Here is a 72089-nt window from a genome sequence, read left to right on the forward strand (position 1 = left end):
CGGGCGTGTTGGTTAGGCTGATGTATGTCAGGGTGGAAGTCATCTACTGGTTCTGGTACCTTCTTACAGTGACTGGCATGAATCCAGGTTGCTCTCTCTGCAACTTTAACAGCTGTATGAGTGACCAGTAGCACCTGGAACGGGCCTTGCCAACGTTTGGACTTCCAATGTTTCCTGCGAAGTTCCTTCACCACCTGTCATCTGGTTGGAGTGGTGTGTTTTCTGTGGCTGGAAGGGCTACTTTTACTGTCTGTGAAACTTGAGATAGAACAGTGGAAAGGTTTCAACAGTAAGACAACATAGCATCATCACAAACAGTTGTGGAAGGGAGGGGTCTGGTTACAGGTCCCAATCCCAGGTTAGGAGGTCTGCCAAATAAAATTTCAAATGGGCTGAGTTTCACTTGAGCTCTGATTCTCATTCTCATGTAGGTAAGCACAATAGGTAATACTTTTGTCCATGGCAGACCTGTTTCTTCACAACATTTGGCTAACTTGGACTTTAATGTACCATTTTCTCTTTCCACAGCACCTCCACTCTGTGGATGATAAGCACAATGTGTGCGCAAGGTTATTCCCAGGAATTTACCAACCTCAGTCAATGCAGTGTTTACAAAATGTGTGCCATTATCACTGCTGATCTTCTCTGGAATGCCCCATCTAGGAATGATTTCTGTTTAGCAGTGCTTTAGTCACTGCATTACTGTTTGCGTGTTTTGCAGGGAAAACTTCAACCCATTTACTAAACACGTCCACTATTACTAGTGCATATTTCTTTCCTTCAGCTGGTGTGAGTTCAACAAAATCCATCATCAAATGTTCAAAAGGTTTCTCTGGTGGAGGGTGTGCAACTTGCGATGTGTGTAATGCCTTTCCTACATTATGTGTGGCACAAACCATACATGACTGACAGTATTTTTGCGCATGTGAACTGAACCCTTTTGTGAACCACTGAGCAGTGAGTGCATTCAGCATCCCCCCTTTTGACACATGGTCCAACCCATGTGTCAATTTTGAAAAATGAGGAAAAAAATGTTTAGGTAGACAGGGTTTACCATCAGGTCCCATCCAAACACCATCCATATGAGTTGCACCCACAGAGGACCAAATGCGTCCAGAGGACCAAATTTCATCTGCAGAGGCAAAAGTTTGCAAAGCATGGAGATCTGTGAGGGAGTCTTCTGCCTGCAAAGAGAGGGAAGCGAAAACAGGAAAAGATTTAGCTGCTTGCTTAGCTGCAGCATCAGCTCTGGCATTGCCACAAGCAACAGGATCGTCTGAGTTAGTGTGAGCCGCACACTTACAGACCGAGATTGCTGTAGGCAAAAGGATCACATCAAGAAGATCAGAAACCTGCTTGGAGTTCAGAATAGTTTTACCATCTGATTTAAGGAAATGCCTGTGTTTCCACAGCGCACCAAAGTCATGAACAACACCAAAAGCATATCTGGAATCTGTGTAAATAGTGACAGACTTACCAGCTGCCAACTTACAAGCTTCAGTAAGTGCAATAAGCTCAGTAGTTTGAGCAGAGAAATGTTTAGGAAGAGAACCAGACAACAAAGTGTCATGTGAAGAACATACTGCAAACCAAACACAGTTAGTACCTGTGGCTGGATCACGCAAAGCTGATCCATCTACAAAAAGAATCATGTCAGAGTTTGGAAGAGGAGTCTCTAAAAGATCAGGTCGGGGTGTACAAACTTGTTCCAAAACAGCTTCACAGTCATGAGGCTCCCCATCCTCAGGAGTCGGAAGCAAAGTAGCAGGATTCAGAACAGTACAACGTTTAACAGTGACATTTGGCATATCACAAAGGTGTATCTGAGCCAACGAGCAGTTGAAAGATGTGAAGTTTTCTGCTCGAGAAGAATAATGGCAACAGCATGAGGAACCAAAACAGTCAAATTAGCGTAGCCCACAATATCTTGGGAGGCCAGGACAGCTTTCTCTGCAGCTGCAACAACACGAAGACAACCAGGCAGGCCTGCAGCCACAGAGTCCAGTTTTGCTGAGAAATGAGCCACTGGCCTTTGCCTGCCCCATGTTCCTGCATAAGAACAGATGTCATGCTTCTCATCAACTGCCTGTATGAAAGGTTTATGAGGATCTGGAATGCCAAGTGTTGGTGCTGTTTGAAGAGCCAGCTTAAGCTGACTAAAGGCTGATTCATCCTCAGGAGTCCATGGAACACGATCAGCTGACTGGAGGCCTTTACCATGGATAAGAGCACCTAAGAGAGCTTCGAGAAAAGAGTAGTTAGGAATAAAGTTCCTGCAGTAAGATGTTATACCTAAGAATGACATAAGCTGTTTTTTAGTAACCGGTTTAGGAATGATCTGAACTGCAGCAACACGTTTAGGAGAAAGTGAGCGCCCATCCTTAGAAATCACATGACCCAAAAAGGTGACTTCGTCCTGTACAAACTGTAAATTAGAAAGGCTGGCTTTATGGCCATAAGAATGAAGATGTTTCAACAGATTCACTGTCTTTTTCACACTGTTGTTTAGATGGACTACATAAAAGGATGTCATCCACATACTGCAAAAGAGCAGAGCCTGTGGTTGATTGAAGTTAATCCAGACTAGCTTTGAGGGCAGCATTGTAAATAGTGGGACTTTCACAGTACCCCTGGCATAACCGGGTAAAAGTCCAAGATCTCCCTTCAAACTAAAAAGCAAACCAAAATGGGCTATCAGGGTGCACTGGCGACAAGTCAACCACTGAGAAAAACTGTGCATCTGATGTAATTTGAGACAAAATAGTGTGTGGGTTGGGCACAGTAGGAGCATGTGGCTGAACTGCAGCATTCACCGCTTGGAGGTCCTGTACAAAACGCCATTCATCTGGCTGGCCAGCATCTTTAATCTTTTTAACAGGAAACAATGGAGTAAGCACAGGTGAATTTTCAAAAGGAACAATAACGCCTGTTTTCTGAAAAGATTGAAAAACAGGTTTAATCCCTTTAATTGCTTCAGGTTTAAAAGGGTATTGTTTTTTACATGGACAAAAGTCTGATTTAGGGGTGACAATTACTGGTTCACAGCCTTTTATCAACCCCACATCATATTTGCTCTTAGCCCAAAGATCATTGGATACTTCAGCCAACATGGGTATCGAAGACAAATCTGTTTCAGATAAAAAACATGCTTCAAAATGTGATTCTGTGGTAGGAATTAAGTCCACAGTTCTTTGACAATGCATTGTACTCAAAAATGTTTTTTTGTATGCTGACAATCGTTCAGAAAACATCAAATTTGGATCAGCAGGTGAAACGGTCCACTCCATTTCTTTCTGACATGTAGCAACAAACTCTCCCACACCTTGACACTGCCAGTGTGTACGTTTGGCCAAGGAAATGTGAGGGCGAGTACCACAAACATTAAAAAAATCGAAGTGCTCTGGAGTGAGCGACACAGCCAATAAAGTAGGCGCACATATTTTTTCACTTCTTCTCATAGTCATTGTCAGGCCCCAAAGAAATGTGTGATGTGCAGTGCAAATCAGTAGGTTGCATGAAATCAGAAAGGGGTGAAACTAACACTTTTGCTTCTTCCACTAGTTGTTGTGAAAAAGGAGAGCTGGGAAGTTTCCACTCATAAGCATATGTAAGTGCCGATGAATCAAACTGCACTGCTGTGAAAACTTTGTCAGGCTGTAACATAACCTTAACACCCTCTGGTGTAGAAGTTAAAATAATGCCTAATTTACACATGAGATCACAGCCCATCAGGTTAATGGGACACAACTCTGATAACAAAAATGAGTGTTTGAAGGAGAGCTCATCCGGAGTGACAACACGCAATGGGCATTGTCATTTTCTCCTTCACAACCTGGCCTGATGCAGACATACAGTAAACGTGGTTTCCACTTAACTTTGGAGGACAATCAAACTCCCCTGACGTCACTACTGATGAACATAAGTTCCTATATTCTGAGAGAAATATCTTTGCTCTAGGACGGAAATAGCATGCAAAACTTTACTACGTGAATCATATTCGGCAAGCGTTTCTTCACTACACAGAGCAGGAAAAATGTGTGAGTGTGTTTGTGCTATCACCCATTAGTGGAGGCTCCGCTGCCGCGTGACGTCCAGAACCTGCCTCCCACCCTCAGTCAGTCTTTTGCCCAATTTCATCACTTTTCAGCTGTGGACAGTCCTTCTTCCAGTGTCCAGTCTGGCCACAGTAAAAACAAATATTCGGATCATAGCTCTGGCGTGGCCCATTTCGACCTCCTCTCCCACACGTCCACGTCTTCGACTTCGGCCTCGTCCTCTGTTTACACCAACTGCGTAATACATGGTCATGGCTGCCAAATGCCAAAAACCATCCCACGTAAATGTTCTTTACTTCAGTGGCGACATCTGGCATGAGGCCTTTAATTATTGCATCGCAGACTGTGGCCTTCTCTCAGCCAAACACCTCTGATCTCGCTTTTCATGATGTAAGGTTGGGCATTCAGACCTTGCTTCACCTGCTTTTCACCAAATATAGTCGGACATTCACACCTTCTTGCAGCCGAACACTTCCGCTCCACCTTTTAGTGTTCTATCACACCTTTTTTTTCACCGCATTTTATAGATTATGGTTGGAAATTCTCAACCACTCTCATCCGAAGACCTCTCCTTCCGCTTTTGTTAATATATTTGAACTTTAGTCGGACATTCACACCTTCTTGCAGCCGAACCACCTCCGCTCCCTGTTTTGATCATGTATGGTCTGGCAATACTACCTTTTCTTACCCGTTTGTGAGTAATTATGGCTGGACATTCACACCTACTTGCAGCCGAACACCACCTCTCCCGCTTTTGATGATGTATGGTCCGGCATTCTTACCTTTTCTAACACATTTTTCAGCAATTATGGTCGGAGATTCATACCTCCTTACAGCTGAACACCTCCGCTCCTGCATTTGATGGTGTATAGTTGGGCATTCTCACCCTTTCTCATCAGCTTTTTGCAAATTATGATCTAACATTCACACCTGCTTTTGATGATGTATAGTTGGACATTCACACCTTTTCTTACCCATTTTTCAGGAATTTTTCATTTTTCAGGAATTATGGACATTCAAACCTTCCTGCAGCTGAACACCTCCTCTCCCGCTTATGATCATGTGCGGTTTGATATTCGAAAATTTTCTTTCATGTTTTCTAGCAATTTTTGATGGACATTCAGACCTTTTTGCAGCTGAACACCTCCGCTCCCGCTTTTGATGGTGTATAGTCGGGCTTTCGATTATTTTCTTCCCCGTTTTTAAAAAAATTATGGTTGGACATTCAGACCTTCTTGCAGCCGAAAACCTCCGCTCCCTCTTTTGATCATACATTGTCGGGCATTTGCACCTTTTCTTACCCGCTTTTTACAAACCATGGTCGGACTTTCACACCTTCTTGTAGCCGAACACATACGCTCCCACTATTGATTGTGTACAGTCGGGTATTTTAACCTTTTCTTACCCGCTTTTTACCAACTATGGTCGGACATTCCATTGCATGCAATACTCTCCCATGGTCCTGATTCATTACCCAAATCCCTTGGTCTCTGATGACCGCTGTGCTTGCTGACTTTCTCAAGGATGCGGTGTACAAAATCATCAGTCCCTTCACCAGGTTTCTGTTTGCAGGTGTAAATGTGGGACATATTGATTTTGGTTGGAAATTGAGTGGTGATGGCTTGACACAGTCTTTGGATGGCTGCTTCATATTGAGCGTTATCATTATGTCCTCGTTCACTGTTGGTAGGTCGCAAATTCAGTTGTAGCATACTGGCCTCTATTTTGCAGAGGTCGGTCAGTTTGAACTTTTTTGCCAATATGCGACGCAATTCAACCCCAGTCAGGCAGAATTGTGCGCAGAAATCTCGCAACTCGTCAGCAAAATGGGGTCCAGAAATCTCTGGATCTGGTAAGCATTGTTATGCTTCCATGATGTCAGTCTCAGTCCAGGGTCGATAAACCAGTAATGGTCCAGTGGGAACTGCAACTTTAACCATAGGCATGGTTTGAATCTGGTTTTGTTTTTTCTCAAGTTTAGATCTCTGAAGTCCAGATTGTGGGTAAAGGATTTTTGTCACTTGCGTTAAAAGTTCTTGGGCAGGTACGCTGGAGAACCAAACGTCTTCCTTTTCCTCATCATCAGACCTATGTAACTGATGTTGTGAGAATGATGGAATTTCTTCCCGAGGGAGGATGGAAGAAGTCCCTTCTTTCCGAGAGCCAGAGGCTTGTGGCAGGGCTGGCTGTTGTTGTTGCAGGCGTCGTGGAGGGCAGGAGTCCAGGTCTGGATCCGGCACAGCTAATACTAAATTATTATCATCATTCCGTCATGGCATTTGTTTAACATTTTCCTTTCTTTCTCTTAATACACTTTATTTTTTCCAAAATTCTATACCTTTCTTACTTCTTATTTAAACTTAATTTTCTTTTTTTTGCTTCATCTCTTTCTCATATTTGCAAAACTTTCTTATTTCTAACATACTAAAAGAACCTTCAGGTGGAAAACCTCTGGACCATATGTCTTTTTCATTTCATCATGCTCAGGTCCCCCGGTAGGGTCAAAAGTCTGAGACCTACTGTTTCCCATTCTCAGACTTGGAATGGGGAAATATATTCCTTCACTCAAAGGACGTCTCCAATGAGGACCTTAATCTGTACTCACACTTCTTCGGAGTACTTCACACTTCTTCGGACTGCTTCAAAAGTTTCACTTACCCATGAAATCTCTGTCTCACTAATGACACAACCGGGAAACCCTCTTTTATTCAAATAAAAACTAAAAAGCAGTCCTATCGTCTCAGACTATCATATTTCAAAAATGATCCCAGCGCTGGTATTCAGGAAAAGGACCTGCCAGTCCTCTCTCTCAGAAAAGGCCTTGGAGGTATGAGGCTGGAACAGCTACTTCAGTCCAGGCTGGCCATGCACTGCGATCCGGTCCAGAGACACCAGTCGAGGGATCCTGTTCGTGACGCCAAAATTGTGGTGGAAATTTAGTAACGCACAGAGTCAGTTATTTTCTTCTGAGGAGATAAGAGGCTTTAATAATAATATCTTGAAAGAGAGAACAGCACAGTACAGAATACAGAGTTGCACTGACCACTGAAGTAAAAACACACAGTTATATTGCCCGCTCATCACGTCATCTGTCTTTGGTTGATAGTTGATTGTTCTTCTAACTTTCCTCCCCAACCATCAGTTTAGGTTACCCAAAAGGAGTGTATTGCTCCATCACAAGTATGCTTCTTTCACAAACAGGGTAATATGAAGAATATTATGCCTGAAACCTATTTAGACATGCAAAAATATGAAGGACAAAGCAGTTTTAACTTGGTTTGAGTGAAGGAATTCATTTTATAACAAAATCTGAAATTGTGTAGAACTCGTGAAAATAAGCTTATTCTCGGATTCCTAAAGGTTTAGTGTTGTTCTTTCCTATCCTGCAAAGTACAACGTTCTTTTTTGTTTAAAGCTATTTAGACATGGATAAATATGAAGGACAAAGCAGTTTTAACTTGGTTTGAGTGAAGGAATTAATTTTATATCAAAATCCGGAATTGTGTAGAACTCGTGAAAAGAAGCTTATTCTTATTACACCAGTCGCAGCAGCCCGGGCCTGACACCCACCATCACCCAGGCCCCCCCAGGCCCCTCCCAACAGGGGAAAAGCACACCCCCACACAGACCCCCTCCCCCTCACCGCACGCCCCAACACCCTAAAAAAAACAACCACCTGCGGACACCTTCGAGTTCCCAGAGCAACAAGCCCGGCACCAGGACCTGCACCAACCCACGCATACTGTGGCATGTCCAGGGCAACCCAGACCCCCCAGGCACAGGCAGGGCCCCGCCCTGGGCACAAGGCAGCGGCAAGCCACCAGGTCAAGGCCCAGCTCCACCACCCACGCCAGAGCGGCCCGGTCACCCGGTACAGAGCCAGCAGCCACCACCCCAAGGCCCCTAAGGGACCCCGCCCCACACCGCAAGACAACCCAACCCGCAAGCCCCCAAAACTGCCCTCCAAGCCCGACACACAGTCCCCCCCAGCAATGACCAACCCGGTCCCCACGACCCGAGAGACCACCAGACGCCCGAAGCCACACAGCTCCCCCCAGCACACACCCAACCACCCAGAGCGATTTCTAAACTGGTTAATACACAGATTGTTCTTCGCTTTCCAGTTCATGAGAATAGTTTTCTTTGCTATACATAACACTGTGAGGATCATGTGTGCTAAGCTAAATTCCACGTTGATGTTGTCTAAGTCACCCAGTATGCACAGTGTGGGGCATGCAGGAATGCTACACTTTAGCCATGTTGATAGGTCCGCACAGACTTCAAGCCAGAACTTCTGGACAGGCGCACAAAACCACAAAGCGTGTGCATAATCATCAGGTGTGTTATCTGTGCAATGTGAGCAGATGTTTGAGTGTGTTAGACCCATCCTGAACATCCTTTGTCCTGTATAGTGTGTTCTATGAAGAATTTTGTATTGTATGAGCTGTAAATTAGGATTTTGAGTCATTCTGAAGGTGTTCAAACATATTTGTGGCCAGAAGCTATGACTAGAACTGATGGATAAATCTGCCTCCCATTTTGAGGACGGTAGAGACATTGTGTCATCTATCTTAGACAATAATTTATATATTTTTGATAGTAGTTTTGGGGTGCAGATGCTTAGAAATTCTGCTACCCTAATCGGGAGTTGTAAGTCTGGTTGGTGGAGGATATATTTCTTTGTTATTATAGACTTAAGTTGTTGATATTCTAGGAATTTATTGCTGCCTATCTCATGTTGTGATATGAGCTCATCAAATGAAATAAAATGCCCATTTTGGATTATATGTTCCAGATGTTTGATTCTTTTGATCTTCCACAGAGTAAAGTTTAGCATTTTTTTGTTTTGCAGGATGTCAGGATTGTTCCAGATGGGTGTAAGCTTACACGGGACAAGTGAAGACTTTGTTATTTTAAGAAATTCCCACCAGGCTGTCAGAGAGGTGCTGATGTTAATGCTTTTGAAACATTTGTGATTTTTTACGTTTTGACTAATAAGTGGCAGGTCAGAGATTTCCAGATTATCACACAATGCTTGTTCTATATTTATCCATGTTCATCTATTGGGCTAGGTTTAAACCATTTTGATATATACCGTAACCTATTGGCTAAGGAATAGTGCTGAAAATTAGGTAAATCTAATCCACCACTGTCCTTGGTCTTCTGTAGGGTTTTTAAACTAATACGTGGTGGTTTGTTTTTCCACAGAAATTTGGAGATGCATGAATCTAGTGACTTAAACCAAGTAGCAGGTTGGTTTTATGGGGATCATTGAGAACAAATAGTTAACTTTTGGTAGTATCATCATTTTAATGGTTGTAACTCTCTCCATAAGTGATATAGGTAAGGACTTCTAACGAGAGAGATTGTCCTCTACTGTCTTTAATAATTGCACATAAATTAGCTTTGTTAGCTCTGAGAGCCTGGAGGAAATATTTATGCCTAAATATCTAATATTTCCTGACTGTAAAGTGATCGCAGGTATATTCTGGACCCTACAGTTAATGGGCAGAACTGTGGTCTTAGACCAATTGATAGAGTAGTCAGAAAGTGCTGAGAATTTATTTATGAGTGTGATCGTGTGAGTGAGAGACGTCTGTGAGTTCTGAAGGAAAAGTAATACATCATCAGCATAAAGACTTATTTTATGCTAAATATTTTGGGGTTGGATGTCTTTAATATTTCTATCTTGTCTGATAGCAGCTGCTAAAGGTTTGATGAAAATAGCAAAAAAGTGAGGGAGAAAGTGAGCAACCCTGTCTTGTACTTCTCTGCAGACTGAAGCTTGGAGAAGTTTGATCATTTGTCCTGACACTTGCATTTGGGGAGTCAGTTATTTTCTTGTGAGGAGATAAGAGGCTTTAATAATAATATCTTGCAAGAGAGAACAACACAGTACAGAATACAGAGTTGCTCTGACCACTGAAGCAAAAACACACAGTTATATTGCCCGCTCATCACGTCATCTGTTTTTGGGTATAATTGATTGTTCTTCTAACTTTCCTCCCCAACCATCAGTTGAGGTTACCCAGACACACTCGTAAATACCAGCCTAACCCTGTCCCCCCTAAAGTGCAGCTATCTCATTATAACAAGCCCACCATTGTAAAGAGGAATTTAAGAAAACAGGGCAGGGTGGTACCTTGCAGCTCGGTCATTTGCAGGTTATACACAGTAACACTCAATACAATGCATATAAGAATTATTTTCCATTACATTCCTCCCTTTTGATTATAATAATACCATTATATTAATCAACCCAAAAGAAACAAGGAAAATAATAACTTTGTCTGTAAAACATCAGCCTGCATTTGCACACAACGTGAGTTTAAAATGCAGGCATCATAGTAATAAAGGGTCCAATGATAAACAATCAAAACATGAACAATTAAACATGATTATCTTCATCCCTCTCTAAGTCAGCGTCACTAGAGGAAAAATTTTGAAAGCAAGAAAGTTATTTGAGTCATTTGGTCTTTTTCACACTGTTGTTTAGATGGACTACATAAAAGGATGTCATCCACATACTGCAAAAGAGCAGAGCCTGTGGTTGATTGAAGTTAATCCAGACTAGCTTTGAGGGCAGCATTGTAAATAGTGGGACTTTCACAGTACCCCTGGCATAACCGGGTAAAAGTCCAAGATCTCCCTTCAAACTAAAAAGCAAACCAAAATGGGCTATCAGGGTGCACTGGCGACAAGTCAACCACTGAGAAAAACTGTGCATCTGATGTAATTTGAGACAAAATAGTGTGTGGGTTGGGCACAGTAGGAGCATGTGGCTGAACTGCAGCATTCACCGCTTGGAGGTCCTGTACAAAACTGTACACATCATATTTGCTCTTAGCCCAAAGATCATTGGGCACTTCAGCCAACATGAGTATCGAAGACAAATCTGTTTCAGATAAAAAAACATGCTTCAAAATGTGATTCTGTGGTAGGAATTAAGTCCACAGTTCTTTGACAATGCATTGTACTCAAAAATGTTTTTTTGTATGCTGACAATCGTTCAGAAAACATCAAATTTGGATCAGCAGGTGAAACAGTCCACTCCATTTCTTTCTGACATGTAGCAACAAACTCTCCCACACCTTGTCACTGCCAGTGTGTACGTTTGGCCAAGGAAATGTGAGGGCGAGTACCACAAACATTAAAAAAATCGAAGTGCTCTGGAGTGAGCGACACAGCCAATAAAGTAGGCGCACATATTTTTTCACTTCTTCTCATAGTCATTGTCAGGCCCCAAAGAAATGTGTGATGTGCAGTGCAAATCAGTAGGTTGCATGAAATCAGAAAGGGGTGAAACTAACACTTTTGCTTCTTCCACTAGTTGTTGTGAAAAAGGAGAGCTGGGAAGTTTCCACTCATAAGCATATGTAAGTGCCGATGAATCAAACTGCACTGCTGTGAAAACTTTGTCAGGCTGTAACATAACCTTAACACCCTCTAGTGTAGAAGTTAAAATAATGCCTAATTTACACATGAGATCACAGCCCATCAGGTTAATGGGACACAACTCTGATAACAAAAATGAGTGTTTGAAGGAGAGCTCATCCGGAGTGACAACACGCAATGGGCATTGTCATTTTCTCCTTCACAACCTGGCCTGATGCAGACATACAGTAAACGTGGTTTCCACTTAACTTTGGAGGACAATCAAACTCCCCTGACGTCACTACTGATGAACATAAATTCCTATATTCTGAGAGAAATATCTTTGCTCTAGGACGGAAATAGCCTGCAAAACTTTACTACGTGAATCACAGTCGGCAAGCGTTGCTTCACTACACAGAGCAGGAAAAATGTGTGAGTGTGTTTGTGCTATCACCCATTAGTGGAGGCTCCGCTGCCGCGTGACGTCCAGAACCTGCCTCCCACCCTCAGTCAGCCTTTTGCCCAATTTCATCACTTTTTAGCTGTGGACAGTCCTTCTTCCAGTGTCCAGTCTGGCCACAGTAAAAACAAATATTCGGATCATAGCTCTGGCGTGGCCCATTTCGACCTCCTCTCCCACACGTCCACGTCTTCGACTTCGGCCTCGTCCTCTGTTTACACCAACTGCGTAATACATGGTCATGGTTGCCAAATGCAGCTCCTTTTCACACTTGTCCCTTTTGGTTGTCTTACGCGTCTCAACTTGGTTCTGAGCATGGCGAGCATATCGGCGAACGTCAGCCAAACGAGGACCCTCACACCATCCCACGTAAATGTTCTTTACTTCAGTGGCGACATCTATATAATATTGTCTGGGTCCCGTTAAAACATGTATTTTTCCCATCTAATTCCTTGTTTGCTTTAAAACAAGTATTCCCCATTTTCTATCCCTTCAGTAGCCAACCAGTTTGTATGGAGTACACTGGAGCAACTTGACTGATCAGTAAAACACTGCTTTTGTTGTCACCGCAAGGCTTCCCCCGTCGGTTGTTTCACTGAGACACTACTGAGTAACTACAACTCAACACAGTTTATACACATAACATTCATATACATACTAACAAACAAACAAACAATAATTTATCGCAATTTTCTCATCTCTATTTGAACGTACACCCAGGTAAATATTCCTGTAGTCTTCTCATACCGACTATGGACCCATTCATTGTTTAACTTCACTGTTTTGCAAATCCTAATTGAATATTACACATTGACATTGAACTTTACTGGATAAGCAGGTCTTCATTGCATTCAGCAGCCTATATGTGAGCATCTATGTGTAAGCTGTTCTTCTTTGCATTTATCAGCAGCAAGCAATTCTTCACTGCACATGCATATGTAAATAGTAAAACAATTCCAATGTGATAGCGAAACCTTCTATATCACAGTGGTTTCTAAGATCTATTTTAAGTTCTTTGCCATCAGTGAGATGACATAGTTTACAAAGTGTGTAAAATTATCACTGAAGATCTTTTCAGGAATTTCAAATCTAGAAATGAGTTATTTTACGCGTGATTTTGCTACTGAGAGTGCATCTGCTTGTACACATGGAAATATTTCAGACCATTTGGTAAAAACCTCTGTTGTCACTGAGCAGAATCGTTTCCCTTAACATTAATTTAGTTCAATGAAATCTACACAATAATGAAATAATGAAATCCAAACAAATATGTTGAAAAAGATACACTGGCTTAGGGAATTATCTTCGTTTTGGTCTTAGATTGCCCTGTGGAATGTATTTTGCACATATTTGACCTGCTAGACAAAACTTTATTCATTTATTTATTCTAAAAAAAAAAATTCAATAATTAGTAAAACCATATGCTGTAAAAACCTTGTTCATTATTGCTTCCATCCCTCCTGTTGAGACATGACATGGTCCGTGGCTCAATACTGCAGCATATTTAAACAAATTCTTTGGCAGTATGGTTTTCCTTCCGGTCATTCATACGAGTCTATTGTAGATGGCAATTGAATAACATCTAATAATGCTAAAATATTTGTAGTTTATACATTTAGCTGTGGATGTCAACATACCTGTTTTTCCAATGCTGTGTTAACACATGTACAGTTGAGAAGGCATACTGACTGTCAGTGTAAACGTTAACAACCTTTTTGTTATTTAATTTACAAGCTTTAGTTAAAGCTACCAATTCGACTGCTTGAACAGAGTAATTTTTTGGTAGTGGTTGTTTTAAGAAAACTTCAGTTTCTGTTACTACTGCAAATCCTGTAGCATTTGTGCCATCAGGGTTTTTTGCTTGACCTGTTGAATAAATATAGTTATTTCTGCATTTTCATAACGTATATCAGTTAAGTCTGGCCTGGGTAAAACACTGATGGTTATTTCTGACATGCAATCATGAGGCTTTCCATCTGTGGGGTAGGTAGCAGTGTGGATGGATTAAGTGTAGCACATCTCTCGACAACAAGGTGTGGCTGTGAAAGAAGAACTGTTATGTAGGAGAGATGTCTGGTAAAGATATTTTGTTAAGTAACCATATCACAGCCACTGCATGAGGTACCTTAAGTGTTAATGGGTGAAATAACACCATTATTGTTGATGCCTGCACTGCCAATGGCTTCTGGCCATTGATTCAAAAGTACGATCTCGTCCCTTTTTCCCCCTTTCAGTGGACACTGGCCCCTAATTACCGCAATTCAGCAGGGGGTCTTTCATTAGGAGTACTGGACTCCCCCGTGCACGGTTTCAGCTCCGACCCTGGAAAGCGGAAAAAACGTTGAGATCTGGTTTGAGGACCCAATTGTTGAGAAAAGTCTCTCAATGAGACTCAGAGTTGCTGGAGTCAGTTAATGCAAATGTTTAATCTTGCAGCAAGTTCAAGAATGTGTGTGTGTATGGGTGTATGTGTGTGAACGTGTGTGAGTTTGTGTGTGTGAGAGTTTAAAGAACCTGTTATCCACAGGCAGGTCTTAACTAGTATGGCACAGGTCCAGCCTGTCTCATCTTTTTTGGAAGGTCCAGCGCTCGGCCGTAACCCTTCTGTCTGTTTGGACTCTCACATACATTCGGTTAATCATAGAAAAATGAGAACAAAACTTTTTAGCCCCTTAAATTCATAAAACAGACATGGTGCAGTTATTTCCATTCTAGAAAATAAGAGTAATCACCACCATTCCTATAAATTCTGGATATTCTAACAATCTGAATCTTTTTTAAATGTTCGATGAAGCCCATTGCTGTTCTGTTTAGAGACTCAGCTGATCATAAACCAAGTTTTGCTCTTGAACCAAGCTTCTAAACTCTTCACCTTTTTCATTTCTCAGTTAGTATTCACTTTAAAACTGATTAAAAGAAAAATTAAATGAATGCCTATCAACAAATGTGGGATCTAAACTCTAGTGCTTTCTCTAAAATAATTTCTTTTCTCAATTCAGAAATGTATGTGTGTAAGTCACAACACCCGTGACACCAAAACGGCTTTCTTTTCTCTCTTTTCTCTACACTCTGCACTGTGAGCACACACACCAAATCAGAAAGGACTGTGGGGACACAAAACCGCTCTCTCTCTTTTTTTTTTGATTGTGTGCCAGGGCGTTGTCTCACGTATTAGATTATGCTTAAGATACGAATGGGTTTATCAGTCACATCAGAATCCATACATACTGATCCTCCAATAATAAAATGGTCGGATCTTATCAAACACACTTTGTTTCTTGTGACAAGTCAGCGAAACAGCGTATACACGTCAAGACACTGAATCAAGTTTGCCACAAGAACTCATAAGTTTGGCAGTATTGCTCTGCCGTCAGCAATCATACACCCATTTTATTTTCATGAGACATGTGCAGGCACCTGTTCATCTACTGTTCTATCACTATGAATTAGTTTATCTATTATCAATAAGGATACTTCTACAACTACTATCAAAGTATGTCCGGACTTCTTATGTTGTCAGTTGCTATATATGAATAAGTGGGTTGCTACTGAAAAGCATTAAGCATGTCACACAGCCCAAACATATAACATTTCAGGACACACCACACAGTTAACAACCACAGTGAAGCGTGTCAAAGCCCAAACATGTAACATTCAACAGGACACTTACACAACACATTCAAATCAAACAGTCAGACAACATACAAGAACATATACCCCAGCCGGCATTGCTCCCTGCCTATTTTCCTACAACTCACTATGTGTGCGCACACCTTTATTCACAAACTCTTCAACTTATACTCTTTTACCGAAGCTGCTACAGCTCGATAAGCCAAATACCCTTAGATCCTATTTCGGTGAATTTGACATCTGCCTTGTATGTAACAGATTAGCGGTTTAGCAGTTTTAATTTAGTTTGAGTGAAGGAATTCATTTTATAGCAAAATCCGAAATCGTGAAGAACTCATGAAAGTAAGCTTATTCTCGGATTCCTGAAACTTTAGATTTGCTCTTTCTTTTACTGCAAAGTACAACGTTGAGCAGCACTAATGAGTTGTTTCTATTTTTGGCAGGCTTTACCTTTGCGGATGAAGCCCTTTCTGTCTGTGCAAAAGAAATCTTGTTACTGTGCAGAGTGACTTCTCTGAGTAGAGTCGCCTTACTTGTTGCGACTGTGCCGATGTTCGAAGCTGGAGTGCAAAGTTGTTGCTTGAATGGTGCTCACTGGAGCGTGTGGTAGTGTAAAGTTATACCATTTAAAAGGGCTGAAGAGTGCTTAGTGCAGCGGGTGGGCGGATGTGCAAAGTGACACTATGGCCATAAAAAGAACACCGCTACAAGTGCGCATTGTGCCAGGAAGGGCCCTCGGACGTGAACCAGTGGACAGTTATCGCTTCTCGGCCTTTTGGCTAAGATCAAGTGTAACATCTGTTCTTATCAGTTTAATGTCTGATATGTCCTCTATGCGAGGACTACATATTAAATGGATTTTTATCAATAGGAGTTGAAAAAGGAGCTTGCTCCGTTCACTCCAAGCATCGACCCGGTACTGCAGTGCCGCTGGGAACGGTGCGCTCTCCTCTGCTCTTGTGAAAAAACAAACAGTGGTGCAGGATGGAAGTTTCAGGGAGCCTAAGATGAAACTTTCTTTTAATCTGCTGAGAAAAGAGAGTGAATGCGAAGCAGACTTTAACACGGCTCTGGGAGCGAGCCGAGTGCGGGCTAACCGGGAGAATTGCTTGAAAGAAACGCGACACCGAATGAGCAGTCAGAACAAAGCCTCAATACGGTGTTCCCGTGTTGTTTGTGGCTGCCTTGTCTTTTGCACAGAGTAAAAGACAAGGCAGCCATCAAATAGGGCCCGATTGTTCCTACTTGGTCAGCCGAGGAGCAAGGGGGGGGAGCAAGCATCTCAACCAAGCAAAGCTCACCATGGGGAAGGTGGCTATGCCAACTAGCCTGATGCCCTGCTCCCGCAGTGATGGATAATCGTACACTGGTTTCTCTTCATAATGTACAAGTCCTTCGCCTTTTACTAAAGACTTCCGTGGAGAGCAGCACTAATGAATTGTTTCTATTTTTGGCAGGCTTTACCTTTGCGGGTGAAGCCCTTTCTGTCTGTGCAAAAGAAATCTTGTTACTGTGCAGAGTGACTTCTCTGAGTAGAGTCGCCTTACTTGTTGCGACTGTGCCGATGTTGCTTGAATGGTGCTCGCTGGAGCGTGCGGTAGTGTAAAGTTATACCATTTAAAAGGGTTGAAGAGTGCTCAGTGCAGCGGGTGGGCGGAGGTGCAAAGTGACACTATGGCCATAAAACGAACACCGCTACAAGTGCGCATTGTGCCAGGAAGGGCCCTCGGACGTGAACCAGTGGACAGATATCGCTTCTCGGCCTTTTGGCTAAGATCAAGTGTAGTATCTGTACTTATCAGTTTAATATGTGATATGTCTATGCGAGGACTACATATTAAATGGATTTTTATCAATAGGAGTTGAAAAAGGAGCTTGCTCCGTTCACTCCAAGCATCGACCCGGTACTGCAGTGCCGCTGGGAACGGTGCGCTCTCCTCTGCTCTTGTGAAAAAGCAAACAGCGGTGCAGGATGGAAGTTTCTTTTAATCTGCTGAGAAAAGAGAGTGAATGCGAAGCAGACTTTAACACGGCTCTGGGAGCGAGCCGAGTGCGGGCTAACAAGGAGAATTGCTTGAAAGAAACGCGACACCGAATGAGCGGTCAGAACAAAGCCTCAATACGGTGTTCCTGTGGTGTTTTTATAAAATGTGGTGTAAAAAAAGGTGTGAATGCCCCATAGAAAACTAAAAGGTGGAGCGGAAGTGTTCGGCTGCAAGAAGGTGTGAATGTCCGACTATATTTGGTGAAAAGCAGGTGAAGCAAGGTCTGAATGCCCAACCTTACATCATCAAAAGCGAGATCAGAGGTTTTTGGCTGCAAGAAGGCCATAGTTTGCCAAAAGCGGGTAAGGTGCGAATGATCGGCTAAATATCAACAAAAGTGGGGGCGGAGGTCTTCGGATGCAAGTGGGTGTGAATATCCCACCATACAAGTATGGTGGAGAGGAAGCTGTGAATGGCCGACCATAGTTTGCAAAAAGCGGGTGAGAAAAGGTGCGAATGTCCAACCATACATGATCAAAACAGGGAGCGGAGGTGTTTGGCTGCGACAAGGTGTGAATGTCCACCCATAATTAATGAAAAGCGGGCAACAAGTAGGTTCGAATGCCCAACCATACATCAACAAAAGCAGGAGTGGATGTGTTTGGCTACAAGAAGGTTTGAATGTCCGAGCATAGTTTGTAAAAAGCGGGTAAGAAAAGGTGCAAATGCCCCACAAAGTATGATCAAAAGAGGGAGTGGAGGTTTTCGGCTACAAGAAGGTTTGAATGTACGACCATAGTTTGTAAAAAGTGGGTAATAAAAGGTGCGAATGCCCGAACATACACCATCAAAAGAGGGAGCGGAGGTGTTCCGCTGAAAGACGGTGTGAATGTCCGACCATAGTTGGTAAAAAGCGGGTAAGAAAAGGTTCGAATGCCCGAATATATACCATCGAAAGCGGAAGTGGAGGTGTTCGGCTGTAAGAAGTTGTGAACGTCCGACCAAAGTTTGTAAAAAGCAGTTAAGAAAAGGTGCGAATATCCAACCAAACATAATCAAAAGTGGGAGCAGAGCTGTTCAGCTACAAGAAGGTGTGAAAGTCCGACCATGGTTTGTAAAACGCGGGTAAGACAAGGTGCGAATGCCCGACAATGTATGATCAAAAGAGGGAGCGGAGGTGTTCGGCTGCAAGGTCTGAATTTCCAACCATAATTTGTAAACACCGTTGAAGAAAAGCCTCGAAAGCCCGACTATACACCATCAAAAGCGGGAGCAGAGGTGTTCAGCTGCACACAATCAGGTTTTTGCAAATTATGATCTGACATTCACACATGCTTTTGATGATGTATGGTTGGGCATTCGCACCTTTTTTTACCCATTTTTCAGGAATTATGGGTGGACATTCACACCTTCTTGCAGCTGAACACCTCCTCTCCCGCATATGATCATGTGCGGTTTTATATTTGAAAATTTTCTTTCATTTTTTCTAGCAATTATTGATGGACATTCAGACCTTCTTGCAGCTGAACCCCTCTGCTGCCGCTTTTGATGGTGTATAGTCGGGCTTTCGAGCCTTTTCTTCCCCGGTTTTTACAAATTATGGTTGGAAATTCAGACCTTCTTTTAGCCGAAAACCTCCGCTCCCTCTTTTGATCATACATTGTCGGGCATTCGCACCTTTTCTTACCCGCTATTTACAAAAAATGGTCGGCCATTCACACCTTCTTGTAGCCGAACACATTCGCTCCCGCTATTGATTGTGTACAGTCGGGTATTTTAACCAACTACGGTCGGACATTCACACCTTCTTATGGCGGAACACCTCCGCTCCCTCTTTTGATGGTGTATGTTCGGGCATTCGAACCTTTTCTTACCCGCTTTTTACAAACTATGCTCGGACATTCAAACCTTCTTGTAGCCGAACACATCCAGTCCTGCTTTTGATGATGTATGGTTGGGCATTCGCACCTTTTTTTTTACCCATTTTTGAGGAATTATGGGTGGACATTCACACCTTCTTGCAGCTGAACACCTCCTCTCCCACTTATGATCATGTGCGGTTGGATATTCGAAAAAATTTTTTCATGTTTTCTAGCAATTATTGATGGACATTCAGACCTTCTTGCAGCTGAACACCTCCGCTCCCGCTTTTGATGGTGTATAGTTGGGCTTCCGAGCCTTTTCTTCCCCGGTTTTTACAAATTATGGTTGGACATTTAGACCTTCTTGCAGCCGAAAACCTCTGTTCCCTCTTTTGATCATACATTGTCGGGCATTTGCACCTTTTCTTACCCGCTTTTTACCAATTATGGTCGGATATTCACACCTTCTTACAGCGGAAAACCTCCGCTCCCTTTTTTGATCATTTATGGTCTGGCAATACTACCTTTTCTTACCCGTTTTTGAGTAATTATGGCTGGACATTCACACCTTCTTGCAGCGAAACACCTCCGCTCCCTCTTTTGATTGTGTATGTACGGGCATTCGAACCTTTTCTTACCCGCCTTTTACAAACTATGGTCGGACATTCAAACCTTCTTGTGGCCGAACACATCCACTTCTGCTTTTGATGAAGTATAGTTGGGCATTCACACCTTTTCTTACCCATTTTTCAGTAATTATTGGTGGACTTTCACACCTTCTTGTAGCCGAACAACTCCGCTTCCGCTATTGATTGTGTACAGTCGGGTTTTTTAACCTTTTCTTACCCGCTTTTTACCAACTATGGTCGGACATTCGCAGCATCTTACAGCGGAACACCTCCGCTCCCTCTTTTGATGGTGTATGTTCGGGCATTCGAACTTTTTCTTACCCACTTTTCACAAACTATGGTCGGACATTCAAACCTTGTGGCCGAACACATCCACTTCTGCTTTTGATGATGTATAGTTGGGCATTCACACCTTTTCTTACCCATTTTTCAGTAATTATTGGTGGACTTTCACACCTTCTTGTAGCCGAACAACTCCGCTTCCGCTATTGATTGTGTACAGTCGGGTTTTTTTAATCTTTTATTACCCGCTTTTTACCAACTATGGTCGGACATTCGCAGCATCTTACAGCGGAACACCTCCGCTCCCTCTTTTGATGGTGTATGTTCGGGCATTCGAACTTTTTCTTACCCACTTTTTACAAACTATGGTCGGACATTCAAACCTTCTTGTAGCAGAACACATCCACTTCTTCTTTTGATGATGTATGGTTGGGCATTCGCACCTTTTCTTACCCATTTTTGAGGAATTATGGGTGGACATTCACACCTTCTTGCAGCTGAACACCTCTTCTCCCACTTATGATCATGTGCGGTTGGATATTCGAAATTTTTTTTTCATGTTTTCTAGCAATTATTGATGGACATTCAGACCTTCTTGCAGCTGAACACCTCCGCTCCCGCTTTTGATGGTGTATAGTTGGGCTTCGGAGCCTTTTCTTCCCCGGTTTTTACAAATTATGGTTGGACATTTAGACCTTCTTGCAGCCGATAACCTCCGCTCCCTCTTTTGATCATACATTGTCGGGCATTTGCACCTTTTCTTACCCGCTTTTTACCAATTATGGTCGGATATTCACACCTTCTTACAGCGGAAAACCTCCGCTCCCTTTTTTGATCATTTATGGTCTGGCAATACTACCTTTTCTTACCCGTTTTTGAGTAATTATGGCTGGACATTCACAGCTTCTTGCAGCCAAACACCTCTTCTCCCGCTTTTGATGATGAATGGTCCGGCATTCTTACCTTTTCTAACACATTTTTCAGCAATTATTGTCGGTCATTCACACCTTTCTCATCAGCTTTTTGCAAATTATGATCTGACATTCACACCTACTTGCAGCCGAACACCTCGGCTTCCGCTTTTGATGGTGTATATTTTGGCATTCGAACCTTTTCTTACCCGCTTTTTACCAACTATGGTCGGACATTCACACCTTCTTACAGCGGAACACCTCCGCTCCCTCTTTTGATGGTGTATGTTCTGGCATTCGAACCTTTTCTCACCCACTTTTTACAAACTATGCTCGGACATTCACACCTTCTTGCAGCGAAACACCTCCGCTCCCTCTTTTGATTGTGTATGTACGGGCATTCGAACCTTTTCTTACCCGCCTTTTACAAACTATGGTCGGACATTCAAACCTTCTTGTGGCCGAACACATCCACTTCTGCTTTTGATGATGTATAGTTGGGCATTCACACCTTTTCTTACCCATTTTTCAGTAATTATTGGTGGACTTTCACACCTTCTTGTAGCCGAACAACTCCGCTTCCGCTATTGATTGTGTACAGTCGGGTTTTTTAACCTTTTTTTACCCGCTTTTTACCAACTATGGTCGGACATTCGCAGCATCTTACAGCGGAACACCTCCGCTCCCTCTTTTGATGGTGTATGTTCGGGCATTCGAACTTTTTCTTACCCACTTTTTACAAACTATGGTCGGATATTCAAACCTTCTTGTAGCAGAACACATCCACTTCTTCTTTTGATGATGTATGGTTGGGCATTCGCACCTTTTCTTACCCATTTTTCAGGAATTATGGGTGGACATTCACACCTACTTGCAGTCGAACAGCTCTGCTCCCACTTTTGATTATGTTTGGTTGGATATTCGAACCTTTTCTTAACTGCTTTTTACAAACTTTGGTCGGACATTCACAACTTCTTACAGCCGAACACCTCCGCTTCCGTTTTGATGGTACATATTCGGGCATTCGAACCTTTTCTTACCCGCTTTTTACCAACTATGGTCGGACATTCACACCGTCTTTCAGCGGAACACCTCCGCTCCCTCTTTTGATGGTGTATGTTCGGGCATTCGAACCTTTTCTTACCCGCTTTTTACAAACTATGCTCGGACATTCAAACCTTCTTGTAGCCGAACACATCCACTCCTGCTTTTGATGATGTATGGTTGGGCATTCGAACCTACTTGTTGCCCGCTTTTCATTAATTATGTGTGGACATTCACACCTTGTCGCAGCAAAACACCTCCGCTCCCTGTTTTGATCATGTATGGTTGGACATTCGCACCTTTTCTCACCCGCTTTTTGCAAACTATGGTCGGCCATTCACAGCTTCCTCTCCACCATACTTGTATGGTGGGATATTCACACCCACTTGCATCCGAAGACCTCCGCCCCCACTTTTGTTGATATTTAGCCGATCATTCGCACCTTACCCGCTTTTGGCAAACTATGGCCTTCTTGCAGCCAAAAACCTCTTATCTCGCTTTTGATGATGTAAGGTTGGGCATTCAGACCTTGCTTCACCTGCTTTTCACCAAATATAGTCGGACATTCACACCTTCTTGCAGCCGAACACTTCCGCTCCACCTTTTAGTTTTCTATGGGGCATTCACACCTTTTTTTACACCGCATTTTATAAAAACACCACAAGAACACCGTATTGAGATTTTGTTCTGACCGCTCATTCGGTGTCGCGTATCTTTCAAGCAATTCTCCTGGTTAGCCCGCACTCGGCTCGCTACCAGAGCCGTGTTAAAGTCTGCTTTGCATTCACTCTCTTTTCTCAGCAGATTAAAAGAAACTTCCATCCTGCACCGCTGTTTGCTTTTTCACAAGAGCAGAGGAGAGCGCACCGTTCCTTTTTCAAATCCTATTGATAAAAATCCATTTAATATGTAGTCCTTGCATAGACATATCACATATTAAACTGATAAGTACAGATACTACACTTGATCTTAGCCAAAAGGCCGAGAAGCGATATCTGTCCACTGGTTCACGTCCGAGGGCCCTTCCTGGCACAATGCGCACTTGTAGCGGTGTTCGTTTTATGGCCATAGTGTCACTTTGCACCTCCGCCCACCCGCTGCACTGAGCACTCTTCAACCCTTTTAAATGGTATAACTTTACACTACCGCACGCTCCAGCGAGCACCATTCAAGCAACATCGGCACAGTCGCAACAAGTAAGGCGACTCTACTCAGAGAAGTCACTCTGCACAGTAACAAGATTTCTTTTGCACAGACAGAAAGGGCTTCACCCGCAAAGGTAAAGCCTGCCAAAAATAGAAACAATTCATTAGTGCTGCTCTCCACGGAAGTCTTTAGTAAAAGGCGAAAGACTTGTACATTATGAAGAGAAACCAGTGTACGATTATCCATCACTGCGGGAGCAGGGCATCAGGCTAGTTGGCATAGCCACCTTCCCCATGGTGAGCTTTGCTTGGTTGAGACGCTTGCTCCCCCCCTTGCTCCTCGGCTGACCAAGTAGGAACAATCGGGCCCTATTCGATGGCTGCCTTGTCTTTTACTCTGTGCAAAAGACAAGGCAGCCACAAACAACACAGGAACACCGTATTGAGGCTTTGTTCTGACTGCTCATTCGGTGTCGCGTTTCTTTCAAGCAATTGTCCCGGTTAGCCCGCACTCGGCTCGCTCCCAGAGCCGTGTTAAAGTCTGCTTCGCATTCACTCTCTTTTCTCAGCAGATTAAAAGAAACTTCCATCCTGCACCGCTGTTTGCTTTTTCACAAGAGCAGAGGAGAGCGCACCGTTCCCAGCGGCACTGCAGTACCGGGTCGATGCTTGGAGTGAACGGAGCAAGCTCCTTTTTCAACTCCTATTGATAAAAATCCATTTAATATGTAGTCCTCGCATAGAGGACATATCAGACATTAAACTGATAAGAACAGATACTACACTTGATCTTAGCCAAAAGGCCGAGAAGCGATAACTGTCCACTGGTTCACGTCCGAGGGCCCTTCCTGGCACAATGCGCACTTGTAGCGGTGTTCTTTTTATGGCCATAGTGTCACTTTGCACCTCCGCCCACCCGCTGCACTGAGCACTCTTCAGCCCTTTTAAATGGTATAACTTTACACTACCACACGCTCCAGCGAGCACCATTCAAGCAACAACTTTGCACTCCAGCTTCGAACATCGGCACAGTCGCAACAAGTAAGGCGACTCTACTCAGAGAAGTCACTCTGCACAGTAACAAGATTTCTTTTGCACAGACAGAAAGGGCTTCATCCGCAAAGGTAAAGCCTGCCAAAAATAGAAACAACTCATTAGTGCTGCTCAACGTTGTACTTTGCAGTAAAAGAAAGAGCAAATCTAAAGTTTCAGGAATCCGAGAATAAGCTTACTTTCATGAGTTCTTCACGATTTCGGATTTTGCTATAAAATGAATTCCTTCACTCAAACTAAATTAAAACTGCTAAACCGCTAATCTGTTACATACAAGGCAGATGTCAAATTCACCGAAATAGGATCTAAGGGTATTTGGCCAATCGAGCTGTAGCAGCTTCGGTAAAAGAGTATAAGTTGAAGAGTTTGTGAATAAAGGTGTGCGCACACATAGTGAGTTGTAGGAAAATAGGCAGGGAGCAATGCCGGCTGGGGTATATGTTCTTGTATGTTGTCTGACTGTTTGATTTGAATGTGTTGTGTAAGTGTCCTGTTGAATGTTACATGTTTGGGCTTTGACACGCTTCACTGTGGTTGTTAACTGTGTGGTGTGTCCTGAAATGTTATATGTTTGGGCTGTGTGACATGCTTAATGCTTTTCAGTAGCAACCCACTTATTCATATATAGCAACTGACAACATAAGAAGTCTGGACATACTTTGATAGTAGTTGTAGAAGTATCCTTATTGATAATAGATAAACTAATTCATAGTGATAGAACAGTAGATGAACAGGTGCCTGCACATGTCTCATGAAAATAAAATGGGTGTATGATTGCTGACGGCAGAGCAATACTGCCAAATTTATGAGTTCTTGTGGCAAACTTGATTCAGTGTCTTGACGTGTATACGCTGTTTCGCTGACTTGTCACAAGAAACAAAGTGTGTTTGATAAGATCCGACCATTTTATTACGGGAGGATCAGTATGTATGGATTCTGATGTGACTGATAAACCCATTCGTATCTTAAGCATAATCTAATACGTGAGACAACGCCCTGGCACACATTATGGACTGTCCCCACAGTCCATAATGTAGAAAAGAGAGAAAAAAGCCTTTCTGGTTTGGTGTGTGTGCTCACAGTGCAGAGTGTAGAGAAAAGAGAGAAAAGAAAGCCGTTTTGGTGTCACGGGTGTTGTGACTTACACACACACATTTCTGAATTGAGAAAGGAAATTATTTTAGAGAAAGCACTAGAGTTTAGATCCCACATTTGTTGATAGGCATTCATTTAATTTTTCTTTTAATCAGTTTTAAAGTGAATACTAACTGAAAAATGAAAAAGGTGAAGAGTTTAGAAGCTTGGTTCAAGAGCAAAACTTGGTTTATGATCAGCTGAGTCTCTAAACAGAACAGCAAAGGGCTTCATCGAACATTTAAAAAAGATTCAGATTGTTAGAATATCCAGAATTTATAGGAATGGGGGTGATTACTCTTATTTTCTAGAATGGAAATAACTGCACCATGTCTGTTTTATGAATTTAAGGGGCTAAAAAGTTTTGTTCTCGTTTTTCTATGATTAACCGAATGTATGTGAGAGTCCAAACAGACAGAAGGGTTACGGCCGAGCGCTGGACCTTCCAAAAAAGATGAGACAGGCTGGACCTGTGCCATACTAGTTAAGACCTGCCTGTGGATAACAGGTTCTTTAAACTCTCACACACACAAACTCACACACGTTCGCACACATACACCCATACACACACACATTCTTGAACTTGCTGCAAGATTAAACATTTGCATTAACTGACTCCAGCAACTCTGAGTCTCATTGAGAGACTTTTCTCAACAATTGGGTCCTCAAACCAGATCTCAACGTTTTTTCCGCTTTCCAGGGTCGGAGCTGAAACCGTGCACGGGGGAGTCCAGTACTCCTAATGAAAGACCCCCTGCTGAATTGCGGTAATTAGGGGCCAGTGTCCACTGAAAGGGGGAAACAGGGACGAGATCGTACTTTTGAATCAATGGCCAGAAGCCATTGGCAGTGCAGGCATCAACAATAATGGTGTTATTTCACCCATTAACACTTAAGGTACCTCATGCAGTGGCTGTGATATGGTTACTTAACAAAATATCTTTACCAGACATCTCTCCTACATAACAGTTCTTCTTTCACAGCCACACCTTGTTGTCGAGAGATGTGCTACACTTAATCCATCCACACTGCTACCTACCCCACAGATGGAAAGCCTCATGATTGCATGTCAGAAATAACCATCAGTGTTTTACCCAGGCCAGACTTAACTGATATACGTTATGAAAATGCAGAAATAACTATATTTATTCAACAGGTCAAGCAAAAAACCCTGATGGCACAAATGCTACAGGATTTGCAGTAGTAACAGAAACTGAAGTTTTCTTAAAACAACCACTACCAAAAAATTACTCTGTTCAAGCAGTCAAATTGGTAGCTTTAACTGAAGCTTGTAAATTAAATAACAAAAAGGTTGTTAACGTTTACACTGACAGTCAGTATGCCTTCTCAACTGTACATGTGTTAACACAGCATTGGAAAAACAGGTATGTTGACATCCACAGCTAAATGTATAAACTACAAATATTTTAGCATTATTAGATGTTATTCAATTGCCATCTACAATAGACTCGTATGAATGACCGGAAGGAAAACCATACTGCCAAAGAATTTGTTTAAATATGCTGCAGTATTGAGCCACGGACCATGTCATGTCTCAACAGGAGGGATGGAAGCAATAATGAACAAGGTTTTTACAGCATATGGTTTTACTAATTATTGAATTTTTTTTTTTAGAATAAATAAATGAATAAAGTTTTGTCTAGCAGGTCAAATATGTGCAAAATACATTCCACAGGGCAATCTAAGACCAAAACGAAGATAATTCCCTAAGCCAGTGTATCTTTTTCAACATATTTGTTTGGATTTCATTATTTCATTATTGTGTAGATTTCATTGAACTAAATTAATGTTAAGGGAAACGATTCTGCTCAGTGACAACAGAGGTTTTTACCAAATGGTCTGAAATATTTCCATGTGCACAAGCAGATGCACTCTCAGTAGCAAAATCACGCGTAAAATAACTCATTTCTAGATTTGAAATTCCTGAAAAGATCTTCAGTGATAATTTGACACACTTTGTAAACTATGTCATCTCACTGATGGCAAAGAACTTAAAATAGATCTTAGAAACCACTGTGATATAGAAGGTTTCGCTAACACATTGGAATTGTTTTACTATTTACATATGCATGTGCAGTGAAGAATTGCTTGCTGCTGATAAATGCAAAGAAGAACAGCTTACACATAGATGCTCACATATAGGCTGCTGAATGCAATGAAGACCTGCTTATCCAGTAAAGTTCAATGTCAATGTGTAATATTCAATTAGGATTTGCAAAACAGTGAAGTTAAACAATGAATGGGTCCATAGTCGGTATGAGAAGACTACAGGAATATTTACCTGGGTGTACGTTCAAACAGAGATGAGAAAATTGCGATAAATTATTGTTTGTTTGTTTGTTAGTATGTATATGAATGTTATGTGTATAAACTGTGTTGAGTTGTAGTTACTCAGTAGTGTCTCAGTGAAACAACCGACGGGGGAAGCCTTGCGGTGACAACAAAAGCAGTGTTTTACTGATCAGTCAAGTTGCTCCAGTGTACTCCATACAAACTGGTTGGCAACTGATGGGATAGAAAATGGGGAATACTTAAAGCAAACAAGGAATTAGATGGGAAAAATACATGTTTTAACGGGACCCAGACAATATTATATAGATGTCGCCACTGAAGTAAAGAACATTTACGTGGGATGGTGTGAGGGTCCTCGTTTGGCTGACGTTCGCCGATATGCTCGCCATGCTCAGAACCAAGTTGAGACGCGTAAGACAACCAAAAGGGACAAGTGTGAAAAGGAGCTGCATTTGGCAACCATGACCATGTATTACGCAGTTGGTGTAAACAGAGGACGAGGCCGAAGTCGAAGACGTGGACGTGTGGGAGAGGAGGTCGAAATGGGCCACGCCAGAGCTATGATCCGAATATTTGTTTTTACTGTGGCCAGACTGGACACTGAAAGAAGGACTGTCCACAGCTAAACAGTGATGAAATTGGGCAAAAGGCTGACTGAGGGTGGGAGGCAGGTTCTGGACGTCACGCGGCAGCGGAGCCTCCACTAATGGGTGATAGCACAAACACACTCACACATTCTTCCTGCTCTGTGTAGTGAAGCAACGCTTGCCGACTGTGATTCACGTAGTAAAGTTTTGCATGCTATTTCCGTCCTAGAGCAAAGATATTTCTCTCAGAATATAGGAACTTATGTTCGTCAGTAGTGACGTCAGGGGAGTTTGATTGTCCTCCAAAGTTAAGTGGAAACCACGTTTACTGTATGTCTGCATCAGGCCAGGTTGTGAAGGAGAAAATGACAATGCCCATTGCGTGTTGTCACTCCCGATGAGCTCTCCTTCAAACACTCATTTTTGTTATCAGAGTTGTGTCCCATTAACCTGATGGGCTGTGATCTCATGTGTAAATTAGGCATTATTTTAACTTCTACACCAGAGGGTGTTAAGGTTATGTTACAGCCTTTTTTCACAGCAGTGCAGTTTGATTCATCGGCACTTACATATGCTTATGAGTGGAAACTTCCCAGCTCTCCTTTTTCACAACAACTAGTGGAAGAAGAAAAAGCGTTAGTTTCACCCCTTTCTGATTTCATGCAACCTACTGATTTGCACTGCACATCACACATTTCTTTGGGGCCTGACAATGACTATGAGAAGAAGTGAAAAAATATGTGCGCCTACTTTATTGACTCCAGAGCACTTTGATTTTTTTAATGTTTGTGGTACTCGCCCTCACATTTCCTTGGCCAAACGTACACACTGGCAGTGACAAGGTGTGGGAGAGTTTGTTGCTACATGTCAAAAAGAAATGGAGTGGACTGTTTCACCTGCTGATCCAAATTTGATGTTTTCTGAACGATTGTCAGCATACAAAAAAACATTTTTGAGTACAATGCATTGTCAAAGAACTGTGGACTTAATTCCTACCACAGAATCACATTTTGAAGCATGTTTTTTAACTGAAACAGATTTGTCTTCGATACCCATGTTGGCTGAAGTGCCCAATGATCTTTGGGCTAAGAGCAAATATGATGTGGGGTTGATAAAAGGCTGTGAACCAGTAATTGTCACCCCTAAATCAGACTTTTGTCCATGTAAAAAACAATACCCTTTTAAGCCTGAAGCAATTAAAGGGATTAAACCTGTTTTTCAATCTTTTCAGAAAACAGGCGTTATTGTTCCTTTTGAAAATTCACCTGTGCTTACTCCATTGTTTCCTGTTAAAAAGATTAAAGATGCTGGCCAGCCAGATGAATGGCGTTTTGTACAGGACCTCCAAGCGGTGAATGCTGCAGTTCAGCCACATGCTCCTACTGTGCCCAACCCACACACTATTTTGTCTCAAATTACATCAGATGCACAGTTTTTCTCAGTGGTTGACTTGTCGCCAGTGCACCCTCATAGCCCATTTTGGTTTGCTTTTTAGTTTGAAGGGAGATCTTGGACTTTTACCCGGTTATGCCAGGGGTACTGTGAAAGTCCCACTATTTACAATGCTGCCCTCAAAGCTAGTCTGGATTAACTTCAATCAACCACAGGCTCTGCTCTTTTGCAGTATGCGGATGACATCCTTTTATGTGGTCCATCTAAACAACAGTGTGAAAAAGACAGTGAATCTGTTGAAACATCTTCCTTCTTATGGCCATAAAGCCAGCCTTTCTAAGTTACAGTTTGTACAGGACGAAGTCACCTTTTTGGGTCATGTGATTTCTAAGGATGGGCGCTCACTTTCTCCTAAACATGTTGCTGCAGGGCTGCGCGGTGGTGTGGTGGTTAGCACTGTCACCTCACAGCAAGAGGGTTCCAGGTTCGATCCCTGCCTGGGGCCTTTCTGTGTGGAGTTTGCATGTTCTCCCCGTGTATGCGTGGGTTCTCTCCAGGTACTCTGGCTTCCTCCCACCATCCAAAAACATGCATGTCAGGTTAATTGTTGACTCCAAATTGTCCGTAGTGAGTGTGAGTATGCATGGTTGTTTGTCTCGTTTGTCTCTATGTGGCCCTGCGATGGACTGGCGACCTGTCCAGGGTGTACCCCGCCTTTCGCCCGATGACTGCTGGGATAGGCTCCAGCCCACCCGCTACCCGATTAACGGACTGTCGGTATAGAAAATGGATGGATGGATGTTGCTGCAGTTCAGATCATTCCTAAACCGGTTACTAAAAAACAGCTTATGTCATTCTTAGGTATAACATCTTACTGCAGGAACTTTATTCCTAACTACTCTTTTCTCGAAGCTCTCTTAGGTGCTCTTATCCATGGTAAAGGCAGCTGCAGTTCTGACATGCAGCTCCAGTCAGCTGATCGTGTTCCATGGACTCCTGAGGCTGAATCAGCCTTTAGTCAGCTTAAGCTGGCTCTTCAAACAGCACCAACACTTGGCATTCCAGATCCTCATAAACCTTTCATACAGGCAGTTGATGAGAAGCATGGTTGTATGACATCTGTTCTTATGCAGGAACATGGGGCAGGCAAAGGCCAGTGGCTCATTTCTCAGCAAAACTGGACTCTGTGGCTGCAGGCCTGCCTGGTTGTCTTCGTGCTGTTGCAGCTGCAGAGAAAGCTGTCCTGGCCTCCCAAGATATTGTGGGCTACGCTAATTTGACTGTTTTGGTTCCTCATGCTGTTGCCATTATTCTTCTCGAGCAGAAAACTTCACATCTTTCAACTGCTTGTTGGCTCAGATACACCTCTGTGCTCCGTGATATGCCAAATGTCACTGTTAAACGTTGTACTGTTCTGAATCCTGCTACTTTGCTTCCGACTCCTGAGGATGGGGAGCCTCATGACTGTGAAGCTGTTTTGGAACAAGTTTGTACACCCCGACCTGATCTTTTAGAGACTCCTCTTCCAAACTCTGACATGATTCTTTTTGTAGATGGATCAGCTTTGCGTGATCCAGCCACAGGTACTAACTGTGTTTGGTTTGCAGTATGTTCTTCACATGACACTTTGTTGTCTGGTTCTCTTCCTAAACATTTCTCTGCTCAAACTACTGAGCTTATTGCACTTACTGAAGCTTGTAAGTTGGCAGCTGGTAAGTCTGTCACTATTTACACAGATTCCAGATATGCTTTTGGTGTTGTTCATGACTTTGGTGCGCTGTGGAAACACAGGCATTTCCTTAAATCAGATGGTAAAACTATTCTGAACTCCAAGCAGGTTTCTGATCTTCTTGATGCGATCCTTTTGCCTACAGCAATCTCGGTCTGTAAGTGTACGGCTCACACTAACTCAGACGATCCTGTTGCTTGTGGCAATGCCAGAGCTGATGCTGCAGCTAAGCAAGCAGCTAATTTTTTTCCTGTTTTCGCTTCCCTCTCTTTGCAGGCAGAAGACTCCCTCACAGATCTCCATGCTTTGCAAACTTTTGCCTCTGCAGATGAAATTTGGTCCTCTGGACGCATTTGGTCCTCTGTGGGTGCAACTCATACGGATGGTGTTTGGATGGGACCTGATGGTAAACCCTGTCTACCTAAACATTTTTTTCCTCATTTTTCAAAATTGACACATGGGTTGAACCATGTGTCAAAAGGGGGGATGCTGAATGCACTCACTGCTCAGTGGTTCACAAAAGGGTTCAGTTCATATGCGCAAAAATACTGTCAGTCATGTATGGTTTGTGCCACACATAATGTAGGAAAGGCATTACACACATCGCAAGTTGCACACCCTCCACCAGAGAAACCTTTTGAACATTTGATGATGGATTTTGTTGAACTCACACCAGCTGAAGGAAAGAAATATGCACTAGGAATAGTGGACGTGTTTAGTAAATGGGTTGAAGTTTTCCCTGCAAAACATGCAAACGGTAATGCAGTGACTAAAGCACTGCTAAACAGAAATCATTCCTAGATGGGGCATTCCAGAGAAGATCAGCAGTGATAATGGCACACATTTTGTAAACACTGCATTGACTGAGGTTGGTAAATTCCTGGGAATAACCTTGCGCACACATTGTGCTTATCATCCACAGAGTGGAGGTGCTGTGGAAAGAGAAAATGGTACATTAAAGTCCAAGTTAGCCAAATGTTGTGAAGAAACAGGTCTGCCATGGACAAAAGCATTACCTATTGTGCTTATCTACATGAGAATGAGAATCAGAGCTCAAGTGAATCTCAGCCCATTTGAAATTTTATTTGGCAGACCTCCTAACCTGGGATTGGGACCTGTAACCAGACCCCTCCCTTCCACAACTGTTTGTGATGATGCTATGTTGTCTTACTGTCGAAACCTTTCCACTGTTCTATCTCAAGTTTCACAGGCAGTAAAAGCAGCCCTTCCAGCCACAGAAAACACACCACTCCAACCAGATGACAGGTGGTGAAGGAACTTCGCAGGAAACATTGGAAGTCCAAACGTTGGCAAGGCCCGTTCCAGGTGCTACTGGTCACTCACACAGCTGTTAAAGTTGCAGAGAGAGCAACCTGGATTCATGCCAGTCACTGTAAGAAGGTACCAGAACCAGTAGATGACTTCCACCCTGACATACATCAGCCTAACCAACACGCCCGGAAGGACAAAGATAAGAGTCAGCAGTAAAAGCTGTACTCCACCGGTGTGTTAAGTGCTAGTAACCTCTGACCCCGAAGATTGAAACATCCTTACTGAGACCAGCGATGAAGATGATCATACACATGCTGTGAACCATGGAAGAAACTGTTTGTTGTTTGTATTTTCTTATTTGTAACCAGCATGTGCACATTGTATCTTGATTTCACAGGAAGCAATAATACAGGGCTGCTGTATTTCCCCACGACCCGAGAGACCACCAGACGCCCGAAGCCACACAGCCCCCCCCAGCACAAACCCAACCGCCCAGAGCGACGGGACAGCAACCCACCACCACCACTATGTGATCAAGCTAATCAGAAGGGACCAGAGAGAATGAAATTCAGCCAATTGATGTTTTGAGGAAGCAAACATTGTTTCCATGCTAATATAATCTAAAAGAAAATTTCTAAACTGGTTAATACACAGATTGTTCTTCGCTTTCCAGTTCATGAGAATAGTTTTCTTTGCTATACATAACACTGTGAGGATCATGTGTGCTAAGCTAAATTCCACATTGATGTTGTCTAAGTCACCCAGTATGCACAGTGTGGGGCATGCAGGAATGCTACACTTTAGTCATGTTGATAGGTCCGCAAAGACTTCAAGCCAGAACCTCTGGACAGGCGCACAAAACCACAAAGCGTGTGCATAATCATCAGGTGTGTTATCTGTGCAATGTGAGCAGATGTTTGAGTGTGTTAGACCCATCCTGAACATCCTTTGTCCTGTATAGTGTGTTCTATGAATAATTTTGTATTGTATGAGCTGTAAATTAGGATTTCGAGTCATTCTGAAGGTGTTCAAACATATATGTGGCCAGAAGCTATGACTAGAACTGATGGATAAATCTGCCTCCCATTTTGAGGACGGTAGAGACATTGTGTCATCTATCTTAGACAATAATTTATATATTTTTGATAGTAGTTTTGGGGTGCAGATGCTTAGAAATTCTACTACCCTAATCGGGAGTTGTAAGTCTGGTTGGTGGAGGATATATTTCTTTGTTATTATAGACTTAAGTTGTTGATATTCTAGGAATTTATTGCTGCCTATCTCATGTTGTGATATGAGCTCATCAAATGAAATAAAATGTCCATTTTGGATTATATGTTCCAGATGTTTGATTCCTTTGATCTTCCACAGAGTAAAGTTTAGCATTTTTTTGTTTTGCAGAATGTCAGGATTGTTCCAGATGGGTGTAAGCTTACACGGGACAAGTGAAGACTTTGTTATTTTAAGAAATTCCTACCAGGCTGTCAGAGAGGTGCTGATGTTAATGCTTTTGAAACATTTGTGATTTTTTACGTTTTGACTAATAAGTGGCAGGTCAGAGATTTCCAGATTATCACACAATGCTTGTTCTATATTTATCCATGGTTCATCTATTGGGCTAGGTTTAAACCATTTTGATATATACTGTAACCTATTGGCTAAGGAATAGTGCTGAAAATTAGGTAAATCTAATCCACCACTGTCCTTGGTCTTCTGTAGGGTTTTTAAACTAATACGTGGTGGTTTGTTTTTCCACAGAAATTTGGAGATGCATGAACCTAGTGACTTAAACCAAGTAGCAGATGGTTTTATGGGGATCATTGAGAACAAATAGTTAACTTTTGGTAGTATCATCATTTTAATGGTTGTAACTCTCCCCATAAGTGATATAGGTAAGGACTTCAAACGAGAGAGATCGTCCTCTACTGTCTTTAATAATTGCACATAATTTAGCTTTGTTAGCCCTGAGAGCCTGGAGGAAATGTTTATGCCTAAATATCTAATATTTCCTGACTGTAAAGTGATCGAAGGTATATTCTGGTCCCTATAGTTAATGGGCAGAACTGTGGTCTTAGACCAATTGATAGAGTAGTCAGAAAGTGCTGAGAATTTATTTATGAGTGTGATCGTGTGAGTGAGAGACGTCTGTGAGTTCTGAAGGAAAAGTAATACATCATCAGCATAAAGACTTATTTTATGCTCAATATTTTGGGGTTGGATGCCTTTAATATTTCTATCTTGTCTGATAGCAGCTGCTAAAGGTTCGATGAAAATAGCAAAAAGTGAGGGCGAGATTGGGCAACCCTGTCTTGTACCTCTCTGCAGACTGAAGCTTGGAGAAGTTTGATCATTTGTCCTGACACTTGCACTTGGGGAGTCAGTTATTTTCTTTTGAGGAGATAAGAGGCTTTAATAATAATATCTTGCAAGAGAGAACAACACAGTACAGAATACAGAGTTGCTCTGACCACTGAAGCAAAAACACACAGTTATATTGCCCACTCATCACGTCATCTGTTTTTGGGTATAATTGATTGTTCTTCTAACTTTCCTCCCCAACCATTAGTTGAGGTTACCCAGACACACTCGTAAATACCAGCCTAACCCTGTCCCCCCTAAAGTGCAGCTATCTCATAATAACAAGCCCACCATTGTAAAGAGGAATTTAAGAAAACAGGGCAGGGTGGTACCTTGCAGCTCGGTCATTTGCAGGTTATACACAGTAACACTCAATACAATGCATATAAGAATTATTTTCCATTACATTCCTCCCTTTTGATTATAATAATACCATTATATTAATCAACCCAAAAGAAACAAGGAAAATAATAACTTTATCTGTAAAACATCAGCCTGCATTTGCACACAACGTGAGTTTAAAATGCAGGCATCATAGTGATAAAGGGTCCAATGATAAACAATCAAAACATGAACAATTAAATATGATTATCTTCATCCCTCTCTAAGTCAGCGTCACTAGAGGAAAAATTTTGAAAGCAAAAAAGTTCTTTGAGTCATTTGAATCATTTGGTGAGATACATACAATGAGGCCTTTCACACAGGGAAAAATACAGCAGCCCTGTATTATTGCTTCCTGTGAAATCAAGATACAATGTGCACATGCTGGTTACAAATAAGAAAATACAAACAACAAACAGTTTCTTCCATGGTTCACAGCATGTGTATGATCATCTTCATCGCAGGTCTCAGTAAGGATGTTTCAATCTTCGGTGTCAGAGGTTACTAGCACTTAACACACCGGTGGAGTACAGCTTTTACTGCTGACTCTTATCTTTGTCCTTCCGGGCGTGTTGGTTAGGCTGATGTATGTCAGGGTGGAAGTCATCTACTGGTTCTGGTACCTTCTTACAGTGACTGGCATGAATCCAGGTTGCTCTCTCTGCAACTTTAACAGCTGTATGAGTGACCAGTAGCACCTGGAACGGGCCTTGCCAACGTTTGGACTTCCAATGTTTCCTGCGAAGTTCCTTCACCACCTGTCATCTGGTTGGAGTGGTGTGTTTTCTGTGGCTGGAAGGGCTGCTTTTACTGTCTGTGAAACTTGAGATAGAACAGTGGAAAGGTTTCGACAGTAAGACAACATAGCATCATCACAAACAGTTGTGGAAGGGAGGGGTCTGGTTACAGGTCCCAATCCCAGGTTAGGAGGTCTGCCAAATAAAATTTCAAATGGGCTGAGATTCACTTGAGCTCTGATTCTCATTCTCATGTAGGTAAGCACAATAGGTAATACTTTTGTCCATGGCAGACCTGTTTCTTCACAACATTTGGCTAACTTGGACTTTAATGTACCATTTTCTCTTTCCACAGCACCTCCACTCTGTGGATGATAAGCACAATGTGTGCGCAAGGTTATTCCCAGGAATTTACCAACCTCAGTCAATGCAGTGTTTACAAAATGTGTGCCATTATCACTGCTGATCTTCTCTGGAATGCCCCATCTAGGAATGATTTCTGTTTAGCAGTGCTTTAGTCACTGCATTACTGTTTGCATGTTTTGCAAGGAAAACTTCAACCCATTTACTAAACACGTCCACTATTACTAGTGCATATTTCTTTCCTTCAGCTGGTGTGAGTTCAACAAAATCCATCATCAAATGTTCAAAAGGTTTCTCTGGTGGAGGGTGTGCAACTTGCGATGTGTGTAATGCCTTTCCTACATTATGTGTGGCACAAACCATACATGACTGACAGTATTTTTGCGCATATGAACTGAACCCTTTTGTGAACCACTGAGCAGTGAGTGCATTCAGCATCCCCCCTTTTGACACATGGTTCAACCCATGTGTCAATTTTGAAAAATGAGGAAAAAAATGTTTAGGTAGACAGGGTTTACCATCAGGTCCCATCCAAACACCATCCGTATGAGTTGCACCCACAGAGGACCAAATGCGTCCAGAGGACCAAATTTCATCTGCAGAGGCAAAAGTTTGCAAAGCATGGAGATCTGTGAGGGAGTCTTCTGCCTGCAAAGAGAGGGAAGCGAAAACAGGAAAAAAATTAGCTGCTTGCTTAGCTGCAGCATCAGCTCTGGCATTGCCACAAGCAACAGGATCGTCTGAGTTAGTGTGAGCCGTACACTTACAGACCGAGATTGCTGTAGGCAAAAGGATCGCATCAAGAAGATCAGAAACCTGCTTGGAGTTCAGAATAGTTTTACCATCTGATTTAAGGAAATGCCTGTGTTTCCACAGCGCACCAAAGTCATGAACAACACCAAAAGCATATCTGGAATCTGTGTAAATAGTGACAGACTTACCAGCTGCCAACTTACAAGCTTCAGTAAGTGCAATAAGCTCAGTAGTTTGAGCAGAGAAATGTTTAGGAAGAGAACCAGACAACAAAGTGTCATGTGAAGAACATACTGCAAACCAAACACAGTTAGTACCTGTGGCTGGATCACGCAAAGCTGATCCATCTACAAAAAGAATCATGTCAGAGTTTGGAAGAGGAGTCTCTAAAAGATCAGGTCGGGGTGTACAAACTTGTTCCAAAACAGCTTCACAGTCATGAGGCTCCTCATCCTCAGGAGTCGGAAGCAAAGTAGCAGGATTCAGAACAGTACAACGTTTAACAGTGACATTTGGCATATCACAGAGGTGTATCTGAGCCAACGAGCAGTTGAAAGATGTGAAGTTTTCTGCTCGAGAAGAATAAAGGCAACAGCATGAGGAACCAAAACAGTCAAATTAGCGTAGCCCACAATATCTTGGGAGGCCAGGACAGCTTTCTCTGCAGCTGCAACAGCACGAAGACAACCAGGCAGGCCTGCAGTCACAGAGTCCAGTTTTGCTGAGAAATGAGCCACTGGCCTTTGCCTGCCCCATGTTCCTGCATAAGAACAGATGTCATACAACCATGCTTCTCATCAACTGCCTGTATGAAAGGTTTATGAGGATCTGGAATGTCAAGTGTTGGTGCTGTTTGAAGAGCCAGCTTAAGCTGACTAAAGGCTGGAGCTGCATGTCAGAACTGCAGCTGCCTTTACCATGGATAAGAGCACCTAAGAGAGCTTCGAGAAAAGAGTAGTTAGGAATAAAGTTCCTGCAGTAAGATGTTATACCTAAGAATGACATAAGCTGTTTTTTAGTAACCGGTTTAGGAATGATCTGAACTGCAGCAACACGTTTAGGAGAAAGTGAGCGCCCATCCTTAAAAATCACATGACCCAAAAAGGTGACTTCGTCCTGTACAAACTGTAACTTAGAAAGGCTGGCTTTATGGCCATAAGAAGGAAGATGTTTCAACAGATTCACTGTCTTTTTCACACTGTTGTTTAGATGGACCACATAAAAGGATGTCATCCACATACTGCAAAAGAGCAGAGCCTGTGGTTGATTGAAGTTAATCCAGACTAGCTTTGAGGGCAGCATTGTAAATAGTGGGACTTTCACAGTACCCCTGGCATAACCGGGTAAAAGTCCAAGATCTCCCTTCAAACTAAAAAGCAAACCAAAATGGGCTATCAGGGTGCACTGGCGACAAGTCAACCACTGAGAAAAACTGTGCATCTGATGTAATTTGAGACAAAATAGTGTGTGGGTTGGGCACAGTAGGAGCATGTGGCTGAACTGCAGCATTCACCGCTTGGAGGTCCTGTACAAAACGCCATTCATCTGGCTGGCCAGCATCTTTAATCTTTTTAACAGGAAACAATGGAGTAAGCACAGGTGAATTTTCAAAAGGAACAATAACGCCTGTTTTCTGAAAAGATTGAAAAACAGGTTTAATCCCTTTAATTGCTTCAGGCTTAAAAGGGTATTGTTTTTTACATGGACAAAAGTCTGATTTAGGGGTGACAATTACTGGTTCACAGCCTTTTATCAACCCCACATCATATTTGCTCTTAGCCCAAAGATCATTGGGCACTTCAGCCAACATGGGTATCAAAGACAAATCTGTTTCAGATAAAAAACATGCTTCAAAATGTGATTCTGTGGTAGGAATTAAGTCCACAGTTCTTTGACAATGCATTGTACTCAAAAATGTTTTTTTGTATGCTGACAATCGTTCAGAAAACATCAAATTTGGATCAGCAGGTGAAACGGTCCACTCCATTTCTTTCTGACATGTAGCAACAAACTCTCCCACACCTTGTCACTGCCAGTGTGTACGTTTGGCCAAGGAAATGTGAGGGCGAGTACCACAAACATTAAAAAAATCGAAGTGCTCTGGAGTGAGCGACACAGCCAATAAAGTAGGCGCACATATTTTTTCACTTCTTCTCATAGTCATTGTCAGGCCCCGAAGAAATGTGTGATGTGCAGTGCAAATCAGTAGGTTGCATGAAATCAGAAAGGGGTGAAACTAACGCTTTTGCTTCTTCCACTAGTTGTTGTGAAAAAGGAGAGCTGGGAAGTTTCCACTCATAAGCATATGTAAGTGCCGATGAATCAAACTGCACTGCTGTGAAAACTTTGTCAGGCTGTAACATAACCTTAACACCCTCTGGTGTAGAAGTTAAAATAATGCCTAATTTACACATGAGATCACAGCCCATCAGGTTAATGGGACACAACTCTGATAACAAAAATGAGTGTTTGAAGGAGAGCTCATCGGGAGTGACAACACGCAATGGGCATTGTCATTTTCTCCTTCACAACCTGGCCTGAGGCAGACATACAGTAAACGTGGTTTCCACTTAACTTTGGAGGACAATCAAACTCCCCTGACGTCACTACTGATGAACATAAGTTCCTATATTCTGAAAGAAATATCTTTGCTCTAGGACGGAAATAGCATGCAAAACTTTACTACGTGAATCACAGTCGGCAAGCGTTTCTTCACTACACAGAGCAGGAAAAATGTGTGAGTGTGTTTGTGCTATCACCCATCAGTGGAGGCTCCGCTGCCGCGTGACGTCCAGAACCTGCCTCCCACCCTCAGTCAGCCTTTTGCCCAATTTCATCACTTTTCAGCTGTGGACAGTCCTTCTTCCAGTGTCCAGTCTGGCCACAGTAAAAACAAATATTCGGATCATAGCTCTGGCGTGGCCCATTTTCGACCTCCTCTCCCTCCTCTCTTTCAACTTCGGCCTCGTCCTCTTTTTACACCAACTGCGTAATACATGGTCATGGCTGCCAAATGCAGCTCCTTTTCACACTTGTCCCTTTTGGTTGTCTTACGCGTCTCAACTTGGTTATGAGCATGGCAAACATATCGGCGAACGTCAGCCAAACGAGGACCCTCACACCATCCCACGTAAATGTTCTTTACTTCAGTGGCGACATCTGGCATGAGGCCTTTAATTATTGCATTGCATGCAATACTCTCCCATGGTCCTGATTCATTACCCAAATCCCTTGGTCTCTGATGACCGCTGTGCTTGCTGACTTCCTCAAGGATGCGGTGTACAAAATCATCAGTCCCTTCACCGGGTTTCTGTTTGCAGGTGTAAATGTGGGACATATTGATTTTGGTTGGAAATTGAGTGGTGATGGTTTGACACAGTCTTTGGATGGCTGCTTCATATTGAGCGTTATCATTATGTTCTCGTTCACTGTTGGTAGGTCGCAAATCCAGTTGTAGCATACTGGCCTCTATTTTGCAGAGGTCGGTCGGTTTGAACTTTTTTGCCAATATGCGACGCAATTCAACCCCAGTCGGGCAGATTGCGCGCAGAAATCTCGCAACTCGTCAGCAAAATGGGGTCCAGAAATCTCTGGATCTGGTAAGCATTGTTATGCTTCCATGATGTCAGTCTCAGTCCAGGGTCGATAAACCAGTAATGGTCCAGTGGGAACTGCAACTTTAACCATAGGCATGGTTTGAATCTGGTTTTGTTTTTTCTCACGTTTAGATCTCTGAAGTCCAGATTGTGGGTAAAGGATTTTTGTCACTTGCGTTAAAAGTTCTTGGGCAGGTACGCTGGAGAACCAAACGTCTTCCTTTTCCTCATCATCAGACCTATGTAACTGATGTTGTGAGAATGATGGAATTTCTTCCCGAGGGAGGATGGAAGAAGTCCCTTCTTCCCGAGAGCCAGAGGCTTGTGGCAGGGCTGGCTGTTGTTGTTGCAGGGCAGGAGTCCAGGTCTGGATCCGGCACAGCTAATACTAAATTATTATCATCATTCCGTCATGGCATTTGTTTAACATTTTCCTTTCTTTCTCTTAATACACTTTATTTTTTCCAAAATTCTATACCTTTCTTACTTCTTATATAAACTTAATTTTCTTTTTTTTGCTTCATCTCTTTCTCATATTTGCAAAACTTTTCTTCTAATTTTCTTATTTCTAACATACTAAAAGAACCTTCAGGTGGAAAACCTCTGGACCATATGTCTTTTTCATTTCATCATGCTTAGGTCCCCCGGTAGGGTCAAAAGTCTGAGACCTACTGTTTCCCATTCTCAGACTTGGAATGGGGAAATATATTCCTTCACTCAAAGGACGTCTCCAATGAGGACCTTAATCTGTACTCACACTTCTTCGGAGTACTTCACACTTCTTCGGACTGCTTCAAAAGTTTCACTTACCCATGAAATCTCTGTCTCACTAATGACACAACCGGGAAACACTCTTTTATTCAAATAAAAACTAAAAAGCAGTCCTATCGTCTCAGACTATCATATTTCAAAAATGATCCCAGCGCTGGTATTCAAGAAAAGGACCTGCCAGTCCTCTCTCTCAGAAAAGGCCTTGGAGGTATGAGGCTGGAACAGCTACTTCAGTCCAGGCTGGCCATGCACTGCGATCCGGTCCAGAGACACCAGTCGAGGGATCCTGTTCGTGAAGCCAAAATTGTGGTGGAAATTTAGTAACGCACAGAGTCAGTTATTTTCTTCTGAGGAGATAAGAGGCTTTAATAATAATATCTTGAAAGAGAGAACAACACAGTACAGAATACAGAGTTGCTCTGACCACTGAAGCAAAAACACACAGTTATATTGCCCGCTCATCACGTCATCTGTCTTTGGTTGATAGTTGATTGTTCTTCTAACTTTCCTCCCCAACCATCAGTTTAGGTTACCCAAAAGGAGTGTATTGCTCCATCACAAGTATGCTTCTTTCACATACAGGGTAATATGAAGAATATTATGCCTGAAACCTATTTAGACATGCAAAAATATGAAGGACAAAGCAGTTTTAACTTGGTTTGAGTGAAGGAATTCATTTTATATCAAAATCCGGAATTGTGTAGAACTCGTGAAAAGAAGCTTATTCTTGGATTCCTGAAAAAATTTAGTGTTGTTGTTTCCTATCCTGAAAAGTACTACGTTCGTTTTTGTTTAAAGCTATTTAGACATGGATAAATATGAAGGACAAAGCAGTTTTAACTTGGTTTGAGTGAAGGAATTCATTTTATATCAAAATCCGAAATTGTGTAGAACTCGTGAAAATAAGCTTATTCTCAGATTCCTAAAGGTTTAGTGTTGTTCTTTCCTATCCTGCAAAGTACAACGTTCTTTTTTGTTTAAAGCTATTTAGACATGGATAAATATGAAGGAAAAAGCAGTTTTAACTTGGTTTGAGTGAAGGAATTCATTTTATATCAAAATCCGGAATTGTGCATTATGTCAGCAGAATTGTAATCTGAATACCTTTATGCCAAACAGATTTGCTTTGCCAAGGGAAGTTTTATAAATGTTTATTGTTTATGTTTACAATATATAAACTAGCAGAATAATTAATTCATCCTCCTGGTCCCTCCCACCCCGGAGAGGGCAGCCAGAGACTGGCTGCAATAGGCATCCCCGCTACCTGGGACCCAACACAGGGCAGGAGGGCCTGATGTCCACCAGGCTCGGGGCCTGCAGTCACCATATTCCGGGAGCTACTGTACCCCCAGAAGGAACCCATCCCGCCCCACCCCACTCAACCCAACCCCACCCCGGAGGACCTCTACAAAAACAAACAAACAACAACAAAAATCAAACAAACAAACAAACAAATCACCCGGTCACACCAGTCGCAGCAGCGAGACCCACCATCACCCAGGCCCCCCCAGGCCCCCCCCAACAGGGGAAAAGCACACCCCCACACATACCCCCTCCCCCTCACCGCACGCCCCAACACCCTAAAGAAAATAACCACCTGCGGACACCTTGGAGTTCCCAGAGCAACAAGGCCGGCACCAGGACCTGCACCAACCCACGCATATTGTGGCATGTCCAGGGCAACCCAGACCCCCCAGGCACAGGCAGGGCCCCGCCCCGGGCGCAAGGCAGCGGCAAGCCACCAGGTCCAGGCCCAGCTCCACCACACACGCCAGAGCGGCCCGGTCACCCGGTACAGAGCCAGCAGCCACCACCCCAAGGCCCCTAAGGGACCCCGCCCCACACCGCAAGACAGCCCCACCCGCAAGCCCCCAAAACTGCCCTCCAAGCCCGACACACAGTCCCCCCCAGCAATGACCAACCCGGTCCCCACGACCCGAGAGACCACCAGACGCCCGAAGCCACACAGCCCCCCCCAGCACACACCCAACCGCCCAGAGCGACGGGACAGCAACCCACCACCAACACTATGTGATCAAGCTAATCAGAGGGGACCAGAGAGAATTAAATTCAGCCAATTGATGTTTTGAGGAGGCAGACATTGTTTCCATGCTAATATAATCTAAAAGAAAATTTCTAAACTGGTTAATACACAGATTGTTCTTCGCTTTCCAGTTCATGAGAATAGTTTTCTTTGCTATACATAACACTGTGAGGATCATGTGTGCTAAGCTAAATTCCACGTTGATGTTGTCTAAGTCACCCAGTATGCACAGTGTGGGGCATGCAGGAATGCTACACTTTAGCCATGTTGATAGGTCCGCACAGACTTCAAGCCAGAACTTCTGGACAGGCGCACAAAACCACAAAGCGTGTGCATAATCATCAGGTGTGTTATCTGTGCAATGTGAGCAGATGTTTGAGTGTGTTAGACCCATCCTGAACATCCTTTGTCCTGTATAGTGTGTTCTATGAAGAATTTTGTATTGTATGAGCTGTAAATTAGGATTTTGAGTCATTCTGAAGGTGTTCAAACATATTTGTGGCCAGAAGCTATGACTAGAACTGATGGATAAATCTGCCTCCCATTTTGAGGACGGTAGAGACATTGTGTCATCTATCTTAGACAATAATTTATATATTTTTGATAGTAGTTTTGGGGTGCAGATGCTTAGAAATTCTGCTACCCTAATCGGGAGTTGTAAGTCTGGTTGGTGGAGGATATATTTCTTTGTTATTATAGACTTAAGTTGTTGATATTCTAGGAATTTATTGCTGCCTATCTCATGTTGTGATATGAGCTCATCAAATTAAATAAAATGTCCATTTTGGATTATATGTTCCAGATGTTTGATTCCTTTGATCTTCCAGAGAGTAAAGTTTAGCATTTTTTTGTTTTGCAGGATGTCAGGATTGTTCCAGATGGGTGTAAGCTTACACGGGACAAGTGAAGACTTTGTTATTTTAAGAAATTCCCACCAGGCTGTCAGAGAGGTGCTGATGTTAATGCTTTTGAAACATTTGTGATTTTTTACGTTTTGACTAATAAGTGGCAGGTCAGAGATTTCCAGATTATCACACAATGCTTGTTCTATATTTATCCATGTTCATCTATTGGGCTAGGTTTAAACCATTTTGATATATACCGTAACCTATTGGCTAAGGAATAGTGCTGAAAATTAGGTAAATCTAATCCACCACTGTCCTTGGTCTTCTGTAGAGTTTTTAAACTAATACGTGGTGGTTTGTTTTTCCACAGAAATTTGGAGATGCATGAATCTAGTGACTTAAACCAAGTAGCAGGTTGGTTTTATGGGGATCATTGAGAACAAATAGATAACTTTTGGTAGTATCATCATTTTAATGGTTGTAACTCTCCCCATAAGTGATATAGGTAAGGACTTCCAACGAGAGAGATTGTCCTCTACTGTCTTTAATAATTGCACATAAATTAGCTTTGTTAGCTCTGAGAGCCTGGAGGAAATGTTTATGCCTAAATATCTAATATTTCCTGACTGTAAAGTGATCGCAGGTATATTCTGGACCCTACAGTTAATGGGCAGAACTGTGGTCTTAGACCAATTGATAGAGTAGTCAGAAAGTGCTGAGAATTTATTTATGTGTGATCGTGTGAGTGAGAGACGTCTGTGAGTTCTGAAGGAAAAGTAATACATCATCAGCATAAAGACTTATTTTATGCTCAATATTTTGGGGTTGGATGTCTTTAATATTTCTATCTTGTCTGATAGCAGCTGCTAAAGGTTTGATGAAAATAGCAAAAAGTGAGGGAGAAAGTGAGCAACCCTGTCTTGTACTTCTCTGCAGACTGAAGCTTGGAGAAGTTTGATCATTTGTCCTGACACTTGCATTTGGGGAGTCAGTTATTTTCTTGTGAGGAGATAAGAGACTTTAATAATAATATCTTGCAAGAGAGAACAACACAGTACAGAATACAGAGTTGCTCTGACCACTGAAGCAAAAACACACAGTTATATTGCCCGCTCATCACGTCATCTGTTTTTGGGTATAATTGATTGTTCTTTTAACTTTCCTCCCCAACCATCAGTTGAGGTTACCCAGACACACTCGTAAATACCAGCCTAACCCTGTCCCCCCTAAAGTGCAGCTATCTCATTATAACAAGCCCACCATTGTAAAGATGAATTTAAGAAAACAGGGCAGGGTGGTACCTTGCAGCTCGGTCATTTGCAGGTTATACACAGTAACACTCAATACAATGCATATAAGAATTATTTTCCATTACATTCCTCCCTTTTGATTATAATAATACCATTGTATTAATCAACCCAAAAGAAACAAGGAAAATAATAACTTTATCTGTAAAACATCAGCCTGCATTTGCACACAACGTGAGTTTAAAATGCAGGCATCATAGTAATAAAGGGTCCAATGATAAACAATCAAAACATGAACAATTAAACATGATTATCTTCATCCCTCTCTAAGTCAGCGTCACTAGAGGAAAGATTTTGAAAGCAAGAAAGTTATTTGAGTCATTTGGTCTTTTTCACACTGTTGTTTAGATGGACTACATAAAAGGATGTCATCCACATACTGCAAAAGAGCAGAGCCTGTGGTTGATTGAAGTGAATCCAGACTAGCTTTGAGGGCAGCATTGTAAATAGTGGGACTTTCACAGTACCCCTGGCATAACCGGGTAAAAGTCCAAGATCTCCCTTCAAACTAAAAAGCAAACCAAAATGGGCTATCAGGGTGCACTGGCGACAAGTCAACCACTGAGAAAAACTGTGCATCTGATGTAATTTGAGACAAAATAGTGTGTGGGTTGGGCACAGTAGGAGCATGTGGCTGAACTGCAGCATTCACCGCTTGGAGGTCCTGTACAAAACGCCATTCATCTGGCTGGCCAGCATCTTTAATCTTTTTAACAGGAAACAATGGAGTAAGCACAGGTGAATTTTCAAAAGGAACAATAACGCCTGTTTTCTGAAAAGATTGAAAAACAGGTTTAATCCCTTTAATTGCTTCAGGCTTAAAAGGGTATTGTTTTTTACATGGACAAAAGTCTGATTTAGGGGTGACAATTACTGGTTCACAGCCTTTTATCAACCCCACATCATATTTGCTCTTAGCCCAAAGATCATTGGGCACTTCAGCCAACATGGGTATCGAAGACAAATCTGTTTCAGATAAAAAACATGCTTCAAAATGTGATTCTGTGGTAGGAATTAAGTCCACAGTTCTTTGACAATGCATTGTACTCCAAAATGTTTTTTTGTATGCTGACAATCGTTCAGAAAACATCAACTTTGGATCAGCAGGTGAAACAGTCCACTCCATTTCTTTCTGACATTTAGCAACAAACTCTCCCACACCTTGTCACTGCCAGTGTGTACGTTTGGCCAAGGAAATGTGAGGGCGAGTACCACAAACATTAAAAAAATCGAAGTGCTCTGGAGTGAGCGACACAGCCAATAAAGTAGGCGCACATATTTTTTCACTTCTTCTCATAGTCATCGTCAGGCCCCAAAGAAATGTGTGATGTGCAGTGCAAATCAGTAGGTTGCATGAAATCAGAAAGGGGTGAAACTAACGCTTTTGCTTCTTCCACTAGTTGTTGTGAAAAAGGAGAGCTGGGAAGTTTCCACTCATAAGCATATGTAAGTGCCGATGAATCAAACTGCACTGCTGTGAAAACTTTGTCAGGCTGTAACATAACCTTAACACCCTCTGGTGTAGAAGTTAAAATAATGCCTAATTTACACATGAGATCACAGCCCATCAGGTGAATGGGACACAACTCTGATAACAAAAATGAGTGTTTGAAGGAGAGCTCATCGGGAGTGACAACACGCAATGGGCATTGTCATTTTCTCCTTCACAACCTGGCCTGATGCAGACATACAGTAAACGTGGTTTCCACTTAACTTTGGAGGACAATCAAACTCCCCTGACGTCACTACTGATGAACATAAGTTCCTATATTCTGAAAGAAATATCTTTGCTCTAGGACGGAAATAGCATGCAAAACTTTACTACGTGAATCACAGTCGGCAAGCGTTGCTTCACTACACAGAGCAGGAAAAATGTGTGAGTGTGTTTGTGCTATCACCCATTAGTGAAGGCTCTGCTGCCGCGTGACGTCCAGAACCTGCCTCCCACCCTCAGTCAGCCTTTTGCCCAATTTCATCACTTTTTAGCTGTGGACAGTCCTTCTTCCAGTGTCCAGTCTGGCCACAGTAAAAACAAATATTCGGATCATAGCTCTGGCGTGGCCCATTTCGACCTCCTCTCCCACACGTCCACGTCTTCGACTTCGGCCTCGTCCTCTGTTTACACCAACTGCGTAATACATGGTCATGGTTGCCAAATGCAGCTCCTTTTCACACTTGTCCCTTTTGGTTGTCTTACGCGTCTCAACTTGGTTCTGAGCATGGCGAGCATATCGGCGAACGTCAGCCAAACGAGGACCCTCACACCATCCCACGTAAATGTTCTTTACTTCAGTGGCGACATCTATATAATATTGTCTGGGTCCCGTTAAAACATGTATTTTTCCCATCTAATTCCTTGTTTGCTTTAAAACAAGTATTCCCCATTTTCTATCCCTTCAGTAGCCAACCAGTTTGTATGGAGTACACTGGAGCAACTTGACTGATCAGTAAAACACTGCTTTTGTTGTCACCGCAAGGCTTCCCCCGTCGGTTGTTTCACTGAGACACTACTGAGTAACTACAACTCAACACAGTTTATACACATAACATTCATATACATACTAACAAACAAACAAACAATAATTTATCGCAATTTTCTCATCTCTGTTTGAACGTACACCCAGGTAAATATTCCTGTAGTCTTCTCATACCGACTATGGACCCATTCATTGTTTAACTTCACTGTTTTGCAAATCCTAATTGAATATTACACATTGACATTGAACTTTACTGGATAAGCAGGTCTTCATTGCATTCAGCAGCCTATATGTGAGCATCTATGTGTAAGCTGTTCTTCTTTGCATTTATCAGCAGCAAGCAATTCTTCACTGCACATGCATATGTAAATAGTAAAACAATTCCAATGTGTTAGCGAAACCTTCTATATCACAGTGGTTTCTAAGATCTATTTTAAGTTCTTTGCCATCAGTGAGATGACATAGTTTACAAAGTGTGTCAAATTATCACTGAAGATCTTTTCAGGAATTTCAAATCTAGAAATGAGTTATTTTACGCGTGATTTTGCTACTGAGAGTGCATCTGCTTGTGCACATGGAAATATTTCAGACCATTTGGTAAAAACCTCTGTTGTCACTGAGCAGAATCGTTTCCCTTAACATTAATTTAGTTCAATGAAATCTACACAATAATGAAATAATGAAATCCAAACAAATATGTTGAAAAAGATACACTGGCTTAGGGAATTATCTTCGTTTTGGTCTTAGATTGCCCTGTGGAATGTATTTTGCACATATTTGACCTGCTAGACAAAACTTTATTCATTTATTTATTCTAAAAAAAAAAATTCAATAATTAGTAAAACCATATGCTGTAAAAACCTTGTTCATTATTGCTTCCATCCCTCCTGTTGAGACATGACATGGTCCGTGGCTCAATACTGCAGCATATTTAAACAAATTCTTTGGCAGTATGGTTTTCCTTCCGGTCATTCATACGAGTCTATTGTAGATGGCAATTGAATAACATCTAATAATGCTAAAATATTTGTAGTTTATACATTTAGCTGTGGATGTCAACATACCTGTTTTTCCAATGCTGTGTTAACACATGTACAGTTGAGAAGGCATACTGACTGTCAGTGTAAACGTTAACAACCTTTTTGTTATTTAATTTACAAGCTTCAGTTAAAGCTACCAATTCGACTGCTTGAACAGAGTAATTTTTTGGTAGTGGTTGTTTTAAGAAAACTTCAGTTTCTGTTACTACTGCAAATCCTGTAGCATTTGTGCCATCAGGGTTTTTTGCTTGACCTGTTGAATAAATATAGTTATTTCTGCATTTTCATAACGTATATCAGTTAAGTCTGGCCTGGGTAAAACACTGATGGTTATTTCTGACATGCAATCATGAGGCTTTCCATCTGTGGGGTAGGTAGCAGTGTGGATGGATTAAGTGTAGCACATCTCTCGACAACAAGGTGTGGCTGTGAAAGAAGAACTGTTATGTAGGAGAGATGTCTGGTAAAGATATTTTGTTAAGTAACCATATCACAGCCACTGCATGAGGTACCTTAAGTGTTAATGGGTGAAATAACACCATTATTGTTGATGCCTGCACTGCCAATGGCTTCTGGCCATTGATTCAAAAGTACGATCTCGTCCCTGTTTCCCCCTTTCAGTGGACACTGGCCCCTAATTACCGCAATTCAGCAGGGGGTCTTTCATTAGGAGTACTGGACTCCCCCGTGCACGGTTTCAGCTCCGACCCTGGAAAGCGGAAAAAACGTTGAGATCTGGTTTGAGGACCCAATTGTTGAGAAAAGTCTCTCAATGAGACTCAGAGTTTCTGGAGTCAGTTAATGCAAATGTTTAATCTTGCAGCAAGTTCAAGAATGTGTGTGTGTATGGGTGTATGTATGCGAACGTGTGTGAGTTTGTGTGTGTGAGAGTTTAAAGAACCTGTTATCCACAGGCCGGTCTTAACTAGTATGGCACAGGTCCAGCCTGTCTCATCTTTTTTGGAAGGTCCAGCGCTCGGCCGTAACCCTTCTGTCTGTTTGGACTCTCACATACATTCGGTTAATCATAGAAAAACGAGAACAAAACTTTTTAGCCCCTTAAATTCATAAAACAGACATGGTGCAGTTATTTCCATTCTAGAAAATAAGAGTAATCACCACCATTCCTATAAATTCTGGATATTCTAACAATCTGAATCTTTTTTAAATGTTCGATGAAGCCCTTTGCTGTTCTGTTTAGAGACTCAGCTGATCATAAACCAAGTTTTGCTCTTGAACCAAGCTCTTCACCTTTTTCATTTCTCAGTTAGTATTCACTTTAAAACTGATTAAAAGAAAAATTAAATGAATGCCTATCAACAAATGTGGGATCTAAACTCTAGTGCTTTCTCTAAAATAATTTCCTTTCTCAATTCAGAAATGTGTGTGTGTAAGTCACAACACCCGTGACACCAAAATGGCTTTCTTTTCTCTCTTTTCTCTACACTCTGCACTGTGAGCACACACACCAAATCAGAAAGGCTTTTTTCTCTCTTTTCTACATTATGGACTGTGGGGACACAAAACCGCTCTCTCTCTATTTTTTTTTTGATTGTGTGCCAGGGCGTTGTCTCACGTATTAGATTATGCTTAAGATACGAATGGGTTTATCAGTCACATCAGAATCCATACATACTGATCCTCCCGTAATAAAATGGTCGGATCTTATCAAACACACTTTGTTTCTTGTGACAAGTCAGCGAAACAGCGTATACACGTCAAGACACTGAATCAAGTTTGCCACAAGAACTCATAAGTTTGGCAGTATTGCTCTGCCGTCAGCAATCATACACCCATTTTATTTTCATGAGACATGTGCACAAAGCCTGTTCAGCTGCAAGAAGGTCTAAATGTCCATCAATAATTGCTAGAAAACATGAAAGAAAATTTTCGAAAATCAAACCACACATGATCATAAGTGGGAGAGGAGGTGTTCAGCTGCAAGAAGGTGTGAATGTCCACCCATAATACCTGAAAAATGGGTAAAAAAAAGGTGCGAATGCCCAACCATACATCATCAAAAGCAGGAGTGCATGTGTTCGGCTACAAGAAGGTGTGAACGTCCAACCAAAGTTTGTAAAAAGCAGTTAAGAAAAGGTTCGAATATCCAACCATACATAATCAAAAGAGGGAGCGGAGTTGTTCAGCTAAGAGAAGGTGTGAAAGTCCGACCTTGGTTTGTAAAAAGCGGGTAAGAAAAGGTTCGTATGCCCGAATATACACCATCAAAAGCGGAAGCGGAGGTGTTCGGCTGCAAGATATTGTGAACGTCCGACCAATGTTTGTAAAAAGCAGTTAAGAAAAGGTTCGAATATCTAACCAAACATAATCAAAAGCGGGAGCAGAGCTGTTTGACTGGAAGTAGGTGTGAATGTCAGATCATAATTTGCAAAAAGCTGATGAGAAAGGGTGAGAATGCCCGACTATACACCATCAAATGCGGTAGCGGAGTTGTTCGGCTGTGAGTAGGTGTGAATCTCCAACCATAATTGCTGAAAAATGTGTTAGAAAAGGTAAAAATGCCGGTCCATACATAATCAAAATCGGGAGAGGTGGTGTTCAGCTGCAAGAAGGTCTAACTGTCCATCAATAATTGCTAGAAAACATGAAAGAAAATTTTCGAAAATCAAACCACACATGATCATAAGTGGGAGAGGAGGTGTTCAGCTGCAAGAAGGTGTGAATGTCCACCCATAATACCTGAAAAATGGGTAAAAAAAAAGGTGCAAATGCCCAACCATACATCATCAAAAGCAGGAGTGCATGTGTTCGGCTACAAGAAGGTGTGAACGTCCAACCAAAGTTTGTAAAAAGCAGTTAAGAAAAGGTTCGAATATCCAACCATACATAATCAAAAGCGGGAGCAGAGCTGTTCGACTGCAAGTAGGTGTGAATGTCAGATCATAATTTGCAAAAAGCTGATGAGAAAGGGTGAGAATGCCCGACTATACACCATTAAATGCGGTAGCGGAGTTGTTCGGCTGTGAGTAGGTGTGAATCTCCAACCATAATTGCTGAAAAATGTGTTAGAAAAGGTAAAAATGCCGGTCCATACATAATCAAAATCGGGAGAGGTGGTGTTCAGCTGCAAGAAGGTCTAAATGTCCATCAATAATTGCTAGAAAACATGAAAGAAAATTTTCGAAAATCAAACCACACATGATCATAAGTGGGAGAGGAGGTGTTCAGCTGCAAGAAGGTGTGAATGTCCACCCATAATACCTGAAAAATGGGTAAAAAAAAAGGTGCGAATGCCCAACCATACATCATCAAAAGCAGGAGTGCATGTGTTCGGCTACAAGAAGGTGTGAACGTCCAACCAAAGTTTGTAAAAAGCAGTTAAGAAAAGGTTCGAATATCCAACCATACATAATCAAAAGCGGGAGCAGAGCTGTTCGACTGCAAGTAGGTGTGAATGTCAGATCATAATTTGCAAAAAGCTGATGAGAAAGGGTGAGAATGCCCGACTATACACCATCAAATGCGGGAGCGGAGTTGTTCGGCTGTGAGTAGGTGTGAATCTCCGACCATAATTGCTGAAAAATGTGTTAGAAAAGGTAAGAATGCCGGTCCATACATCATCAAAAGCGAGAGAGGTTGTGTTCGGCTGCAAGTAGGTGTGAATGTCCAGCCATAATTACTCACAAACGGGTAAGAAAAGGTAGTATTGCCAGACCATATATGATCAAAACAGGGAGCGGAGGTGGTTCAGCTGCAAGAAGGTTTGAATGCCCGACTAAAGTTCAAATATATTAACAAAAGCGGGAGGAGAGGTCTTCGGATGAGAGTGGTTGAAAATTTCCAACCATAATGTATAAAATGCGGTGAAAAAAAGGTGTGATAGAACACTAAAAGGTGGAGCGGAAGTGTTCGGCTGCAAGAAGGTGTGAATGTCCGACTATATTTGGTGAAAAGCAGGTGAAGCAAGGTCTGAATGCCCAACCTTACATCATCAAAAGCGAGATCAGAGGTGTTTGGCTGCAAGAAGGCCATAGTTTGCCAAAAGCGGGTAAGGTGCGAATGTCCGACTAAATATCAACAAAATTTGGGGCGGAGGTCTTCGGATGCAAGTGGGTGTGAATGTCCGACTATATTTGGTGAAAAGCAGGTGAAGCAAGGTCTGAATGCCCAACCTTACATCATCAAAAGCGAGATCAGAGGTGTTTGGCTGCAAGAAGGCCATAGTTTGCCAAAAGCGGGTAAGGTGCGAATGACCGACTAAATATCAACAAAAGTGGGGGCGGAGGTCTTCGGATGCAGGTGGGTGTGAATATCCCACCATACAAGTATGGTGGAGAGGAAGCTGTGAATGACCGACCATAGTAAAAGGCGGGTGAGAGAAGGTGCGAATGTCAAACCATACATAATCAAAACAGGGAGCGGAGGTGTTCTGGTGTAAGAAGGTGTGAATGTCCAACCATAGTTGGTAAAAAGCGGGTAAGAAAAGGTTAAAATACCCGACTGTACACAATCAATAGCGGGAGCGGAGTTGTTCGGCTACTAAAAGGTGTGAAAGTCCGACCATGGTTTGTAAAAAGCGGGTAAGAAAAGGTGCGAATGCCCGACAATGTATGATCAAAAGAGGGAGTGGAGGTTTTCGGCTGCAAGAAGGTCTGAATGTCCAACCATAATTTGTAAAAACTGGGGAAGAAAAGGCTCGAAAGCCCGACTATACACCATCAAAAGTGGGAGCGGAGGTGTTCAGCTGCAGGACGGTGGTCTGAATGTCCATCAATAATTGCTAGAAAACATGAAAGAAAATGTTCGAATATCAAACTGCACATGATCATAAGCGGGAGAGGAGGTGTTCAGCTGCAAGAAGGTGTGAATGTCTACCCATAATTACTGAAAAATGGGTAAGAAAAGGTGCGAATGCCTAACCATACATCATCAAAAGAGGGAGCGGAGGTGTTCGGCTACAAGAAGGTGTGAACGTCCAACCAAAGTTTGTAAAAAGCAGTTAAGAAAAGGTTCGAATATCCAACCATACATAATCAAAAGCGGGAGCAGTGCTGTTCGACTGCAAGTAGGTGTGAATGTCAGATCATAATTTGCAAAAAGCTGATGAGAAAGGGTGAGAATGCCCGACTATACACCATCAAATGCGGGAGCGGAGTTGTTCGGCTGTGAGTAGGTGTGAATCTCCGACCATAATTGCTGAAAAATGTGTTAGAAAAGGTAAGAATGCCGGTCCATACATCATCAAAAGCGAGAGAGGTTGTGTTCTGCTGCAAGTAGGTGTGAATGTCCAGCCATAATTACTCACAAACGGGTAAGAAAAGGTAGTATTGCCAGACCATATATGATCAAAACAGGGAGCGGAGGTGGTTCAGCTGCAAGAAGGTTTGAATGTCCGACTAAAGTTCAAATATATTAACAAAAGCGGGAGGAGAGGTCTTCGGATGAGAGTGGTTGAAAATTTCCAACCATAATGTATAAAATGCGGTGAAAAAAAGGTGTGATAGAACACTAAAAGGTGGAGCGGAAGTGTTCGGCTGCAAGAAGGTGTGAATGTCCGACTATATTTGGTGAAAAGCAGGTGAAGCAAGGTCTGAATGCCCAACCTTACATCATCAAAAGCGAGATCAGAGGTGTTTGGCTGCAAGAAGGCCATAGTTTGCCAAAAGCGGGTAAGGTGCGAATGTCCGACTAAATATCAACAAAATTTTGGGCGGAGGTCTTCGGATGCAAGTGGGTGTGAATGTCCGACTATATTTGGTGAAAAGCAGGTGAAGCAAGGTCTGAAAGCCCAACCTTACATCATCAAAAGCGAGATCAGAGGTGTTTGGCTGCAAGAAGGCCATAGTTTGCCAAAAGCGGGTAAGGTGCGAATGACCGACTAAATATCAACAAAAGTGGGGGCGGAGGTCTTCGGATGCAGGTGGGTGTGAATATCCCACCATACAAGTATGGTGGAGAGGAAGCTGTGAATGGCCGACCATAGTAAAAGGCGGGTGAGAGAAGGTGCGAATGTCAAACCATACATAATCAAAACAGGGAGCGGAGGTGTTCTGCTGTAAGAAGGTGTGAATGTCCAACCATAGTTGGTAAAAAGCGGGTAAGAAAAGGTTAAAATACCCGACTGTACACAATCAATAGCGGGAGCGGAGTTGTTCGGCTACTAAAAGGTGTGAAAGTCCGACCATGGTTTGTAAAAAGCTGGTAAGAAAAGGTGCAAATGCCCGACAATGTATGATCAAAAGAGGGAGTGGAGGTTTTCGGCTGCAAGAAGGTCTGAATGTCCAACCATAATTTGTAAAAACCGGGGAAGAAAAGGCTCGAAAGCCCGACTATACACCATCAAAAGTGGGAGCGGAGGTGTTCAGCTGCAAGACGGTCTGAATGTCCATCAATAATTGCTAGAAAACATGAAAGAAAATTTTCGAATATCAAACTGCACATGATCATAAGCGGGAGAGGAGGTGTTCAGCTGCAAGAAGGTGTGAATGTCTACCCATAATTACTGAAAAATGGGTAAGAAAAGGTGCGAATGCCTAACCATACATCATCAAAAGAGGGAGCGGAGGTGTTCCGCTGTAAGACGGTGTGAATGTCCGACCATAGATGGTAAAAAGCGGGTAAGAAAAGGTTAAATTACCCGACTGTACACAATCAAAAGAGGGAGCGGAGTTGTTCAGCTAAGAGAAGGTGTGAAAGTCTGACCTTGGTTTGTAAAAAGCGGGTAAGAAAAGGTTCGTATGCCCGAATATACACCATCAAAAGCGGAAGCGGAGTTGTTCGGCTGTGAGTAGGTGTGAATCTCCAACCATAATTGCTGAAAAATGTGTTAGAAAAGGTAAAAATGCCGGTCCATACATAATCAAAATCGGGAGAGGTGGTGTTCAGCTGCAAGAAGGTGTGAATGTCCACCCATACATCATCAAAAGCAGGAGTGCATGTGTTCGGCTACAAGAAGGTGTGAACGTCCAACCAAAGTTTGTAAAAAGCAGTTAAGAAAAGGTTCGAATATCCAACCATACATAATCAAAAGCGGGAGCAGAGCTGTTCGACTGCAAGTAGGTGTGAATGTCAGATCATAATTTGCAAAAAGCTGATGAGAAAGGGTGAGAATGCCCGACTATACACCATCAAATGCGGGAGCGGAGTTGTTCGGCTGTGAGTAGGTGTGAATCTCCGACCATAATTGCTGAAAAATGTGTTAGAAAAGGTAAGAATGCCGGTCCATACATCATCAAAAGCGAGAGAGGTTGTGTTCTGCTGCAAGTAGGTGTGAATGTCCAGCCATAATTACTCACAAACGGGTAAGAAAAGGTAGTATTGCCAGACCATATATGATCAAAACAGGGAGCGGAGGTGGTTCAGCTGCAAGAAGGTTTGAATGTCCGACTAAAGTTCAAATATATTAACAAAAGCGGGAGGAGAGGTCTTCGGATGAGAGTGGTTGAAAATTTCCAACCATAATGTATAAAATGCGGTGAAAAAAAGGTGTGATAGAACACTAAAAGGTGGAGCGGAAGTGTTCGGCTGCAAGAAGGTGTGAATGTCCGACTATATTTGGTGAAAAGCAGGTGAAGCAAGGTCTGAATGCCCAACCTTACATCATCAAAAGCGAGATCAGAGGTGTTTGGCTGCAAGAAGGCCATAGTTTGCCAAAAGCGGGTAAGGTGCGAATGTCCGACTAAATATCAACAAAATTTTGGGCGGAGGTCTTCGGATGCAAGTGGGTGTGAATGTCCGACTATATTTGGTGAAAAGCAGGTGAAGCAAGGTCTGAAAGCCCAACCTTACATCATCAAAAGCGAGATCAGAGGTGTTTGGCTGCAAGAAGGCCATAGTTTGCCAAAAGCGGGTAAGGTGCGAATGACCGACTAAATATCAACAAAAGTGGGGGCGGAGGTCTTCGGATGCAGGTGGGTGTGAATATCCCACCATACAAGTATGGTGGAGAGGAAGCTGTGAATGGCCGACCATAGTAAAAGGCGGGTGAGAGAAGGTGCGAATGTCAAACCATACATAATCAAAACAGGGAGCGGAGGTGTTCTGCTGTAAGAAGGTGTGAATGTCCAACCATAGTTGGTAAAAAGCGGGTAAGAAAAGGTTAAAATACCCGACTGTACACAATCAATAGCGGGAGCGGAGTTGTTCGGCTACTAAAAGGTGTGAAAGTCCGACCATGGTTTGTAAAAAGCTGGTAAGAAAAGGTGCAAATGCCCGACAATGTATGATCAAAAGAGGGAGTGGAGGTTTTCGGCTGCAAGAAGGTCTGAATGTCCAACCATAATTTGTAAAAACCGGGGAAGAAAAGGCTCGAAAGCCCGACTATACACCATCAAAAGTGGGAGCGGAGGTGTTCAGCTGCAAGACGGTCTGAATGTCCATCAATAATTGCTAGAAAACATGAAAGAAAATTTTCGAATATCAAACTGCACATGATCATAAGCGGGAGAGGAGGTGTTCAGCTGCAAGAAGGTGTGAATGTCTACCCATAATTACTGAAAAATGGGTAAGAAAAGGTGCGAATGCCTAACCATACATCATCAAAAGAGGGAGCGGAGGTGTTCCGCTGTAAGACGGTGTGAATGTCCGACCATAGATGGTAAAAAGCGGGTAAGAAAAGGTTAAATTACCCGACTGTACACAATCAAAAGAGGGAGCGGAGTTGTTCAGCTAAGAGAAGGTGTGAAAGTCTGACCTTGGTTTGTAAAAAGCGGGTAAGAAAAGGTTCGTATGCCCGAATATACACCATCAAAAGCGGAAGCGGAGTTGTTCGGCTGTGAGTAGGTGTGAATCTCCAACCATAATTGCTGAAAAATGTGTTAGAAAAGGTAAAAATGCCGGTCCATACATAATCAAAATCGGGAGAGGTGGTGTTCAGCTGCAAGAAGGTGTGAATGTCCACCCATACATCATCAAAAGCAGGAGTGCATGTGTTCGGCTACAAGAAGGTGTGAACGTCCAACCAAAGTTTGTAAAAAGCAGTTAAGAAAAGGTTCGAATATCCAACCATACATAATCAAAAGCGGGAGCAGAGCTGTTCGACTGCAAGTAGGTGTGAATGTCAGATCATAATTTGCAAAAAGCTGATGAGAAAGGGTGAGAATGCCCGACTATACACCATCAAATGCGGGAGCGGAGTTGTTCGGCTGTGAGTAGGTGTGAATCTCCGACCATAATTGCTGAAAAATGTGTTAGAAAAGGTAAGAATGCCGGTCCATACATCATCAAAAGCGAGAGAGGTTGTGTTCGGCTGCAAGTAGGTGTGAATGTCCAGCCATAATTACTCACAAACGGGTAAGAAAAGGTAGTATTGCCAGACCATATATGATCAAAACAGGGAGCGGAGGTGGTTCAGCTGGAAGAAGGTTTGAATGCCCGACTAAAGTTCAAATATATTAACAAAAGCGGGAGGAGAGGTCTTCGGATGAGAGTGGTTGAAAATTTCCAACCATAATGTATAAAATGCGGTGAAAAAAAGGTGTGATAGAACACTAAAAGGTGGAGCGGAAGTGTTCGGCTGCAAGAAGGTGTGAATGTCCGACTATATTTGGTGAAAAGCAGGTGAAGCAAGGTCTGAATGCCCAACCTTACATCATCAAAAGCGAGATCAGAGGTGTTTGGCTGCAAGAAGGCCATAGTTTGCCAAAAGCGGGTAAGGTGCGAATGTCCGACTAAATATCAACAAAATTTGGGGCGGAGGTCTTCGGATGCAAGTGGGTGTGAATGTCCGACTATATTTGGTGAAAAGCAGGTGAAGCAAGGTCTGAATGCCCAACCTTACATCATCAAAAGCGAGATCAGAGGTGTTTGGCTGCAAGAAGGCCATAGTTTGCCAAAAGCGGGTAAGGTGCGAATGACCGACTAAATATCAACAAAAGTGGGGGCGGAGGTCTTCGGATGCAGGTGGGTGTGAATATCCCACCATACAAGTATGGTGGAGAGGAAGCTGTGAATGGCCGACCATAGTAAAAGGCGGGTGAGAGAAGGTGCGAATGTCAAACCATACATAATCAAAACAGGGAGCGGAGGTGTTCTGGTGTAAGAAGGTGTGAATGTCCAACCATAGTTGGTAAAAAGCGGGTAAGAAAAGGTTAAAATACCCGACTGTACACAATCAATAGCGGGAGCGGAGTTGTTCGGCTACTAAAAGGTGTGAAAGTCCGACCATGGTTTGTAAAAAGCGGGTAAGAAAAGGTGCGAATGCCCGACAATGTATGATCAAAAGAGGGAGTGGAGGTTTTCGGCTGCAAGAAGGTCTGAATGTCCAACCATAATTTGTAAAAACCGGGGAAGAAAAGGCTCGAAAGCCCGACTATACACCATCAAAAGTGGGAGCGGAGGTGTTCAGCTGCAGGACGGTGGTCTGAATGTCCATCAATAATTGCTAGAAAACATGAAAGAAAATGTTCGAATATCAAACTGCACATGATCATAAGCGGGAGAGGAGGTGTTCAGCTGCAAGAAGGTGTGAATGTCTACCCATAATTACTGAAAAATGGGTAAGAAAAGGTGCGAATGCCTAACCATACATCATCAAAAGAGGGAGCGGAGGTGTTCCGCTGTAAGACGGTGTGAATGTCCGACCATAGATGGTAAAAAGCGGGTAAGAAAAGGTTAAATTACCCGACTGTACACAATCAAAAGAGGGAGCGGAGTTGTTCAGCTAAGAGAAGGTGTGAAAGTCCGACCTTGGTTTGTAAAAAGCGGGTAAGAAAAGGTTCGTATGCCCAAATATACACCATCAAAAGCGGAAGCGGAGGTGTTCGGCTGCAAGATATTGTGAACGTCCGACCAAAGTTTGTAAAAAGCAGTTAAGAAAAGGTTCGAATATCTAACCAAACATAATCAAAAGCGGGAGCAGAGCTGTTCGACTGGAAGTAGGTGTGAATGTCAGATCATAATTTGCAAAAAGCTGATGAGAAAGGGTGAGAATGCCCGACTATACACCATCAAATGCGGGAGCGGAGTTGTTCGGCTGTGAGTAGGTGTGAATCTCCAACCATAATTGCTGAAAAATGTGTTAGAAAAGGTAAAAATGCCGGTCCATACATCATCGAAATCGGGAGAGGTGGTGTTCAGCTGCAAGAAGGTCTAAATGTCCATCAATAATTGCTAGAAAACATGAAAGAAAATTTTCGAAAATCAAACCACACATGATCATAAGTGGGAGAGGAGGTGTTCAGCTGCAAGAAGGTGTGAATGTCCACCCATAATACCTGAAAAATGGGTAAAAAAAAGGTGCGAATGCCCAACCATACATCATCAAAAGCAGGAGTGCATGTGTTCGGCTACAAGAAGGTGTGAACGTCCAACCAAAGTTTGTAAAAAGCAGTTAAGAAAAGGTTCGAATATCCAACCAAACATAATCAAAAGCAGGAGCAGAGCTGTTCGACTGCAAGTAGGTGTGAATGTCAGATCATAATTTGCAAAAAGCTGATGAGAAAGGGTGAGAATGCCCGACTATACACCTTCAAATGCGGGAGCGGAGTTGTTCGGCTGTGAGTAGGTGTGAATCTCCGACCATAATTGCTGAAAAATGTGTTAGAAAAGGTAAGAATGCCGGTCCATACATCATCAAAAGCGAGAGAGGTTGTGTTCGGCTGCAAGTAGGTGTGACTGTTCGACTAAAGTTTGTAAAAAGTGGGTAAGACAAGGTGCGAATGCCTGACAATGTATGATCAAAAGCGGGAGCGGAGGTGTTCAGCTGCAAGAAGGTCTACATGTCCATCAATAATTGCTAGAAAACATGAAAGAAACTTTTCGAAAATCAAACCGCACATGATCATAAGTGGGACAGGAGGTGTTCAGCTGCAAGGTGTGAATGTCCACCCATAATTCCTAAAAAATGGGCAAAAAAAAGGTGTGAATGCCCAACCATACATCATCAAAAGCAGGAGTGGAAGTGTTCGGCAACAAGAAGGTGTGAACGTCCAACCAAAATATGTAAAACGAAGTTAAGAAAAGGTTCGAATATCCAACCAAACATAATCAAAAGCGGGAGCAGAGCTGTTCGACTGGAAGTAGGTGTGAATGTCAGATCATAATTTGCAAAAAGCTGATGAGAAAGGGTGAGAATGCCCGACTATACACCTTCAAATGCGGGAGCGGAGTTGTTCGGCTGTGAGTAGGTGTGAATCTCCGACCATAATTGCTGAAAAATGTGTTAGAAAAGGTAAGAATGCCGGTCCATACATCATCAAAAGCGAGAGAGGTTGTGTTCGGCTGCAAGTAGGTGTGACTGTTCGACTAAAGTTTGTAAAAAGTGGGTAAGACAAGGTGCGAATGCCTGACAATGTATGATCAAAAGCAGGAGCGGAGGTGTTCAGCTGCAAGAAGGTCTACATGTCCATCAATAATTGCTAGAAAACATGAAAGAAACTTTTCGAAAATCAAACCGCACATGATCATAAGTGGGATAGGAGGTGTTCAGCTGCAAGGTGTGAATGTCCACCCATAATTCCTAAAAAATGGGCAAAAAAAAGGTGTGAATGCCCAACCATACATCATCAAAAGCAGGAGTGGAAGTGTTCGGCTACAAGAAGGTGTGAACGTCCAACCAAAATATGTAAAAAGAAGTTAAGAAAAGGTTCGAATATCCAACCAAACATAATCAAAAGCGGGAGCAGAGCTGTTCGACTGCAAGTAGGTGTGAATGTCAGATCATAATTTGCAAAAAGCTGATGAGAAAGGGTGAGAATGCCCGACTATACATCATCAAATGCGGGAGCGGAGTTGTTCGGCTGTGAGTAGGTGTGAATCTCCGACCATAATTGCTGAAAAATGTGTTAGAAAAGGTAAAAATGCCGGTCCATACATCATCAAAAGCGAGAGGGGTTGTGTTCGGCGGCAAGTAGGTGTGAATGTCCAGCCATAATTACTCACAAACGGGTAAGAAAAGGTAGTATTGCCAGACCATAATATGATCAAAACAGGGAGCGGAGGTGGTTCGGCTGCAAGAAGGTGTGAATGTCCGACTATATTTGGTGAAAAGCAGGTGAAGCAAGGTCTGAATGCCAAACCTTACATCATCAAATGCGAGATCAGAGGTGTTTGGCTGCAAGAAGGCCATAGTTTGCCAAAAGCGGGTAAGGTGCGAATGTCCGACTAAATATCAAAAAAATTTGGGGCAGAGGTCTTCGGATGCAAGTGGGTGTGAATATCCAACCATACAAGTATGGTGGAGAGGAAGCTGTGAATAGCCGACCATAGTTTGGAAAAAGCGGGTAAGAAAAGGTTTGAATACCCGAACATACACCATCAAAAGAGGGAGCGGAGGTGTTCCGCTGTACGAAGGTGTGAATGTCCGACCATAGTTGGTAAAAAGCGGGTAAGAAAAGGTTAAAATACCCGACTGTACACAATCAATAGCGGGAGCGGATGTGTTCGGCTACAAGAAGGTGTGAAAGTCCGACCATGGTTTGTAAAAAGCGGGTAAGAAAAGGTGCGAATGTCCGACAATGTATGATCAAAAGAGAGAGCGGAGGTTTTCGGATACAAGAAGGTTTGAATGTCCCACCATAGTTTGTAAAAAGCGGGTAAGAAAAGGTTCGAATGCCCGACTATACACCATCAAAAGCGGGAGCAGAGGTGTTCCGCTGTAAGACGGTGTGAATGTCCGACCATAGTTGGTAAAAAGCGGGTAAGAAAAGGTTAAAATACCCCACTGTACACAATCAATAGCAGGAGCGGAGTTGTTCGGCTACAAGAAGGTGTGAAAGTCCGACCATGGTTTGTAAAAACCGGGAAGAAAAGGCTCGAAAGCCCGACTATACACCATCAAAAAGAAGGTTTGAATGTCCATCAATAATTGCTTTAAAACAAGAAAGTAAATTTTCGAATATCAAACCGTACATGATCATAAGCGGGAGAGGAGGTGTTCCGCTGTAAGACGGTGTGAATGTCCGACCATAGTTGTTAAAAAGCGGGTAAGAAAAGGTTAAAATACCCGACTGTACACAATCAATAGCGGGAGCGGAGTTGTTCGGCTACTAAAAGGTGTGAAAGTCCGACCCTGGTTTGTAAAAAGCGGGTAAGAAAAGGTTCGAATGCCCAAACATACACCATCAAAAGAGGGAGCGGAGGTGTTCCGCTGTAAGACGGTGTGAATGTCCGATCATAGTTGGTAAAAAGCAGGTAAGAAAAGGTTAAAATACCCGACTGTACACAATCAAAAGAGGGAGCGGAGTTGTTCAGCTAAGAGAAGGTGTGAAAGTCCGACCATGGTTTTTAAAAAGCGGGTAAGAAAAGGTTCGTATGCCCTAATATACACTATCAAAACCGGAAGTGTAGGTGTTCGGCTTCAAGAAGGTGTGAACGTCCGACCAAAGTTTGTAAAAAAGCAGTTAAGAAAATGTTCGAATATCTAACCAAACATAATCAAAAGCGGGAGCAGAGCTGTTCGACTGCAAGTAGGTGTGAATGTCAGAGAATAATTTGCAAAAAGCTGATGAGAAAGGGTGAGAAATCCCGACTATACACCATCAAATGCGGTAGCGGAGTTGTTCGGCTGTGAGTAGGTGTGATTCTCCAACCATAATTGCTGAAAAATGTGTTAGAAAAGGTAAGAATGCCGGTCCATACATCATCAAAAGCGGGAGAGGTGATGTTCGGCTGCAAGTAGGTGTGAATGTCCATTAATAATTGCTTTAAAACATGAAAGAAAATTTTCGAATATCAAACCTTACATGATCATTAGCGGGAGAGGAGGTGTTCAGCTGCAAGAAGATGTGAATATCCACCTATAATTACTGAAAAATGGGTAGGAAAAGATGCAAATGTCCAACCATAAATCATCAAAAGCAGGAGTGGAGTTGTTCAGCTACAAGAAGGTATGAAAGTCCAACCATGGTTTGTAAAAAGCGGGTAAGAGAAGGTTCGAATACCCGAATATATACCATCAAAAGCGGAAGCGGGGGTGTTCGGCTGCAAGAAGGTGTGAACGTCCGACCAAAGTTTGTAAAAAGCAGTTAAGAAAAGGTTTGAATATCCAACCGAACATAATCAAAAGCGGGAGCAGAGCTGTTCGACTGCAAGTAGGTGTGAATGTCAGATCATAATTGCTGAAAAATGTGATAGAAAAGACTAGAATGCCGGACAATACATCATCAAAAGCGGGAGAGGTGGTTTTTCGGCTGCAAGTAGGTGTGAATGTCCAGCCATAATTACTCACAAACGGGGGAAGAAAAGGTAGTATTTCCAGACCACACATGATCAAAACAGGGAATGGAGGTGGTTCAGCTGCAAGGTGTGAATGTCTGACTAAAGTTTGTAAAAACCGTGTAAGACAAGGGGCGAATGCCCGACAATGTATGATCAAAAGAGGGAGCGGAGGTTTTCGGCTGCAAGGTCTGAATGTCCAACCATAATTTGTAAAAATCGGGGAAGAAACGGCTCGAAAGCCCGACTATACACCATCAAAAGCGGGAGCAGAGGTGTTCAGGTGCAAGAAGGTCTGAATGTCCGACCAATAATTACTGAAAAATGGGTAAGAAAAGGTGCAAATGCCAAATCATACATCATCAAAAGCAGGAGCGGATGTGTTCGGCTACAAGAAGGTTTGAATGTCCAACCATAGTAAGTAATAGGTGGGTAAGAAAAGGCTCGAATGCCCGACTATACACCATCAAAAGCGGAAGCGGAGGTGTTCGGCTGCAAGACGGTGTGAACGTCCGACCAAAGTTTGTAAAAAGCATTAAGAAAATGTTCGAATATCCAACCAAACATAATCAAAAGCGGGAGCAGAGCTGTTCGACTTCAAGTAGGTGTGAATATCAGATCATAATTTGCAAAAAGCTGATGAGAAAGGGTGAGAATGCCCGACTATACACTATCAAATGTGGGAGCGGAGGTGTTCGTCTGTGAGTAGGTGTGAATGTCCAACCATAATTGCTGAAAAATGTGTTAGAAAAGGTAAGAAGGCCGGACCATATATCATCAAAAGCGGGAGAGGTTGTGTTCGGCTGCAAGAAGGTGTGAATGTCCAGCCATAATTACTCACAAACGGGTAAGAAAAGGTACTATTGCCAGACCATATATGATCAAAACAGGGAGCGGAGGTGGTTCAGCTGCAAGAAGGTTTGAATGTCCAACTAAAGTTTGTAAAAAGCGGGTAAGACAAGGTGTGAATGCCCGACAATGTATGATCAAAAGAGGAGCGGAGGTTTTCGGCTGCAAGAAGGTCTGAATGTCCACCCATAATTACTGAAAAATGGGTAAGAAAAGGTGCGAAAGCCCAACCGCACATGATCATAAGTGGATGAGAAGGTGTTCGACTGCAAGTAGGTGTGAATGTAATCAATGTCTAGATAGATTTCAACAAAAAACAACGTTGTACTTTGCAGTAATAGAAAGTGCAAATCAAAAGCTTTAGGAATCCGAGAATAAGCTTATTTTCATGAGTTCTGCACGATTTCGGATTTTATGTATAAAATGAATTTCTTCACGCAAACTAAGTTAACACTGCTTTGTCCTTCATATGTACCCATTTCTACATATATTTCAAGCATAAACTTCCTCATATTACCCTGAATGAGAAAGAGCCACACTTGTGATTAAGCCATACCTCCCTTTTGAGGAGTTCTGCATGATTTGGGATTTTATCTATAAAATTAATTCCTTCACTCAAACTATGTTAAAACGGCTTTTACCTTCATATATATCAATGTCTCGATAGATTTAAACAAAAAAACAACGTTGTACTTTGCAATAAAAGAAAGAGCAAATCAAAAGTTTTAGGAATCCGACAATAAGCTTATTTTCATGAGTTCTGCACGATTTCGGATTTTATGTATAAAATGAATTCATTCACTCAAACCAAGTTAAAACTGCTTTTTCCTTCATATTTATCAATGTCTAGATCGACTTCAACAAAGAACAACATTGTATTTTGCAGTAGAAGAAAGAGCAAAACTGAAGGATCAGGAATCCGAGAATAAGCTTCTTTTCATACGTTCTGCATGATTTGGGATTTTATGTATAAAATGAATTCCTTCACTCAAACTAAGTTAACACTGCTTTGTCCTTCATATGTACCCATTTATACATATATTTCAAGCATAAACTTCCTCATACTACCCCGAATGAGAAAGAACCACACTTGTGATTAAGCCATACGCCCCTTTTGAGGAGTTCTGCATGATTTGGGATTTTATCTATAAAATCAATTCCTTCACTCAAACTATGTTAAAACGGCTTTTACCTTCATATATATCAATGTCTCGATAGATTTAAACAAAAAAAAAACAACGTTGTACTTTGCAATAAAAGAAAGAGCAAATCAAAAGTTTTAGGAATCCGACAATAAGCTTATTTTCATGAGTTCTGCACGATTTCGGATTTTATGTATAAAATGAATTCATTCACTCAAACCAAGTTAAAACTGCTTTTTCCTTCATATTTATCAATGTCTAGATCGACTTCAACAAAGAACAACATTGTATTTTGCAGTAGAAGAAAGAGCAAAACTGAAGGATCAGGAATCCGAGAATAAGCTTCTTTTCATACGTTCTGCATGATTTGGGATTTTATGTATAAAATGAATTCCTTCACTCAAACTAAGTTAACACTGCTTTGTCCTTCATATGTACCCATTTCTACATATATTTCAAGCATAAACTTCCTCATACTACCCCGAATGAGAAAGAACCACAATTGTGATTAAGCCATACCTCCCTTTTGAGGAGTTCTGCATGATTTGGGATTTTATCTATAAAATCAAATCCTTCACTCAAACTATGTTAAAACGGCTTTTACCTTCATATTTATCAATGTCTCGATATATTTAAACAAAAAAAACAACGTTGTACTTTGCAGTAAAAGAAAGAGCCAATCAAAAGTTTTAGGAATCCGAGAATAAGCTTATTTTCATGAGTTCTGCACGATTTCGGATTTTATGTATAAAATGAATTCATTCACTCAAACCAAGTTAAAACTGCTTTTTCCTTCATATTTATCAATGTCTAGATCGACTTCAACAAAGAACAACATTGTATTTTGCAGTAGAAGAAAGAGCAACACTGAAGGATCAGGAATCCGAGAATAAGCTTATTTTCTTATGGGCAAGTGGGAACTGCTTTGTCCTTCATATTTATCAATGTGTAGATGGATTTCAACTTCTTCTACTGCAAAGTCCAATGTTTTTCTTTGTTGAAGTCGATCTAGACATTGATGAATATGGAAGGACAAAGCAGTTTTAACTTGGTTTGAGCAAAGCAATTCATTTTATAGCAATAAATATGATCGGGCATTTGAACCTTTTTTTACCCGCTTTTTACAAACCATTGTCGGACTTTCACACCTTCTTGCAGCCGAACACCACCTCTCCCGCTTTTGATGATGTATGGTCCAGTATTCTTACCTTTTCTAACACATTTTTCAGCAATTATGGTCGGACATTCACACCTACTCACAGCCGGACACCTCCGCTCCCGCTTTTGATCATACAATGTCGGGACATCGCTCCTTGTCTTACCAGCTTTTTACAAACTTTAGTCGAACATTCACACCTTCTTGCAGCTGAACACCTCCGCTCCCGCTTTTGATGATGTATAGTCGGGCTTTCGAGCCTTTTCTTACCCGGTTTTTACAAATTATGGTTGGACTTTCACACCTTCTTGTAGCCGAACAACTCCGCTCCCGCTATTGATTGTGTACAGTCGGGTATTTTAACCTTTTCTTACCCGCTTTTTACCAACTATGGTCGGACATTCACACCGTCTTACAGCGGAACACCTCCGCTCCCGCTTTTTATGGTTTATAGTCGGGCATTCGAACCTTTTCTTACCCGCTTTTTACAAACTATGGTAGGACATTCAAACCTTCGTGTATCCGAAAACCTCCGCTCTCTCTTTTGATCATACATTGTCGGACATTCGCACCTTTTCTTACCCGCTTTTTACAAACCATGGTCGGACTGTCACACCTTCTTGTAGCCGAACACATCCGCTCCCGCTATTGATTGTGTACAGTCGGGTATTTTAACCTTTTCTTACGTGCTTTTTACCAAGTATGGTCGGACATTCACACCTTCGTACAGCGGAACACCTCCGCTCCCTCTTTTGATGGTGTATGTTCGGGCATTCAAACCTTTTCTTACACGCTTTTTCCAAACTATGGTCGGCTATTCACAGCATCCTCTCCACCATACTTGTATGGTGGGATATTCACAACCACTTGCATCCGAAAACCTCCGCCCCAAATTTTGTTGATATTTAGTCGGACATTCGCACCTTACCCGCTTTTGGCAAACTTTGGCCTTCTTGCAGCCTAACAACTCTGATCTTGCTTTTGATGATGTAAGGTTGGGCATTCAGACCTTGCTTCACCTGCTTTTCACCAAATATAGTCGGACATTCACACCTTCTTGCAGCCGAACACTTCCGCTCCACCTTTTAGTGTTCTATCACACCTTTTTTTCACCGCATTTTATACATTATGGTTGGAAATTTTCAACCACTCTCATCCGAAGACCTCTCCTCCCGCTTTTGTTAATATATTTGAACTTTAGTCGGGCATTCAAACCTTCTTACAGCTGAACCACCTCCGCTCCCTGTTTTGATCATATATGGTCTGGCAATACTACCTTTTCTTACCCGTTTGTGAGTAATTATGGCTGGACATTCACACCTACTCACAGCCGAACAACTCCGCTCCCGCATTTGATGATGTATAGTCGGGCATTCTCACCCTTTCTCATCAGCTTTTTGCAAATTATGATCTGACATTCACACCTACTTGCAGTCGAACAGCTCTAGTCCCGCTTTTGATTATGTTTGGTTGGATATTCGAACCTTTTCTTAACTTCTTTTTACATATTTTGGTTGGACGTTCACACCTTCTTGTAGCCAAACACTTCCACTCCTGCTTTTGATGATGTATGGTTGGGCATTCACACCTTTTTTTTGCCCATTTTTCAGGAATTATGGGTGGACATTCACACCTTGCAGCTGAACACCTCCTATCCCACTTATGATCATGTGCGGTTTGATTTTCGAAAAGTTTCTTTCATGTTTTCTAGCAATTATTGATGGACATGTAGACCTTCTTGCAGCTGAACACCTCCGCTCCCGCTTTTGATCATACATTGTCAGGCATTCGCACCTTGTCTTACCCACTTTTTACAAATTATGGTCGAACATTCACACCTACTTGCAGCCGAACACCTCCGCTCCCGCTTTTGATGGTGTATAGTCGGGCTTTCGAGCCTTTTCTTCCCCGGTTTTTCCAAATTATGGTTGTACATTCAGACCTTGCAGCCGAAAACCTCCGCTCCCTCATTTGATCATACATTGTCAGGCATTCGCACCTTGTCTTACCCGCTTTTTATAAACTTTAGTCAGACATTCACACCTTGCAGCTGAACCACCTCCGCTCCCTGTTTTGATAATGTATGGTCTGGCAATACTACCTTTTCTTACCGGTTTGTGAGTAATTATGGCTGGACATTCACACCTACTTGCAGCCGAACACCACTTTTCCCGCTTTTGATGATGTATGGTCCGGCATTCTAGTCTTTTCTAACACATTTTTCAGCAATTATGGTTTGACATTCACACCTACTCACAGCCGAACACTTCCGCTCCCGCTTTTGATTATGTTTGGTTGGATATTCGAAACTTTTCTTCACTGCTTTTTACAAACTTTGGTCGGACATTCACACCTTCTTGCAGCCGAACACCTCCGCTTCCGCTTTTGATGGTATATATTCGGGCATTCGAACCTTTTCTTACCCGCTTTTTACAAACCATGGTCGGACTTTCACACCTTCTTGCAGCCGAACACCTCCGCTTCCGCTTTTGATTGTGTACAGTCGGGTATTTTAACCTTTTCTTACCCGCTTTATACCAACTATTGTTGGACATTCACACCGTCTTACAGCGGAACACCTCCGCTCCCTCTTTTGATGGTGTATGTTCGGGCATTCGAACCTTTTCTTACCCGCATTTTACGAACTATGGTCGGACATTCAAACCTTCTTTTAGCCGAACACATCCACTCCTGCTTTTGATGATGTATGGTTGAGCATTCGCACCTTTTCTTACCCATTTTTTACAAACTATGGTCGGACATTCACACCTTCTTGCAGCTGAACACCTCCTCTCCCGCTTATGATGATGTGTGGTTTGATATTCGAAAATTTTCTTTCATTTTTTCTAGCAATTATTGATGGACATTCAGACCTTCTTGCAGCTGAACACCTCCGCTCCCGCTTTTGATGATGTATAGTCGGGCTTTCGAGCCTTTTCTTCCCCGGTTTTTACAAAATTATTGTTGGACATTCAGACCTTCTTGCAGCCGAAAACCTCCGCTCCCTCTTTTGATCATACATTGTCGGGCATTCGCACCTTCTCTTACCCGCTTTTTACAAACCAGGGTCGGACTTTCACACCTTTTAGTAGCCGAACAACTCCGCTCCCGCTATTGATTGTGTACAGTCGGGTATTTTCACCTTTTCTTACCCGCTTTTTACCAACTATGGTCAGACATTCACACCTTCTTACAGTGGAACACCTCCGCTCCCTCTTTTGATGGTGTATGTTCGGGCATTCGAACCTTTTCTTACCCGTTTTTTACAAACTATGGTCGGACATTAAAACCTTCTTGTAGCCGAACACATCCACTCCTGCTTTTGATGATGTATGGTTGGGCATTCGTACCTTTTCTTACCCATTTTGCAGTAATTATGGGTGGACATTCACACCTTTTTGCATTTTAACACCTCCTCTCCCGCTTATGATCATGTGCGGTTTGATATTCGAAAATTCTCTTCCATGTTTTCTAGCAATTATTGATGGACATTCAGACCTTCTTGCAGCTGAACACCTCCGCTCCAGCTGTTGATGGTGTATAGTCGGGCTTTCGAGCCTTTTCTTCCCCGATTTTTACAAATTATGGATGGACATTCAGACCTTCTTTCAGCCGAAAACCTCCGCTCCCTTTTTTGATCATACATTGTCGGGCATTCGCACCTTTTCGTACCCGCTTTTTACAATTCATGGTCGGACTTTCACACCTTTTAGTAGCGGAACAACTCTGCTCCCGCTATTGATTGTGTTCAATAGGGTATTTTAACCTTTTCTTACCTGCTTTTTGCCAATTATGGTTGGACATTCACACCTTCTTACAGCGGAACACCTCCGCTCCCTCCTTTGATGGTGTATGTTCGGGCATTCGAACCTTTTCTGACCCGCTTTTTACAAACTATGGTCAGACATTCAAACCTTCTTGTAGCCGAACACATCCACTCCTGCTTTTGATGATGGGTATTCAAACCTACTTGTTGCCCGCTTTTCATTAATTATGGGTGTACATACACACCTTGTCGCAGCCAAACACCTCCGCTCCCTGTTAGGATCATGTATGGTTGGGCATTCGTACCTTTTCTTACCCATTTTGCAGTAATTATGGGTGGACTTTCACACCTTCTTGCATTTGAACACCTCCTCTCCCGCTTATGATCATGTGCGGTTTGATATTCGAAAATTCTCTTCCATGTTTTCTAGCAATTATTGATGGACATTCAGACCTTCTTGCAGCTGAACACCTCCGCTCCAGCTGTTGATGGTGTATAGTCGGGCTTTTGAGCCTTTTCTTCCCAGATTTTTA

General features: G+C 42.4%; 6 non-coding genes across 6 annotated transcripts; 3 read left to right on the forward strand and 3 right to left on the reverse strand.

The window, feature by feature from the left end:
- The first annotated feature begins 16278 nt into the window (after nt 1–16278).
- LOC140285806 (U2 spliceosomal RNA) lies at nt 16279–16469 on the forward strand. Its single transcript, XR_011910755.1, has one exon. It is a non-coding gene; the product is annotated as a U2 spliceosomal RNA (small nuclear RNA).
- Nucleotides 16470–16880: 411 nt separating this feature from the next.
- LOC140285824 (U5 spliceosomal RNA) lies at nt 16881–16994 on the forward strand. Its single transcript, XR_011910771.1, has one exon. It is a non-coding gene; the product is annotated as a U5 spliceosomal RNA (small nuclear RNA).
- Nucleotides 16995–17269: 275 nt separating this feature from the next.
- On the forward strand, nt 17270–17457 carry LOC140285785 (U2 spliceosomal RNA). The gene has a single exon (XR_011910737.1). It is a non-coding gene; the product is annotated as a U2 spliceosomal RNA (small nuclear RNA).
- Nucleotides 17458–23039: 5582 nt separating this feature from the next.
- LOC140285799 (U2 spliceosomal RNA) lies at nt 23040–23225 on the reverse strand. The gene has a single exon (XR_011910750.1). It is a non-coding gene; the product is annotated as a U2 spliceosomal RNA (small nuclear RNA).
- Nucleotides 23226–23500: 275 nt separating this feature from the next.
- On the reverse strand, nt 23501–23614 carry LOC140285820 (U5 spliceosomal RNA). The gene has a single exon (XR_011910768.1). It is a non-coding gene; the product is annotated as a U5 spliceosomal RNA (small nuclear RNA).
- A 387-nt stretch (nt 23615–24001) lies between these two features.
- Nucleotides 24002–24192, reverse strand: LOC140285782 (U2 spliceosomal RNA). The gene has a single exon (XR_011910734.1). It is a non-coding gene; the product is annotated as a U2 spliceosomal RNA (small nuclear RNA).
- Between the last annotated feature and the right edge of the window lie 47897 nt (nt 24193–72089).

The sequence above is a fragment of the Leuresthes tenuis genome, unplaced genomic scaffold, assembly GCF_036924035.1.
Source record: "Leuresthes tenuis unplaced genomic scaffold, fLeuTen1.0.hap1 SCAF_57, whole genome shotgun sequence".
Lineage (NCBI taxonomy): Eukaryota > Metazoa > Chordata > Actinopteri > Atheriniformes > Atherinopsidae > Leuresthes > Leuresthes tenuis.